Raw genomic sequence first — 72,089 nt, 5'->3', positions numbered from 1 at the left:
TTTAACTTGATATCCACTCATCAATATAGCGAGTGACGCTTCAACCAGGTATCAGCACGAATTCCCAGCCAAGAAACTTGTGATCACACATGACCCTACCATCAACTTCCTTCTTCGTATACCTACGCATATTGAATGTGATAAAAATGTAATGCAATTCCTCTCGTCGCATATTCCTATAATTTACTTAACTTAAATACCGTTCGTAGAATGCAACCATAGACGGGCTGCAGCACAGAATCAGACCATTTGGCCCGTCCTTTCCTTAATGGCGCTTTGAAGGATGTTGCAGCCGGCAGCCACTCCTCCGGCTTCTCTCTGTTTTCTGGGTCATTCGCTTTTCTCAGATATTAATCCAAAATCGTCTTGACGATTCCTATTTAACCACCCTAATCACCCGGTAAAATGATTGGCCAGAACAACTGCCAATTAAAGTGGCATTAAACAGAAAACAACAACCTCTGTCCTTGAATAAATTAACATTAAAAACACGACAGGTTCGGTCATGGAATGAGGGGCATAGCTGGCAAGAAAAACAAATATTGCCAATCTTTAATTCCTCTTACAACAAATCATACGTGATCCGTCTTTTCGAGCATCTACAGCGTTTCTGATATCTTGGCATTGGCTGCTTAGGGCCTTATTACTAAATTACTAAATGCCCACACCGCCGGCTCAGCTACAACTCTTTCCTGAATGTTTGTTCCGGCTTTTGAGCGCCTGCACTTTCTAACTATCCACCCCGACTGCTCAGCTCCCAGTCATTTTAGTTACTGAGGGAACCTGAGTTCCTTAGGGTAGCGTCCGAGGCTCAACCATGTTTAGCTCCCTCATCAATGCCCTTCTCTCCATCTTAAGGTCGGAAATGGGGATGTTCGCTGATGATTGTGCAATTTTCAACACATTTCGTGACTCCTGAGGTAATGAGGTTGTCTATGGCCAAATGCACCATGTTCAGGCTCTTGCTAACAATTGGTAAAGGCCATTCACACCATACAAGTACCAGGCAATGACTATCTCCAAAAGAGAAAATCAAACCATCGCCCGTTAACATTCAATGGCATTACCATCGCCGAAAGTCGCACTATCAGCATTGTAACGGTTATCATTGACCAGAAACAGAACTGGGCTGGTCATATAAACACAATGTCTACAACTGCAGTTCAGAGGCAAGGAATCCTGCGGCGAGTAGCACACCTCCTGACTTCCCCAATTCCTTTCCACCATCTACATGGCACAAGATAGGATTGTAATGGTGCACTCTCCACTTGCTTCGGTGCGTTCAGCTCCAATAGCATTCAAGAAGCATGATAGCATCTGGGACAAATCAGCCGTTGTTTGACACCACATCAATAAACGTTGACTCCCTCCACCACCGACGAACAATAGCAGCAGTGTGTACTATCTGCAAGGTGTACTGCACGAATTCTCGAAGTCACCTTAGACATTACAGTCCAAACCCACGACCCCAACCATCTAGAAGGATAATGGGCAGCAGGTGCATGGGAACACAAAGATTTGGAAGTTCCCCTCCTAGCTATTCACCAGCCTGATTTGAAATGATATCCCTGTTGCTTCCTTGTCGTTGGGTTAAATTCCAGGAACTCTCTCCCTAACAGCACAATGGCTGTGGGGTTACCAGAGGGACTGCTGCGATTCAAGAAAGCAGCTCACCACCACCTTCTCAAAGGTACCTACGTCTAGTCAATAAATGCTGTGTAAACGATTGACGCCAACACCCCCTAAATGAATAATGATAAATTATCATTGTCTCTGTGTCTGCACAGCTACTGCGCTTCCCATTTCTCCAGTCTGACAGCTCTGATCAACTATAGCCAAATCACTGTCCTAGCTAATACTTCCTGCTTCTTACAGAACAATGTTCTCGCTATTTAGCTCCTGCACTTTTATAAATCTCTGCTCTGGGGGAAGAGAACATTTATTTTTCAATCTGTGTTTTGATTATCCAGCTCCCTCTATTTTTAACTCTGTTATGGGGGAGAAGCCCCTTTCTAATCTCTGCTTTGGCTATCTACCTCTAGCTCTTGTTAAATCTCTCCTCTGGCAGCTCAGCTCCCGCTCTTTTTGCCATTCTACCCTGGCGCCTCAACTGACCCTCTTTTCAAAAAATATCACCTGTTCGTGCTCAGCTCCCCCCTCTCTCTAAATCTCTGCTCTCACCGTTCAGCTGCAGCACTAAAGGAGTAATTAAACCTGCCCTGACTGCCAAGAGTCTAGCCGGGAATTGGAGACTGTTGAGTTTAATTAAAATGATCACTGGTTTGTAACTTCACGCCTTAAAATAAGAACATGCTTGAACAAACTGGTTGCATTTTGATATCACAACAGAGAAGATTAATGAATAGAATACATGGCGATTTGGATTTTCAGATATTAATTGACAGCTTATCGCAGATAAGGCTGCTTAAGAACATTTAGGATCATTAAAGAGGACAGAGGCGCGGTTTGTGGGAGGGGGAGGGGTCGCTTTCCAATTGCATCAATTTCGGTAATACGCACAAAACAGAAACTGTCTGCATTCGTTTTGTTTCAGTCTGGTTGATGGTAGCCAATTGTTTTCCCCACGGATCCGGGTTTGTTATATTTTTGCTCGATATACTCCAGTTGGATCTTGGAATACAGCACAACGCCTCAAAATGTGTTCGTGATGCACACATGGTGGGGTGGGAGTTAAACAAGTGAGGCTGATATGAATCATCTGCAACTTGAGATGGAGAGACGAGCAAAATAGGCAAGGGATTAGCAGATGCAATTTAATGTATTGCAATGTAAAATAACACAAGTTGGCAGAAGGGGTAGTAAGGGGAAATAGAGATGGAATGTCACTGTCCTAAAGAATGTGATAGAATGGAGGGACCAAGGTGCATGTGCTTCGATGTTAGAGTTTGGCAGACAGAGCCGCGCCTCGGGTATGGAAAATTGTGGCGACTGGGCCTGGCACCGCGCTTTGGGGGCGGGATATGGAGTGCGCGGTGGTGACCTGTGATTGCGGGCAAACTTTCCGTTCTGGGTAAATTTGAATGTGTCTGTTTAAGTGACACAAATGAGCGGCGCTATTCGTATTAAGGATTTAATGGCTCGCTCGAGCAGAGACAGAGAAAATGGGGGAAATATTGCTAGGAAGCGGAGAAAATGCAGAAAAAAACGGGAAATGATAAGACCCTGAAATGTTCTCCGGAAAACTAGAAGGCTTTGAAAAGTTTTTTGACAAGTCTGTAAGATATTGAATTAATGCACTCCAGGGAATACACCACCGAGTTTGAGGAAGAGGGCAAAATCTGCAAAGGTTGATGAAATAGCGAATTCTTCCGACGCGCTTCCCACTGAAGAAGTAATATATGGCCCAGCAAATTCGCGGATTTATTCAACAAGAAGACGATGGACATTCCATTAAGGAGGGGGCCTGTGAAAATAATGGGCAATGCCTTTGTCTTTCCAAACGATGATGAGAACGAAACTTTTCAGGAGACTTACACTCATTGGAAATGCCAAACGGGGAAAGGGTTGAAACAAATTGCCTGGTGTCCACGAAAAATCGCTTCTGAAGCTTTTTGATTTTGCTACAAATTGTACGGCTCAGAAACCGCACGCAAATTATGCAAGGAATGCGGCAGCGCCTGGAATCATCTCAATGACAGGTTGCAATGTCATCGAATTATCTAAGGAGCTTATTCAAAACGCAACAAAATGGATTGAAACAAAGCGAAGGTTCCCAGAAATGAAGGCACTGGATGAGTAAGCACAGAGATAAATAAACAAGGTGAAGAATAAATGACAAGCAAAGTTGACAGGCATTATAGCAGTCTTTCAGCTCTAGTTGATCATAACTCAGAATTTCGTTGAACACATGCAAGTCTTGATGAACACACTAATGAATCCTTTCTGGGTTTAAATGCAATTAGAGCTAAATTCGAACCGACGATGCAAGGATATACGCCATGCATCAAAAACTAATACACTCTTCACCATTTTCTTGGACCTCATATTCAAAATGAGCTAATTTCGATGATGGCGGCGCAGGTGAAGAAAATAAATGTTATTGTAAAAGTGAAGGTTGCAATACACCTTGTGCTTATTCTTGTCAGTCCCCCTGGTCTGAGTGATGAAGATTCCTTGTGCTTCGTTAGGTTGATCTGACTTCTGAAGATGTGAATCGATTTGATTCACTTTCTGCTGATTTAATACAAAATTTGGCAAGGCCTGTCTGATTCTCTCAATGATGCGCCAGATGCGCTTGGCCTGCACATCACCGACTGTAAGAGGCAGGGACACCACGAACGGGTAAACATTAAGGATCAGAAACGAGGCGTACAAGCCTGTCCCTTCATCACAACCCTCGAGGCTTGTTAACTCCATGAGGCTGCCACCAGTTATCTCTGGTATTGGAAGATATGGAAAAGTGTAGTTATAAAACCATGACATTGTATTGCAGTTGTGCAGCGAAATAAAAGAATATTACAGTTTTAAAAATAGATGACATATATTGAGAGCGGATGATTCCTGTCTAACGTTAAAGTCGTTGTCAGACTGTTGGTGGAATGTCTAGTGTAGAGTGGGAATGCAATCTGTTACCAAACAGTTGATATCAAGAAGGCATTGATTATAGTTGCTGAAGACAACCCAAACGTTAAAATTGAGGCTTAGTCCACGATCAACTACGAAGTCGAAGCTTTCGAATTTCGCTTTGCAATGGTTGAGTGGCACAACAGCATATTCGCCACAAGCATTGCGACGCAGAATATTCAATCCTTCGAAATGCAGCTTCGTGCGGCTTTAGCATTTCGGAGGGATAGGCGAAAATGAAAAGCAGGCCGCATAGCGCTCTTAATAAGGGAAGATATTATTGGTAGGAGCGGATCTTTCATCAAACGATGTTGGGCCAATTTCTGAGGAGCTGGGAAACGGCGAGGGGATCAGATAGTTGTGGGAGTTGTTTTTCGGCCAGCAAACAACGGTGCTAAATCGGCGCACGATATACATCAGGAAATTCGAGCTGAATGTAACATGGTTAAAGCAGGAAAATGGGAAACTTCAGTTTGCAAAAAGACCGTGGTTAACCAAATCAGCACTAATAGCCTGGAAGAGGAACTCACTGAATGTATACGAGATTGGTTTCAGGACTAGTACGTTGAGGCGCCAACTAGGGATCGAGCTAGACAGGACTTAGTGCTATGCCAATCGAAATTCTCAATGCCTTTCCATGCTCCCAAGTAGTCTTTGGGAAATAGTCAGGATAAAGTGATACATCTTCGCAATATGTATGAGAGCGATATGCCGAATTCTAAAAATCGGTTCTTAAAACTGGAGAAAGAAAATTATGAATCTAAAAGAGGCAAGTTGGCTATGAGGGATTGCAAAATTATAGGAAAAGATTTGTCAGTGGACAGGCAATGGCGAGTATTTAAGGAAATAATGCACTGTCTACATCAGCCATGCATTCATCGAAAGCACAAGCACACACAGGGAAATAAAACTCAATCTTTGTCACCAAATGAAGTTAAATATTGCATTGCATGAAATGAAATGATTTATCGTGGAGCAGGAAAAAAAAGGGGTAATTCTGAGGGTTGGGGAAAATTTAGAACCCAGCAAAGGAGGACCAAGAAACTGATTTAGAAATGGGAAGAGAACGGAATGCAATCCAGCGAGGAACATAAAGAGCAAATCTGGGCACTTTACATGTGAGTACGGGAATATTTAATGTGGAGAATAGGGAAACAGCATAGAAACGGAACAGTAACTTTTCGCCTGTCGTCACCGAAGAACATACAGAATATTTCCAAGATAAACTAGGCAACCAAAGGACTTGTGAAACGGGGGAGCAAAAAGAAATACATAGTTTTAGTGGAGAAGGTAGTACTTGAAATGTGAACTGGATTGAATGTTAAATAATTCACTGGAGTAGAATTGCTTCTTCTCAAGAGTGCTGAAGGAGGAGGCTAAAGAAACAATGGATGCATTGGTTGTTTTCTTTCAAAATTCTTTAGCTTCTGGAATGTCTCCAGCGGATTGCAAAGTATCAGATCTTGCATCACTATAGAAGAATGGAATGAGAGGGACGAGGGAGAACTGCAGACAGGTTAGTTTGACATGACTGGTATAGGAAATGTCGCACTCTATTAGTACGGATGCGGTAACTGGGTATTTAGTGAAGAATGGTAAAATTGCCCATAGTTAACAAGGGTATATGAAAGGGAAATCATGCCAGACAGACAATTAAACAACTCACTGCATAAAGAGGCTCCACAAATATCCGCATGTCCAATGCTGCGATGGCCCAGCACATCAGTAGAAAATGTAAAGCTGAAGCATTCGCAAAAATCTTCCTCTAGAGGTACCGAGTGGATGAGTCATCTTTGCCTCATCCGTAGGTTCCCAAAATCACAGATGATAGTCTTCAGACAAGTGTATTCACTCTCCGTGATAACAGGAAGCCGCTGTACCTCTGGATACTGCAAGACACTTGGCACCGCGTATATACCGGCAATTGTAATGAAGGCTTGTGAACCCGATAGTGTTCTGTGCCATACCCATGCTGCTCCAGTACATATTCAACTCTGGCATCTACCCAAATATATGAAAAATCGCCCAGGTACATGATACACAAACACGCAGCACAAACCCAACCCGTTTATTAACAGGCACATCAGCCTACATTTGATGATCAGGAAAGTAATGGAAGGGTTCATCAAGCGGCATCTGATCAGCAGTACTCTGCTCACTGAGGCTCAGTTTGCATTCCACGAGGTTCACTCTGTTCCCAATAGCATCACAGCCATGGTCCAAACATGGAGACAAGAGCTGAAATCCAGATGTGACGTGACAGTGACCACACTTAATATCAAGGCAGCATGTGATCCGATGTTGCATCAAGGCGCCCTCAAATAACTGGAGTCAATGCTAATCGACTGGAATACGCTCCGTCGGATGGAGACATATCTGACACAAATGAATATGGTTGTGGTAGTTGCAGGTCATTCACCTCAGTTCAAGGATGTCACTGCAGGAGATGCTCAGGTTTGCGCCTAGTCCTCAGCACCTTCAGCTGCTTCATCTATCACCTTTCTTCCAACATAAGCTCAGAAGTGGGGATGTTCGATGACGATTGCTCAATGGACAGAACATTTGCAACTCCTCAACTACTGAGCCATCCATGCCCAAATATAGGAATGCCTGGACATTATCCAGGCTTGGGGAGAAGAGAGTCTAGTAACGTTCACACGACATAAGTACGAAGCAATGAATATCTCCAAAAAATAATCGAACCATCGTCCCTTGGCATTCAATGATATTATGATTTCTGAACCCCCGCTATCTTCAACCTAGGAACAACCGTTGACCAGTAACTGAACTGGCCTCAGCATACAAATACTGTGGCTACAAGAGCTGGTTAGAGGCAAGGAAATCTGTGGTGAGTAACTCACGACCTGACTCCATATGCTTGGCTACCATGGAAAATCCACAATTCAGGAGTTCCCGGATGAATGCGGCTCCAACAGCCCTCAGGAACCTCAAAACCATTCACGAGAATGCTTGATTGGCAGCCCTTCAATAAGTGTGCGCTCCCTCCAGCACCGACAAATAGTGGCGGCAGTGCGCACCAGTTACAATATTTTCCTCAGGAGCACACCACTCTACCTTAGACAGTACATCCCAAATCCAGGATAGCTGCCATCTGGAAGGACAAGAACAGCAGGCACACGGGAACACCAGCACTTGCAGGTTTTCCTCCCGGCCAGTCACCATCCTGGCTTCGGACTATCACCGTTCCTTCATTGTCGCTGGGTCAGACACTGGATTTGCATAGCCTGCCTATCCAGCGATGCCTACATCCCGTAAAAGAATAATAAATATATAAACATGTTGATCAGGGGAGTATTTTTCCTGCAGTTTAGTCACTATGTGGAATTCTGTTAGTAAACAATGAAGTCTATGTCGTGGAATTTATTCAATGCAGAGCTGGAAAGATTTTTGGTAGCGCAGGGAGTTATGGGTTATGGACCATGTCGGAAGTTGGAGTACAGTAAGCTTGCAGGTCAGTTATGACCTTAATGAACAGTGGAGCAGGATAGAAGTGCCCATTGACCTACTCCAGCCGCTAAGCCCTATATTCACATCTTACTTTCTCCCTAATAGTAAAAAATATATGTATTTATTTACTCCTGCGCTCCAATCCTCTTACAAATACTGTCAACGTGTCATCTGCTCTCTAATTGATTTCTTTACACGCAAGCCCTCGTGTTTCACACTTTTTAAATATTATACTCTGCTTTCATAATATTAGGGCAGAAGTCAATGATTTCGCACTTCGACACATGACACTTCATCTAAAATCATATCGACAGCTCAATTCATCATTCTATATCTCTCTGCAACCTTTCGGCTCTCCCCCTCAGCTTACCTTTCTGCATAGGTCTATATCATCAACAAAGGTAGATACATAATTCTTTGACTCTACTCTCGAGTCATTAAGATTGATTTTAAGAGCCATTCAGCAACTTTCAGCCTTTTACACTGGAGCAGGAAAAGGTCATTCTGAGCGTCGGGTATTTTTCAATTGAAATGGAGTAGGTATTAAATGCCTCGAACCAGTTTTGCAGAAATAGAAGAAGGCTATTCAGTCCTTCTTGTGTTTGTTACAGACGAGCAGGCGGAAGGCATTCAGCCTCTGTCGATCCGATTACACAGGGAACGGGGGGAACACAATTCATTCTATTTTCTACCCTGTAAGACAGGAGAAGCGGGATGTCATTTATCACCCACAGCCTGTTTCCGGGGAAAACTAGGGAATCAATGTATGGGAGCAATTAACACGTCGTTGCAATGCTCAACAAAGGCCCTAATGGATTACACAAGTTTGAAAAACGATGCTTCTCTTGCAGAATTGCATATGTTGCGGGATATCGATGTTAATGATTTATTTAAAAGCAAATAAACTGCGGATGCTGGAAATCCAAAACAAAAATAAAAAATAAAAATACCTGGAAAAACTCAGCAGGTCTGGCAGCATCTGTGGAGAGGAACACAGTTAACGTTACGAGTCCGTATGACCCTTCAACAGAACTAAGTAAAAATCGTAGAGACATGAAATATAAGCTGGTTTTAGCGGGGGTGGGACAAGTCGAGCTGGATAGAGGGTCAGCAGTGGCTGACAGTTAATGAAGCATTTCATAATACTCAGAATAACTATATCTCTGCAGTAAAGGAAGATTCTTAAGTGAGGACCCACCATCCACGGAAAACTAAAAAAGTTTGAGAAAGCATCGAGCTGATGGAAAACGGAATAAACCGTGAATAGTTTGTTGCCAGGTCAGATGATTAGCCAGATTAAAAGGGACATCAAGGAATGACTAAATGGTTATCAGGAATAAGAAATTAGAGTATTCGGGGAAACCAGCTTGAAATGTAAAACGGTTAGAAACAGTTTCAACAGAATTTTTCGAAAGGAAAAGAGTAAGTAAAGAGAGTGATATTCCTATTCTGAGTTTAAAAAAGGGAGTCAATATTAGCTAATAAGGAAATGGCGAATGAAATGAAGGCATATTTTGCTTCTGTATTCAGCAAACCAGGAACACAGATGTTCCACTAATAGCTGTAAAGCAAGAGAGGAAAGGGAGAGGGAAACTTGATGGAATTGCAATCACTAGGAAAGAAGTCGTGAACAAACTGATGGAGCTGCAGGCAGACACGTCTCAGGGTCCTCAGGAACATCATCCTCGGAGCTTAGAAGTGGTGATTAATGAGGTAGTAGATGCGTTGGTGTTAAAATTATAATATTCCCTAGTTTCTGGAAACGTTCCATTCCACTGGGAGCACGAAAAAAACCTCAATATTCAAGAAGGAAGGGATATGGAGATCAGGAAACTATGGGCCAGTTAGCTTGACATCTGCCATGTGGACGGAGTTAGAAACGATCAGGCAGGAGTTTATAGCTGGGCAATTAGATTAGATCCATGGTATTGTGAAAGGGAAATTTTGTTTAACCATTTAATTGGAGATTCTTGAATGATTCACGTGCGTTGTGGATAAAGGGGTGCTTTTGCATGTGCTGTATTTCGGATTCTCGAAAGACATTTGATAAGATGCCGAATCCAAGTTTATTTTAGATGGAAAATGCTCATGGCCTATGGGTTAACTTATTAGCATGGAGAGAAGATTGGTTAGCTGGCAGACAACAGGAACGATAACAGAGAGTGTAATGTGGGATAATGGGAAGTTTTCACTTTGGTAGGGACAATGAAAATAAAACTGGGTGATACTTAACCTGAGAAAGGCTGCAGAATTCCGACCTGCACAGGGATCAAGCTGGTCAAGTGCATGAGTAGGAAAAAGTGGCCATGCAGGTAGAGCATGTAATTCAGAAGGGTAAGGGAATGCTATGATTTTTTTTATGAGGGTAATTGAACATAAAAGTAAGGATGTTATGCTTCACTTAAACAGATCATTGGTGAAATCTGGAATATGGTGTAGACTTTGGATTTCCATTTTTATGGAAGGATCTGAATGATTGGAGGTGCTTCAGAGAAGGCTCATTAGGTTGTCACCGGGAATGAATTGAATGTTTTGTGAGGAAAGGTTAGGAAGATCGGACTTGCCTGCACAGCATTTTACAGGGTGCAGGGGTGAAATAATTGAAGTGTATGCGAACCTGAAAGCTTTTGACAAGGCGGTGGGAAACCATCTTTCATGTTTTGGGTTAGCCCTGAATTAGGAGGCATTTATTTAATTTTTAAAAAATGGTTTGTCCTTTTAGGACAGAGTTTATGAGTTTGTGTTTTTTTTTGTTTGTTTCTCCTGGAGGTTTATCTTACTTTGGAACTTTCTGCATTAGAAGGCGGTGGAGGCTCGATCACTGAATATTGTTAAGATGGAGGTCAATATATTATTGAAAGAAAAATAAATCAAAACTTATGGGGTTTGTTGGAAATTTGGAACTCGGATCAAACAGATTATCCATGAACTATCTGAATGGTGGAGGAACCTCAATGGGCCAAATCGCTTACGTCTGCTCATATCTTCTTTGTTCGTATGTTCGTAATCGTGACGACATGGACGAATTTGATCACAACAATATAAAATTTCATTTGAAGTTGTTGCCAGTGCGAAAGAGGTCATTGAGCACAAGGGGGATGGATGATTGAGTTTTCTTGAGAGTTCGGTTATAGACAGCAGTGTTTGAGATGAATTTTGATCATACAGATTTGTAACTAGGTGCTGCCAGGAAAATAATTAGAAAAGTTGAGCCTGGATTTCCCAAAAAGGACAAGTAAGGCCTTGAGCAGCAGGTGATCTGGAGTTGATGTTCTGATATAATGCTGGGGACCGAATGAAAAACACTGGGTGAGTGTGATGATGTGGAGGCGCATGTCAATCAGGGTCAAGTAGATGGCAGAGCTTCTGACCTGTCTGGTTCAGCATCAGATATTGGCCAGACATTGGTTCAGGAACCGTTATTGCTTAGAAATGAGGAAAATGTCCGGCATCTTCCCAATCTTGAGCATCACGTATGGTTATGCAACGAATCATGGATTTCAGGCATAGCGTCTGGGTATAATGGTTAAACAGGAAGTGCGCCAAAGCAATGAAAGGAGAGTGAGCTAACGACGTCATCAGTAAGTTAAGAATGGGTTGTCGAGTTAAAAACTGAACGCAGAGATTCAGAAAAAAAACAAAACAGGGCAGATTAAATGGCTACAAGTGTGACAGCGTCAAACATCGTTCATACAATTACACACTGAGTAGAGTTTCTTACTGAGGCACAAACAATAGCCACGATAACTAAGAAATATTTTAAAGCACTAGACCGAAATGGATCCGTTTGGCTTAGTTATCGACTAATCACCTGCTGAAATAAGGTTGAAAATGTAAGATAATCCAGACGGTGAGATGAACATTCAACTCTAGTGTCCCTGATCGACAGCATTGTGGTAAAATTCGAAACAATTGATCTCGGATTCAGATCCTTTTTTTGCAAATCGATTATTCTCAGATTCAAATACATTGTTGCAGCATTTCATTCTGTTGTTCTCAGATTCAAATCCAGTGTTGTAACATCCTTATCAATTGTTCTCAGATTCCGATCTGTGCAGGGAAACTGGGGAAATGTTGCTAGAAAATGGAAATCCAACGGCAAAGTGTAGCCTCATTGACTCCCGTGGAATACAGCGGCAGGCCTGTTTTCCTTAGTATAGTGGTGAGTATCCCCACCCTCCACACGGGAGACTGGGGTTCAATTCACCGAAGAGGAGAAAAGTCTTTGTTTGAATTGTGCGCTGCGGAAGACGTGCTCACGCTTTTGATGAGCAAATCGGATTTCATTACCGCATGATGATCGCCCTAAAGAGCACCTCCTCATCAATTGGGCCAGAAGGCAGATTTGCAAATGTACATCATGAGTAAAGTTTCTGCAAAGATCAGGATATCAAATTCCCCTGTGGGCAACAGCCCTGCAATCCATTATGCTGCCGGCTCCCATCTTGTAGACCTCACAAATTTTACCCAAAATAAGGCATCCCAATGTTTAACCAGGCCACTTTAAATTAAAAAAAAAACATGCTTTAGAATAGACAACGGCACATGTCATACCAGACTTTACGATAACCGCTGAGGTCAACGTAATTCACATCCCGACCACGATTGAGCATCCAGGGCGAACTGACGACAACAGGTTCCTGGCAGGATCACAGCTCCACGTCGCCTGTACCCGAAGCTGTTGAAACCTGAAGTAAGGGTGAGATGGTCAGAGTGCCAACTGAAATGTACGCAATGCGTTTCGGTGAGCATCAAATTGGCAAACTCAGTGAAGAAGGAACATTTGAAGGCAGGTAAATTTCCATTACGTACTCTACCCTTCTTTCACGTTATTCCTGTATTTTTTTACATTACTTACGGTATGAGAACACTTCCCTTCAGCAAATAAAAATTCCTGCCGAAGGAAATAACAACCTTGCATGCAGTCGCCTCAAAAGGCCAAGCTCATCATGAGTATAAACAAAGTTTCGCCAGGAATCTCCTGTTTCTCTTAACAAAGCATCAAATATTTGCCGCCTGGTAACTCGCCCTACTTCAACTAAAGTTCTGACTGCCCAATGAGCCTGGATTTTGAAAGCCGCTCAATAAACTCTTCAGGACACGCTGTGCTTAAAGGTGAGGTAAACTATTCGATTTCAGCTTTGCCAGCAGCCCGAATCATGCATGGCTTGTTCCTCCCAACTAAGAGGTTCTGTCCCAGGTGTGACGCCCAGATTTCGAAAATATCCGCTGGGCGAGAAACCCGGTCAATTTTCATGGAAACCCAAATTGTTGAAAAAACTCAGCGGGCCTGAAAGCAGCTATGGGAAGAAAGACAGAGTTTACTTTCCGAGTCTGCGCGGCACTTCTTAAAAACGATCATTTGTAAACTTTGTTCGGACGTGTTTGAATAAGTTGCCTATCCTCACCGCATTTCTGCAATCCTCTGTTGGCATTTAACACTCAGTCTGAAATGAAAACAGCCTTGTGGATATCGTATCCAATTGTTTCGGAAACGACTGCATCAAAAGACGCTTTCCCCATGTAGCCTCTGCTTTCCTGATCTCATCACCCTCTGCTGGTCCTCACTTCTGCAACTGCAGGTTTCAAGAAATTCTTGATTTTTAACCCTTCGATCGAGCGCCTTGTTTTATTTCTGTGCTGAAAGCTGACCATGAGAATTCAAGCTTATTTTTATCCATTTTGCTTGGCGCCGCTTTCGTACATGGATCCTGCTGCTGCACTAATCCTTTATCTCTGAAGAGGGACCAAGAAGGACTCAAAATCCAGAGAGCCACAGCCCGTGATTTGGAAATGTTGCAACTGACAAGTTTGCTTATGTTGCTGAGCGTAAATGAATAAAGAAACGTCTTCCTATACCGGTTACATGAGAAATTTTGTATCCAACACTATGACATGGTTTGTGTGGATTATGGAAATAGAGCAGGGAGTTTGGCTGCAGGAGATAGGCGTCTGAAGCAGTTGGCCAGCTTGAATTCCTTGCGATTTTTTTGCGAGAATTTGCGAGTGACAAAATGAGGGAAATAGCCGAGGAAGAAGCATCTTTGCTTCTGTACAACGGGCAAAGCTGAGGCCATGTAGCGATTGTCAAGAAAGTAGATGCCTCCCGTTTAAACCAATGGAAGGTAAATATCTGCACATTGTGCAGTCAAACTGTGTAACCATTTCTTCAAAACGAAAATCCCACGGCAAATTGGAAACTCACTGGCTCCCATGGAAAGCAAGAACTGGCCTCCCCTCGTTAGTATAGTGATGAGTATCCCCGCCTGTCACGCGGGAGACCGGGGTTTAATCCCCCGACGGGGAGACAAATCCTTGCTTGATTAGTACGAGGTGGAACGCGTGCTCAAACTTTTGATTCGCAAACAGGTTTTCATTTCCACAAGGTGATCGACTGAAAGGGCATCTACACAGTAAATCGGACAGAAGGCAGAATGGCAAAAATACACCATGAGCAAATTTTCTGGACAGTTCTGGTTCTCAATATCACCTGTGATCAACGGCCCTTTTCGCCATCATTCTGTCTTCTTCCACCTTGTGAGCGTCGAAACGTTATCCAAAAATAACAGATCTCCATGTGTATCCAGGGCACTTTACTAAAAGAACAAACGTTAGAGACGAAAACGGCACAAGCTTCAAAAGATTTTGGGGTAATCGCTGAGGCCGACGAACTTCACACCCCGACCACGGTTGAGCATCCAGAGCTAACTGACGACGACTGTCGCGGAAATCGGAGTGAACACTCAGACCCAGGAGGTTTGTCTCGGAAGTCTTTATTAAATCGTGATATCACGGAGAGCCCAGTAGCATACAATGGAGCTAGCTGACACTCTGAGGAAGCATCAGAGTACACACATAGTTATAGTAAAAGTCATACATATCAAAGAGCATGAAGGTGATAAAACTGCCTAACCTTCAATAATCAATTACTTTGAGAATCGTTATCTTTGGCAAGCAACACAAAATTAGCCTATTCTAGTTTTTGCCTACACAGGATATTGGAGGGAGTCCATCTGGTGATAAAAAGTGAGACAGAGAATGGATAACCATGCTTGACCTTATCTTAAGTGCTCGGGGGTGGACACTCGACAGAACAGATGACCATTGCTTGATCCTGTCTCTTTGTGTTGGGGGCAGACATCCTAGCCTTGCCTCAAGAAGTCTAGGAAGCTTATTTATGATGCTCCTTTTCTCCTTTCCTGCTCAATTAGCTGGCAGCTGCAGGTGTGCCTGCTAGAACAAAAGAGGGAGCTGTGCTGTAGTATTCCACTATGGTTTTAACCGTTTAACCCTTAGTTGTCCTGTAGATGTATCTTATTGTTCCACAATCCCTCCTGGTTAATCTTTCAGATTAATACCAATGAGGAATAGTATCTTCATCATCATAAGGGGGCTCATATCTATAAGGAAAAGGCCGATCCCTGGCAGAGTAAACTTTTTCTCCCCACCAGTGGGTTTCACTGGGGCCAGTGCGTATCGATTGATGAACGATTGGAGCTCCTCCTAATCCAGTGGTGACTCCATTCATAGCTCCATTAACACATTGGGCACAGCGAAACCTCAAAGTAGCACATGCACAACACCCTATAACACCTATTAAAACTAACCCAATTAAAACATACAGCAGCCAACTTCCCCAACCGGAGAACCACAACGTTATTAGCCCACCAGGAATCCTTGTTATAAAAATTGCTCAATCTTTCCCCAGCTTTCTTTATTTCTTGCACTTTATCCATAACATGCTGTCCCAGGTTCGTAATATTCTCAGAAACATCAGGCACATACGTGCAGCATTCTGAACCTATCATGGCACAAGTGCCACCCTTCTCAGCTAGTAGGAAATCAAGGGCCATTCTATTTTGCAGAGCTGTCAGGCGTAGAGCTACCATTTCAGTAGTGATGGCTGAAACCTGTTCCTGTGTCTCAATCAAAGCATCAGTTGTTGAATTAGCAAACTTTTCAAGTGCAGCTGTCAGGTTAATAACCTCTCGGGAATTACGAGCAGTCCCATATGAGGGAAAGACAATGATCCATAATCGCTCGGCCTCCGAGATGTCACGGCGATGCAGACGCACATGAGGGTTAATATCTACTCTACTTAAATAACGGAGGTACGGATTCAAATATGCCAGGTGGCAGCAACCACTCCAGGTGGGAGTGGTAGCGCCTTTGCCCTAATTATCGGCATCTTGATTAAAAAAGGAAGATAATTGTGGCATCCCAGGCAGCCAGGGATATGTTTATTCTCCACAAACCCAGTAAGTACCGTTTAGAGCATTTTGAGGATCATAACTACCAGGGCTGGTAAATATGGTGTTTTGACAACTATTGTTTCCCAGGTTATAGGTACCGGTTGCAAGGGTCGAAAACCAACAGGTGGCCTTTATCGGTTCCGGAGGGGGCCTGATTTTTATCCCATGATTTGTGTAGTTCCACCCATTAGCAGGTGGAGACGATGGAAACAGCCTCTAAACATATTGGGTTCTGCATCATCTGACTGGATATGGAAGTTTGTGAGATCCATTATTTCTTCGTCAGTCAGGGGTTTTGCCTGATAGGTGCTTGATTCACCTCCATGGTGGGGAATCTGGGCACATATCCAACCGGGGCCCTGTCGTACTTGTCCAGCATAGGTGCGGCATAAAGACCAAAAAGTGTTGGGGTGGGAATCCTTTAGGTACACTCCATAACAAACAACATAAGGATAACATATAGCAAAAAGCAGTATCTGATACATAATGCAAATTAATACACTATTAGCAATGGTTATAGGACTGCTGGACAATGTTTCTTGCAACGAGTGGTTTGGATCCAATCTTCCTTCCCTTTAACCTTCAGGGCCTTTCGAGTTGTCAGCAGTACCACATAGGGTCCTTTCCACCTAGGAGAAAGAAAATCTTTGTTTAAATACTTTACATACAGTTGATCACCCAGCTGAAAGGTGTGTATAGGTGCATCTCCCACGGTTGCCTGACCCTGCCTTACCCTCTCATGTAGTTCAGCTGCTGTTTTACAAATTACCTGGGCGTAAGCCAGGGACTGTTCATCATTCCAAATTAAGGCTAATTTCTCAGCGCATACAGGAGGTTGGGCTCCGGTCATCATGAGGCGTCCCATGAGGGCTTCATGGGGTGTTATTCCAGTAACGCTATTCTTTCGGTTTCGCATAGCGAAGAGTACTACTGGGAGCGCTTCGGGCCATGAAAGATTAGTGTCCTGACAAACCTTAGATAAGGTGTACTTTAGTTCCCCATTTACCATTTCAACTATTGCTGAGGACTGTGGCTGGTAAGGAATATGCAACTTCCACTGAAAACCCACGAGCTGCACTAAATCCTTTCCTATTTTCCCAGTGAAGTGAGTTGCTCCATCACTGTTTATTCCCATAGGTATTCCATACCTAGGTATCAGTTCATTACACAATATTCTCACTACTGTTTGCGAATCATCCCTTCTTGTAGGGTAGGTTTCAACCCATCGGGTGAACATATCTACTATTACCAATAAGTACTTATACCCTGAGGCCGGGGGCATATGTACGAAATCAATTTGCAAGTTTTCAAAAGACATTTTAGGCATTGGTAGGTGATCGTCCTTAGCTGCCGCTGTCCCTTAATTATTCTGCTGGCAAATCAGGCAAGAACGTCTGATTGTTTGTATCGTTGGAGTGATACCAGGTGCAAACCATTGTTGGTTTATTGCATGTTGCATCCCCTCTTTGCCCATGTGTGCCTGTGCATGCACTAGGCGACACAGGGACAAAAACAGTCTTCGAGGACAAACCAGTCGACCATCCGAATGGAACCAAAACCGTTTTTATAACAGCATTGTGTTTTTTTCCCATGCCCGTGTTTCCTGCTTAGGACAGTTTTGTTGGGCTGCCTGTGACTCGGCAGACTCCAGAGCAGGAAGGGGGTGCGATTTGGAAGACGGAGCGCTTGCAAAAGAGGGGTCTGCGCAGCTGCGACTTCTTTAGCTGCTTGGTCAGCGCGAGAATTCCCCACAGAGACATCATCAGTCAGTTTAGTGTGTGCTTCACATTTAATGACCGCCAGACGTTTAGGCAATTGACTCGCTTCTAGGGGGTTCAGCACGAGCTGGGAATGTGTAATGGACCCACCTGCTGACGTAATAAAACCCCGATTTTTCCATATTTGACCGAAATCATGGACAACGCCAAAGGCATATCGGGAATCAGTGTAAATATTGGCTGCTCGACCTTTAGCCAGGATACAAGCTCTGGTTAGGGCAAACAGTTCTGCTGCCTGTGCTGAAGTGCCAGGGGGTAATGCGTAAGCTTCCACGATGTGGTGTTGGCTCACAACAGCGTAACCGGCGAGAAGCAAATAGTCTCTAGGTCAATGAGAGGAGCCGTCGGTGTAAAACGCAACGTCTGGGTCCCGTAGAGGATCCATCTGCAAATGCATTCTAGGACAAGTGGATTGCTCGACCATGGCAATACAGTCATGCTCCACCTCTTCAGGGGACTCGGGAACAAAAGTGGCGGGGTTAATGGCCGGCGGTCGGCGATAGCTGTAGTTTGGAAGCGATAATAAAATAACTTCATACCCCGTTCGTCGTGAGGCAGTAAAATGTTGTGTAGGAGCAGAATTTAGATGCAGCATGACGACATGGGGTACCCGTACCTCACAAGGGTGATCGAGGACTAACGGCAACGACTTTTCAACCATTGTGGCCGCGGCGGCAACAGCACGGAGACATGCAGGCATCCCCATCACCACAGTGGGAAGAGCCGTAGAATAATAAGCGGTCGGTCGCCTACCTCCATTATGGTCTTGAGTAAGAACTCCGGAGGCGAATCCCTTCTTTTCGCAAACGTGTAGCTGAAAGGGACGCTCAAAGTTGGGTAACCCCAGAGCCGGGGCCGTGGTTACAGCTGCTTTGAGCGCTTTAAACGCTGCCTCCTGTTTTGAAATCCACTGGACAATCGCAGGCCCTTCTTACATGGTAGCTGCACGGAGCACAGCATCATGTAGACGGTAATCGGGAATCCACTGTCTGCAATAGCCCACTATACCAAGGAAGGAAAGAATTTCCTTCTTTGTTTTAGGGGCAGGTATCCGCAGGATGGCTTGTACTCGTTCGGGTCCGATCTGCCGAGTCCCTGTTTTTAAAGTGAATCCCAGGTACTCTACTAGTGGCTGGAAGAACTGCAGTTTACTTCTAGATACCCAATGGCCTCTCGTTGCTACGAATCGAACTAAAGTTACTGAGTCTTTCACACAGTCTGTCAGTATGGGTGAGGCCACTAAAAGATCATCGGCATATTGTATAAACGTGGAGTTCCCATTTAAATAACATTCGTCCATCTCCCGCTTTACTGCTGCAGCGTATACAGCAAGACTTTCAGTGTATCCCTGGGGAGGCCTCGTCCAGGTATATTGTTGCCCTTTATAGGTAAAAGCGAACAAATACTGACTGTCGGGATGGAGGAGGATAGAATAGAAAGCGGAGCATACGTCTATCACGGTATAAGCCACGGCGGTAGTCGGGATGGAGGACAGGATTACATTTACATCGGGTACTACCGGCGCTATGGGGACCACAATGCTACTTACGGCTCGCAAGTCCTGTACAAAACGCCATTCGTTTGGCCGTCCAATTTTAGGTATCGGTAATATGGGTGTGTTACAGGGCCTAACGGTGGGTTTAAGAACCCCTTGTTAGAGCAGAGCATTTACGACGGGAGCTATGCCTGCCTCAGCGTCAGGGGTTAACCGGTACTGCCGAACGCAGGGCAGGACAGCATTTTTCCGCAGCCTAACACAATGATCTGGGGCGGAGAGCACTCGACCGACATGATTTTTATGCAACGCCCACAGGCCACCCTCGAATACGTCTAACGCATAGGGACCGACAAAGTCAGATTGCTCGGGGGGCTGTTGTCGTTGAAATTTGGCTGGGGGGTCAATTACTTTACAGGAGACCCCGGAAATCCCTGGGAGATAGATCCTACCCTCAACAGATCCGAACCATTCCACTGATCCAATGCATTCAGAGGTAGGGGTCTGTTGAAGTCTTTTTATCATGGGACCTATATGGTGTGACCGAAAGGGGGGCCGAATAGCTAGGGTCAGATGGGGCACAGACTCAGAGTCTGCTTGAAACAGAAGCTGCTGCTCCATTGTCAATGTACCGGTCCGCCCAAGCCCACCTCGCCGAAGTAAAGGTAGGGATCAGGGCAGATGGGATTCACGGTTCCTATGAGAGTGCTGACCCTTTGATAATATTCGGGCTTATATTTCATTGTATACCATGCGGTACAATGGAGACGAGAGTAATTCAGCAGTACCTGTAGCAAGCTTTTTAGGCTTTTAACAGGTGGCGCGCTAGGTAATCTATCAAGTTCCTGCCACAATCGGCCCATCCCTGCCTTGTAAGGATTGTCTTCAAGTTGCCAGCAGTATAAAATTGGCTCAGACTTAGTCTCAGGGGCGTCGTCAGGGGCAAGGAGCAGGGATGTTAACTGGTGAGATTGGGGTGTGGGCACTTCCATGTACATGCCTTGTGGCGAGCAGTAAATACTGGCCCCTAATTTACAGAGAGTTTGGAGTCCCAGCAAGGGTAAAGGAGTGGTTTTAGAAAGTATGAGAGACTCTTCCACACGGTTGTGTTCCATTGACAAGGCAACCCGCTTAGATAGAGGTTCTGACAGGGGAACGCCTGCCACTCCTACAGATACTAGCCTTTTCTGACTAAGGGATAATCCCAGGGTGGGAGGTACAGAGGAAAGGGTAGCGCCAGTGTCCACCAAGGCTCCTAAATGTGTGTCTCCTATTCTAAGGGTTACCATAGGTTGCGCTTCCGAGTCTTGGGAAAGTGATGTAACTGCTCCCTGTACCATAGCCTCCCCTGGGCTCCCCTATTCTTGGGGAAAAGGGTTATTGTAAATAAAGGGGGGAATCGATACATTCTGCTGGCCATGGGACCCAACAGGTTCCCTAGGGGGACCCGATCGACATTCTCTAGCCCAGTCTCCCCCTTTTCCGCATTTGTAACAGGTGTCAAGGGATTTATCTCCTCTCTGGCCTCTTACTTTTCCTTACGTTTATTGTGACTCTGGCGAATGAATTGTGTTTTCTGCTGGTTGGAGCCCTCCCTGTTGCTAACAAATAGTCCCTCTCGGTCCATATTAACTGAAGCAGTGGTTACTTCAGACCATTTTAAAGTTTGACAATTTAGGTTTCGCATTTTGAAAGACTGGCCATGTTGGGGCAGCATGCAATTCAGCAGTGTTTGTATGGCTAAGGGTCCGTTGCCTTCCAGGGGAACGCCCGCGTGCTCTTCCCAAGCATTACGGAATTGGGCAATAAAATCAGGGGCGCTTTCCTTTCCTTTGCAGGCACCGAGTTACATCCCCCATGTCCCCGTGTCTTTGCGCTGCTGCCATAATAGCAGTTTTGCCCCTACCTTGCAGCCAATGTTTTAAACTTTCATTCCCAGCCTCTGCTTGCTCAGCGTCTTGCCGCCAATCTCCGTTCTCCCCAGGCGGCACCGGAATGGGACTTTTTAAGGCGGCCCAGGAACTACCATAAGCAAACTTTAATCAGGCTTGCAAATCGCCCGGAAGGGGCTGGTAAATTTCACACATCTGCTCCAGCCAATTTAAAAACGCAGCTGGGCATTTTATAGGATTGAGCGCTTCAGCTATCATAGCTCGAGCTTCCGCTGGAGTCCAGGGTTTGAGTATAGCCGTGTCACCAATCATTATTTTAGGTTTCTGAAGTACATGAGTGGTAGTCTCAGCCGCTGCCTTCCTAGAAAGATTTCGTCTCAACCTCACTGGACGTTCGTCATTGCTCTAACTACCGACGCCGCGTTCCCTTGTGTGGGGGCCGAGATCAGGTTGGGTACTGTCTGGGACATCATTTGATGGTCCCGCTTCTGCTCCCTCCCCCAAACCGGTAGCGGCAGCCGCCGCAGCCCCATTGGATTGTCTCCAAGCCGCGGCTATTTCTATGAGTTGGTCCGTTAAAGGGTCGGGAAGGCGAGGCCAGTGAGGGTTGCCAGATGCCGCGAGTCTTGGATACAAGGTATAAGGTCCCATTGGGTCGGTGCCGAGGGGATATGGTGGAGGGGCAGATGCTGCAGCTGGAAGCGCATCTATCAGCTTTTCACTACCTTCAGTCTGATTTTCCTTTTTATTCTTTACTTTGTGGGGTAGGTGGCATTTCGCCACCTCCATCCATTTACTAAAACAACCCATCATATAGTCGAAATCCCAGATGGGATCTCCAGTCCCATTAGCTACCCCATCCCACCAGGCCTGGATAAGGGGTATTTTAAAACTTCCTCCATACGGCCATTCTCCCCGCGTCCACCCGTTCAGGTCGCTGCTAAAAGGCACCACATACCGATCATCGCCCGTTTCTCGTATTACAACGTCGGCTGGCGACCCCGGAGGGACCAGCGGATCTCCTACCTGCTGACGAGCTTGGGTTACCATTATCCTTCCTTTTTCCGTTTTCTTAGCCATCTTTAAGGGTCCCACTTTCAGTTCCGGTTTCGGTCTGTTCTTAGTACTTTGAGAGGCAGGGGGAGTGGCAGAGCCCGCTCTGCTGCTGAGACCTCCCATTTATCTGAAAATGAAACACAATTAGCAGCGCGGAGCGTTTCCTACCCTATGCGCTCACCGGTGTTTAAGAATTCCTTGCCAAGACCTCCGATTCTTTGGGTCACTTTAGTCTCTTTGGTCGGTAGCTATCCTTTTACCCGCCGTCCCCTTCTCAGCTGGGACTCTGATTCACTGCAATCCCCTTTCAGCTAGGATGCAGTTCGCACTCTCCCTAACGTGGGAGAGGTATTCCTCGCTTTTTTCCGTGATGGTTATTTTTTAGAGACCAGACGGCCCAGGATTTCAGTCACCTCTTCAACTTAAGGGGCTACTGGACTTCAGTCGGATCCCATCCTCGTCAATAATTTGTCGCGGAAATCGGAGTGAACACTCAGGCCCAGGACGTTAGTCTCGGAAGCCTTTATTCATCGTGATATCACGGAGAGCCCAGTAACATACAATGGAGCTAGCGGACACTCTGAGGAAGCATCAGAGTACACACATAGTTATAGTAAAAGTCGTACATATCATAGAGCTTGAAGGTGATAAAACTGCCTGACCTTCAATAATCAATTACTTTGAGAATCATTGTCTTTGGCGTGCAACACACAATTAGTCTATTCTAGTTTATACCTACACAGGATATTGGGGGGAGTCCATCTGGTGATATAAAGTGAGACAGAGAATAGATAACCATGCTTGACCTTATCTTTAGTGCTAGGGGGTGGACACTGGAGAGAACAGGTGACCATTGCTTGATCCTGTCTCTTTGTGATGGGGGCAGACATCCTAGCCTTGCCTCAAGGATTCTAGGAAGCTTGTTTATGATACTCCTTTTCTCTTTTCCTGCTCAATTAGCTGGCAGCTGCAGGTGTGCCTGCTAGAACAAAAGAGGGAACTGTGCTGTAGTATTCCACTATGGTTTTAACCGTTTAACCCTTAGTTGTCCTGTAGATGTCATTTATTCTTCCACAATCCCTGCTTGTTAATCTTTTTTAGATTAATGCCAATGAGGAATAGTATCTTCATCATCATAATTGGGCACATAACCATAAGGAAGAGGCCTATCCCTGGCAGGGTAAACTTTTTCTCCCCACCAGTGGGTTTCGCTGGGGCCAGTGCATATCAATTGAGGAACGATTGGAGCCCCTCCTAATCCAGTGGTGACTCCATTCAAAGCTCCATTATCACATTGGACACAGCGAATCCTCAAAGTAGCACTTGCACACCACCCTGTAACACCTGTTAAAACTAACCCAATTAAAACATACAGCAGCCAACTTCCCCAACCGGAGAACCACTCCATTACTGTAGCCCACCAGGAATCCTTGTTATAAAAATTGCTCAATCTTTCCCCAGCTTTCTTTATTTCTTGCACTTTTTACATAACATGCTGATCCAGGTTAGTAATATTCTCAGAAACATCAGGTACATAAGTGCAGCAATCTGAACCTATCATGGCACAAGTGCCAGACTTTTCAGCTAGGACGAAATCAAGGGCCATTCGATTCTGCAGAGCTGTCAGGTGTAGAGCTATAATTTCAGTAGTGATGGCTTAAAACTGTTCCTGTGTCTCCATCAAAGCATCAGTTGTTGAATTCGCAAACTTTTCAACTGCAGCTGCAGGTTAATAACTTCTCGGGAATTACAAACGGTGCCATATGAGGGGAAGACAATCATCCGTAATCGCTCGGCCTCCGAGATGTCACGGCGATGCAGACGCTGATGCGGGTTAATATCTACTCTACTTATATAACGGAGGTACGGATTCAAATATGCCAGGTGGCAGCAACCACTCCAGGTGGGAGTGGTAGCGCCTTTGCCCAAATTATCGGCATCTTGATTAAAAAAGGAAGATAATTGCGGCATCCCAGGCAGCCAGGGATATGCTTTTTCTCCACAAACTTAGTAAGTACCGTTTGGAGGATTTTGAGGATCATAACTACCAGGGCTGGTAAATATCGTGTTTTGACAACTACTGTTTCCCAGGTTATAGGTACCGGTTGCAAGGGTCGAACACCAACAGGTGGCGTTTATCGGTTCCAGAGGGGGCCTGATTTTTATCCCATGATTTGTGTAGTTCCACCCATTAGCAGGTGGAGAGCGAGGGAACCATCACCTAAACATATTGGGTTCTGCATCAACTGGCTGGATATGGAAGATTGTGAGATCCTTTATTTGTTCCTCAGTCAGGGGTTTTGCCTGATAGGTGCTTGACACACCTCCATGGTGTGGAATCTGGGCACATATCCAACAGGCGCCCTGTCGTACTTGCCCAGCATAGGTGCGGCATAAAGACAAACAAGTGTTGGGGTGGGAATCCTTTAGGTACACTCCATAACAAACATCAAAAGGATAACACATAGCAAAAAGCAGTATTGATACATAATGAAAATTAATACACTATTAGCAATGGTTATATGACTGCTGGACAGTGTTTCTTGCAACTTGTGGCGTGGATCCAATCTTCCTTCCCTTTAACCTTCAGGGCCGTTCGAGTTGTCAGCGGTAGCGGATAGGGTCCTTTACACCTAGGAGAAAGAAAATCTTTGTTTATTTTTTTTTTACATACACTTGATCACCCGGCTGAAAGGTGTGTATATGTGTATCTCCCACGGTTGCCTGAGCCTGCCTGACCCTCTCATGTAGTTCAGCTGCTGTTTTACAAATTGCCTGGGCCTAAACCAGGGACTGTTCATCATTCCAAACTAAGGCTAATTTCTCAGCACATACTGGAGGTTGCGCTCCGGTCGTCATGGGGCGTCCCATGAGGGCTTCATGGGGTGTTATTCCAGTAACTCTATTCTTTCGGTTTCGCATAGCGAAGAGCACTACTGGGAGTACTTCGGGCCACGAAAGATTAGATCCTGACAAACCTTAGATAAGGTGTTCTTTCGTTCCCCATTTGCCCTTTCAACTATTCCTGAGGACTGTGGCTGGTAAGGTATATGCAACTTCCACTGGAAACCCATGATCTGCACTAAATCTTTTATTATTTTCCCAGTGAAGTGAGTTCCTCGATCACTGTTTATTCCCATAGGTATTCCGTACCTAGGTATCAGGTCTTTCCACAATATTCTCACTACTGTTTCCGCATCATCCCTTCGTGTAGGGTAGGCTTCAACCCATCGGGTGAACATATCTACTATTACCAATAAGTACTTATACCCTGAGGCCGGGGGCATATGTACAAAATCAAGTTGCAAGTTTTCAAAAGGCATTTTAGGCATTGGTAGGTGATCGTCCTTAGCTGCCGCTGTCCCTTAATTATTCTGCTGGCAAATCAGGCAAGAACGTCTGATTGTTTGTATCGTTGGAGTGATACTAGGTGCAAAACATTGTTGGTTTATTGCATCTTGCATCCCCTCTTTGCCCATGTGTGCCTGTGCATGCACTAGGCGACGCAGGGACAAAAGCAGACTTCGAGGTCAAACCAGAAGACCATCCGAATGGAACCAAAACCGTTTTTATAACAGCATTGTCCTTATTCCCATGCCCGTGTTTCCTGCTTAGTACAGTTTTGTTGGGCTGCCTGCAACTCAGCAGACTGCAGAGCAGGAAGGGGGTGCGATTTGGAAGATGGAGCGCTTGCAAAAGAGGGGTCTGCGCAGCTGCGACTTCTTTAGCTGCTTGGTCAGCGCGAGCATTCCCCACAGAGACATCATCAGTCAGTTTAGTGTCTGCTTCATATTTATAGTCCGCCAGACGTTTAGGCATTTGAATCGCTTCCAGGAGGTTCAGCACGAGCTGGGAATGTTTAATAGACCGACCTGCTGACGTAATAAAACCCCGATTTTTCCATATTTGGCCGAAATCATGGACAACGCTAAAGGCATATCGGGAATCAGTGTAAATATTGGCTGCTCGATCTGTAACCAGGATACAAGCTCTGGTTAGGGCAAACAGTTCTGCTGCCTGTGCCGGAGTGCCAGGGGGTAATGCGTAAGCTTCCACGATGTGGTGTTGGCTCACAACAGCGTAACCGGCGAGGAGCAAATAGTCTCTAGGTCGATGAGAGGAGCCGTCGGTGTAAAAAGTAACGTCTGGGTCCCGAAGAGGATCCATCTGCAAATCCATCCTATGTGAAGTGGATTGCACGACCATGGCAACACAGTCATGCTCCACCTCTTCCGGGGACTCGGGAACAAAAGTGGCGGGGTTAATGGCCGGCGATCGGCGATAGCTGTAGTTTGGAAGCGATAATAAAATAACTTCATACCCCGTTCGTCGTGAGGCAGTAAAATGTTGTGTAGGAGCAGAATTTAGTAGCAGCATGACGGCATGGGGCACTCGTACCTCACAAGGGTGATCGAGGACTAACGGCAACGACTTTTCAACCATTGTGGCCGCGGCGGCAACAGCACAGAGACATGCAGGCATCCCCATCACCACAGTGGGAAGAGCTGTAGAATAATAAGCGGTCGGTCGCCTACCTCAGTAATGGTCTTGAGTAAGAACTCCGGTGGCGAATCCCTTCTTTTCGCAAACGTGTAGCTGAAAGGGATGCTCAAAGTTTGGTAACCCCAGAGCCGGGGCCGGGGTTACAGCTGCTTTGAGAGCTTGAAACGCTGCCTCCTGTTTTGAGGTCCACTGGACAATCGCAGGCGCTTCCTTCATCGTAGCTGCACGGAGGACAACATCATGTAGACGGTAATCGGGAATGCACTGTCTGCAATAGCCCACTATACCTTGGAAGGAAATAATCTCTTTCTTTGTTTTAGGGGCAGGTATACGCAGGATGGCTTGTACTCTTTCGGGTCCGATCTGCCGAGTCCCTGTTTTTAAAGTGAATCCCAGGTACTGTACTAGTGGCTGGCAGAACTGCAGTTTACTTCTAGATACTCAATGGCCTCTCGTTGCTAGGAAACGAAGTAACGTTACTGAGTCTTTCACACAGTCTGTCAGTGTGGGTGAGGCCACTAAAAGATCATCGGCATATTGTATAAATGTGGAGTTCCCATTTAAATAACATTCGTCCATGTCCCGTTTTACTGCAGCAGCGTATACAGCAGGACTTTCAGTGTATCCTTGGGGAAGCCTCGTCCAGGTATATTGTTGCCCTTTATAGGTAAAAGCGAACAAATGCTGACTGTCGGGATGGAGGGGGATAGAAAAGAAAGAGGAGCATAGGTCTATCACGGTATAAGCCAACGGCGGTAGTCGGGATGGAGGACAGGATTACATTTACATCGGGGACTACCGGCGCTATGGGGACCACAAAGCTATTTACGGCTCGCAAGTCCTGTACGAAACGCCATTCGCTTGGCCGTCCAATTTTAGGTATCGGTAATATGGGTATGTTACAGGGGCTAACGGTGAGTTTAAGAACCCCTTGTTGAAGCAGAGCATTTACGACGAGAGCTATGCCTGCCTCAGCATCATGGGTTAACCGGTAATGCCGAACGCAGGGCAGGACAGCATCTTTCCGCAGCTTAACACAATGATCTGGGGCGGAGAGCACTCGACCGACATGATTTTTATGCAACGCACACAGGCCACCCTCGAATAAGTCTAACGCATAGGGACTGACAAAGTCAGATTGCTCGGGGGGCTGTTGTCGTTGAAATTTGGCTGGGGGGTCAATTGCTTTACAGGAGACCACGGAAATCCCTGGGAGATAGATCCTACACTCAACAGACCCGAACCATTCCACTGATCCAATGCATTTAGAGGTAGGGGTCTGTTGAATTATTTTTATCATGGGACCTATATGGTGTGACCGAAAGGGGGTCCGAATAGCTAGGGTCAGATGGGGCACAGTCTCAGAGTCTGCTTGAAACAGAGGCTGCTGCTCCGTTGTCAAGTGTACCGGTCCGCCCAAGCCCGCCTCGCCGAAGTAAAGGTCGGGATCAGGGCAGATGGGAGTCACGGTTCCTATGAGAGTGCTGACCCTTTGATGATATTCGGGGTTATCTTTCACTGTATACCATGCGGTACAATGGAGACGAGAGTAATTCAGCACTACCTGTAATAAGCTTTTTAGGGTTTTAACAGGCGGCGCGCTAGGTAATCTATCAAGTTCCTGCCACAATCGGCCCATCCCTGCCTTGTAAGGATTATCTTCAAATTGCCCGCAGTATAAAATTGGCTCAGACTTAGTCTCAGGGGCGGCCTCAGGGACAAGGAGCCGGGATGTTAACTGGTGAGTTTGGGGTGTGGGCACTTCCATGTACATGCCTTGTGGCGAGCAGTAAATAGTGGCCCCTAATTCACACAGAGTTTGGCGTCCCAGCAAGGGTAAAGGAGTGGTTTTAGAAACTATCCGAGTCTCTTCCACACGGTTGTCTTCCAGTGACAACTCAACCCGCTTAGATAGAGGTTCTGACAGGGGAACGCCTGCCACTCCTACGGTTTTCTGACTAAGAGGTAATCCCAGGGAGGGAGGTACATAGGAAAGGGTAGCGCCAATGTCCACCAAGGCTAGTAAATGTGTGTCTCCTATTCTAAGGGTTACCATAGGGTGCGCTTCCGAGTCTTGGGAAAGTGATATAACTGCTCCCTGTACCATAGCCTCCCCTGGGTCCCCCTATTCTTGGGGAAATTGGTTATTGTAAGTAAATGGGGGAATCGCCACAGTCTGCTGGCCATGGGACACAGCATGTTCCCTAGGGGGACCCGATCGACATTCTCTAGCCCAGTGCCCCCTTTTTCCGCATTTGTAACAGGTGTCAAGGGATTTACCTCTTCTCTGGCTTTTTATCTATCCCTTACGTTTATTCTGATTCTGGCGAATGAATTGGGTTCTCTGCTGTTTGGAGCCCTCCCTGTTGCTAACAAATAGTCCCTCTCGGTCCATATTAACTGAAGCAGTGGTTATTTCAGACCATTTCAAAGTTTGCCAATTTAAGTTTTGCATTTTTAAAGACTGGGCATGTTGGGGCAGCATGCAATTCAGCAGTGTTTGTATGGCTAAGGGTCCGTTGCCTTCCAGGGGAACGCCCGCGTGCTCCTCCCAAGCATTACGGAATCGGGCCAAAAAATCAGGGGCGCTTTCCTCTTTCCTTTGCAGGCACCGAGTTACTTCCCCCGTGTCCCCGTGTCTTTGCGCTGCTGCCATAATAGCAGTTTTGCCCCTGCCTTGCAGCCAATGTTTTAAACTTTAATTCCCAGCCTCTGCTTGCTCAGCGTCTTGCCGCCAATCTCCGTTCTCCCCAGGCGGCACCGGAATGGGACTTTTTAAGGCGGCCCAGGAGCTACCATAAGCAAACTTTAGTAAGGCTTGCAAATCGCCCGGAAGGGGCTGGTAAATTTCACACATCTGCTCCAGCCAATTTAAAAACGCAGCTGGGCATTTTATAGGATTGGGCGCTTCAGCTATTATAGCTCGAGCTTCCGTTGGAGTCCAGGGTTTGAGTATAGCCGTGTCACCAATCATTATTTTAGGGTTCTGAAGTACATGAGTGGTAGTCTCAGCCGCTGCCTTCCTAGAAAGGTTTCGTCTCAACCTTACTGGACGTTCGTCATTGCTCTGACTACCGACGCCGGATTCCCTTGTGTAGGGGCCGAGATCAGGTTGGGTACTGTCTGGGACATTATTTGATGGTCCCGCTTCTGCTCCCTCCCCCAAACCGGTAGCGGCAGCCGCCGCAGCCCCATTGGATTGTCTCCAAGCCGCGGCTATTTCTATGAGTTGGTCCGTTAAAGGGTCGGGAAGGCGAGGCCAGTGAGGGTTGCCAGATGCAGCGAGTATTGGAAACAAGGTATAAGGTCCCATTGGGTCGGTGCCGAGGGGATATGGTGGAGGAGCAGATGCTGCAGCTGGAAGTGCATCTATCAGCTTTTCACTACCTTCGGTCTGATTTTCCTTTTTATTCTTTACTTTGTGGGGTTGGTGGCGTTTCGCCACCTCCATCCATTTACTAAAACAACCCATCATATAGTCGAAATCCCAGTTGGGATCTCCAGCCCTATTAGCTACCCCATCCAACCAGGCCTGGATAAGGGATATTTTAAAACTTCCCCCATACGACCATTCTCCCCGCGTCCACCCGTTCAGGTCGCTGCTAAAAGGCACCACATACCGATCATCGCCCGTTTCTCGTATTACAACGTCGGCTGGCGACCACGGAGGGACCAGCGGATCTCCTACCTGCTGAGGAGCTTTGGTTACCATTATCCCTCTTTTTTCCGTTTTCTTAGCCATCTTTAAGGGTCCCGCTTTCAGTTCCGGTTTCGGTTTGTTCTTAGTACTTTTAGAGGCAGGGGGAGTGGCAGACCCCGCTCTGCTGCTGAGACCTCCCATTTATCTGAAAAGGAAACACAGTTAGCAACGCGGGGCGTTTCCTACCCTATGCGCTCACCGGTGTTTAAGAATTCCTTAAAAAGTCCTCCGATTCTTTGGGTCACTTTAGTCTCTTTGGTCGGTAGCTACCCTTTACTCGCCGTCCCCTTCTCAGCTGGGACTCTGATTCACTGCAATCCCCTTTCAGCTAGGATGCAGTTCGCACTCTCCCTAACTTGGGAGAGGTATTCCTCTCTTTTTACCGTGAGGGTTATTTTTTAGAGAAGAAACGGCCCAGGATTTCAGTCACCTCTTCAACCTAAGAGGTTACTGGACTTCAGTCGGATCCCATCCTCGTCGCCAATTTGTCCCGGAAATCGGAGTGAACACTCAGACCCAGGAGCTTTGTCTCGGAAGCCTTTATTTAATCGTGATATCACGGAGAGCCCAGCAGCATACAAGGTAGCTAGCTGACACTCTGAGGAAGCATCAGAGTACACACGTAGTTATAGTAAAAGTCGTACATATCAAAGAGCTTGAAGGTGATAAAACTGCCTGACCTTCAATAATCAATTACATTAAGAATCATTATCTTTGGCATGCAACACACAATTAGTCTATTCTAGTTTATGACTATATAGGATATTGAGGGAAGCCCATCTGGTGATAAAAGGTAAGACAGAAAATAAATAACCATGCTTGACCTTATCTTTAGTGCTAGGGGGTGAACACTCTAGAGAACAGAGGACCATTGCTTCATCCTGTCTCTTTGTGTTGGGGGCAGACATCCTTGCCTTGTCTCAAGGATTCTAGGAAGCTTGTTTATGAAACTCCTTTTCTCCTTTCCTGCTCAATTAACTGGCAGCTGCAGGTACGCCTGCTAGAACAAAAGAGGGAACTGTGCTGTAGTATTCCACTATGGTTTTAACCGTTTAACCCTTAGTTGTCCTGTAGATGTATTTTATTCTTCCACAAACTCTGAGAAGCAGCTCATTGTGCAACTGTCCGATATTTGGAGGGTCCCTGGATTCATGAACAATGTTCTGAAAATTCCCCCTATGTACTATTTGGCCCAGAATAGACGTTGTAGGAAATTTGTGACGTTTGTCTATTTTACATTTGTCGAGTTATCGTGATCGAGCTGGTGATGTTTCGGGTGTTCTCTTGTTGATCAGAACAACTGTTCCAATGAACACCAGGGTGAGAGAACCTGGCACCACAATTCATCCTTTCAAACTCTGCAACGCTAACAGGGGCTGTTCATTATTTTTATTATTATTTATTATTATTATTATCACAACTTACAATTCACCATTGAGTACAGTATACTGTGAAAAGGAGTTCAATTTGACATTATATTATAAATGAGCATTTTTAGTAGGATATTATTTTATCCAGAATGCTTAAACGTTGTTACAAGCATTTTGCTAACATGGGTTATTTCAGGGCACAAACTTCATGTCCTCCTGTAAAGGTCAATGTGTTTTCCGCTGTAATTTGCCTAACTTTACGCAGAGTTTCACAAGGTACTGCATTCCGCTCTTCAGCTCCTCCCTAAACTTCGCCTGTGTCAGCACATAAGTGAATGTATTTGTGCAGCAACTGAGGATCCCAAGCATGGATCCAACTGACTCAAGCTCATTTGCGCCAGTATTCGATGTGATTGTTACAGGCAGAGAGATAATATATATAACCGGAGTTGTCCAGAGCAATATAAACTGCTGGTTATACTGAAGAGTAAAATAATGGACGTTCTTTGGCTTTCTATTTCAAAGTCCTTGTGATGTTCTCCATTGCTGCAAACGCGGAGACCCCTGCGAACTTTACTGGCCACCAAATTACGTCTAGCCATCAAAACATTTAGCAACAAAATGAGAATAAATAGAACACATGGGGTCAAGGTAATGGTAAACAAGTCAAATGCGGCCCATTCAGCAGAAATGAAAAATATCTGTTTTAGGACAGAACCACGATTTACATTGTCCATTATATACGCAGTTTCATACGCAAGGTACCAGGGAATGTTTATCAAACAACTCAACACACTCACCACTGATATGACGCTAGTCTTCATACAATGTGATTCTCAGCACTTGAATTTCAGGAATGACTGAAGGAACTGGATGATGCAGAGGCTATGGGTCCTTTTAGATAATCCCAATAGTACGGGAGATCAGTGCTCCTGAATAAGCCTTCCTATCGAAGCTGGTATGGTGCATCTAAAGTACTGGCATATACGCGAAAATGTGAGCATTTTCACAGGAATGCTTATCCACAAAAAAAACACGAGAAATCCAACCAATCTAATGACAGCCCCATCTGCCTACACTTCATCGTGTTCAAAGCGATGAAAAGTATCATAAACAATGCTTTCAATCGCCAAGTACCTGGCAGGAAACTACTCACTGAAGCTCACTTCTTGTTCTGTGCGAGCTCCAACTCTCGGTTCGGCCTTGGTCCAAACATGGTCAAAAGTGCTGTACTCATAAGGTGAGGAGAGAGGGGCTGTACTTTAAAACAGCACAACATTTGTCACACTATGGTATCAAGGAGGGCTCTGAGAATTGTATTCATTAAGAATAATGGGCAACTTCCCAACTGCTTGGAGTTAAAGCAAGAAAAAAGGTTTTTTTTTTGTTTTGTTTTGCAGGTGAACCATCTCAGCCCCAGGACATAACTGGACGAGAGCCTGACGTCAGTGTCCTGAGCCCAACCATGTAAAGCTGCTGCATCAATGAACCTCTCTCCATTTTAAACACGGAAGGAGTTTTGGTGTGGTGCTGACGGGGTGGGCTTGTGGGAGGGGTTGTATCCGCTGATAAGTGCTCAATGTTCAGCACCATTCGCGACACGACAGATGCGATGAAATCCATGCCCATGTGCATCAAGACATGTCCGATAGCCAGACTTGTGCTGAAAAATGACAAGTAATATTCGCCCGATAAAATTGACAGGCAATGGCCACCTGAACCAAAAGAACACCCAAAAAAATACCCTTGACATTTAATGGCATTACCATCGCTGAAGCCCCCATTTTCAACATCCTGGAACAAACCATTGAGAAGAAACTGTGACTAGAAGGACAGTTCAGAATATGAAAATGCTGTGGTGAGCAACGCACCCCCTGACTCAGGAAAACCTTTCTTCCATCTAAAATGCGCAAATCAGGAGTGTGATGGGATCCTCTACACCTGTCCAGATGATTTACGCTCCAATGGGATTCACATTGAATTAATCCAGGACAATGCAGACTGCTAGATTTGCACTCATTCCGTAAACTTAATGATTTAATGTTTATCCTTATATGAATAATTCCACTTACTACTTTTAAAGTCCATTTGTATGACCAGCAAACGTCTGAGTGAAATAATCTTATCTAAAAGGTAAATTATCCATCCAATTTTTCGATATCGCTCAATTGCATCACTGCTTTCCTAAATACCATTTTGCAACACTTTCAGTGTCCTTCATTTTTCATAGCCTCGAGAACACGTGGTACTTAAATAAAATCTCATGCAATCATGTAATACATGGGCAATGAATATCCCCTCCTGCTGACCACCTCCCGTTCCCCTCGGCAGAAGAATCAATGATCATCACTGCCCGAAGTCTTGGGGAGCGAGACGAAAAACAAAGTGTTTTACGTCGGGGTCCTCTATGTCTGTGAGGAAGAGAGCATCGGTAGCACGACTAATGGCCGAGCTGGCCGAGTCGTAAAGATAACTGCTAGACTGGGTCTTTGGCAGGTGATCATGGAAACAAACGGGTGCAAAACTCTAAGTGAATTCGCTCCAACAAACTACCCACCACAGGTGCATCTGTCCATTACAGGATTGATAGGAATTGACCACCGCACAGCCCTTGTGCAGACAAATTCCGGCTTCACATTGGGGCTTCCCTCTATCGTTTTGTGTGAGACAACTATTGCACGAAATGGGGTAGATTTCACCTTGATCAACAACTCTAAAGTGCGCATTCACGAGGCACTGTGGACCATCAGCTTTAGCTGATTTCTGCAGAAGCATAATTTGTAACCCCAAGCCCAGTGTATCCCCAACTCTGCATTTTCCATGTGGGGTGTTTATGGTGATGTTTGTGGTGCCGGTCAAGCATTCTACTTTGCTCCTTTGGTGCAGATTTCATTAGTTGTTACTGTTGCTCTGCGACAAAGAATGTTCAACAGATTACTTCTTGGATTACTGGGACTTAGCTGGGATTGCCCTATGTGGAGACATTGACGAGACTAACCCTCTGCTTTCTGGAGAATTGGCAAATGAGAAGTCATCTCACTGAAGCATTCACCGTTCTTATAAGCTTCGCTTGTGTAGATCTTGAATGGCTGTTTCCCCAGGTGTGTGTGTCTTAAACCAGGGAAAGCAAAATCAGAATAAGAGGTCTGCATTTAGAACTGAGATGAGGAAGAATTTCATCACTCAGGGTGGGGCAAATGTTCGAAATTATGTACTGCAACATCGGCAGATGGTCAGTTATTCAATATGTTGAAGGTGCCGATGAACCGATTTCTCAATATTAAATGCATCCTATGACATGAGGTAGTGTATGGAATGTCGTGTAGGCATAATTTCAGCCATGATATACTTGAGTAGTGGAACACCCTCGTGGGGCCAAATGGTCAACTTCTACTCGTACTTCCTGTGCTACGATGTCCCTCTGTCAGCGCCACCATGTTACGTGACAATATGTGTTTTCCAAATCCGCAGGGGAGTACGACAATGCTTAATATCAATCCACTCCAATCCTCAATGTAAATCAGTTACATTTGGAAGCAGGGTTTTCAACAGCAAGAAGTGAATGGCTAGTAATTGAAATGAGCAGAATAATGAGAAGCAGATGACTACTCGCAGTGCATAGGTGTTCCGAAATCGGACCACCTATGTCTCAGTTAGCAATCTGCGTGCTGAGATAGATGTTTGATAATTTACATCCGGCGTTGGTACTTGAGAGCAAAATTCTCGGCTAATGCTCCATTGCCGTAGTGAAGTAGTTCTGCACTATCGGATGTAGTGAATTTCAGAACAGATGTCAAATCAATTCACATGGTAAATGCCAAAGGTTCCATGACCCTATTTTGAAGAACGTCATTGTCATAGCCCCTTGCGTCCTGACCACTATTTAAACCTCTGCTAAAGCCCACAGAAAGGATCATCTGGTCATTGTCAACTTGCTGCTTGTGGAAGCTTCCCGACCAAAAATTGCCTGTCCCCTTTTGCGTTACTTCAGTGACTACACTTCATGTAAATTCATTAAGGTGGTCGATAAATGTGACTGTAGAAATGCATGCATTTCAATAGGCAAGTGACAAAGGCATCGGAATGTCTTCAGCACACACGGCGATCTGTTTCAGCCAGACTTCCAGATATCCTCTCTGCAGAGAGAGTTGTTAAATTATCGCTGTGGTAATAAGTTTGTGATTTGGCAGGGATTCCGTTACTTTCAATATTGGGAAATGAATGAAAACCATTAGCAAAGGCTTCAAATATTTCAAGCAGAATTTTGGAGAATGCGAATTTGCCTCTGCACAGATTTTAACAGATTGTGTTTTCTACAAGTTTAAACTGGGTTTGCACTTGATTATGATAATTATAGCAGAGCCCACCCTGTTACATGACATTACGTAAAGCCAGAATAAGGTGTCAGCAGTGGATACCACCGAGTGAAAGATACAGTAACAGGAAGAAACCTGTTAACTTTATGGTTAAACATACATCCCTGCTTTGATGACTCCCCAACAGTAAAAAAACGATTCCATGTTACCGGAACCGGCATTTGAGAAGAACTTCAACATCCGATTGTACGGGTAATGATTGTATTTAGGCTCTTACCAGGAACACTAATGGCGGCGAGAATAGGATAGCAAATGAGTTCAATCTGGCGAAATATCACTTCTCCCATCTTTATGAGGAGATGACTTTCCTGCTGAGATGTATGCACAAGATAAAAATGAACTTGTGAGCTGTAACGTAGAAATCCTCTTCTTCTTTAAATTCATTTCAGGAAAATAAGAGAAACACGTTAAAATCACAGAAGATTCGGAAGGAGATGCCACATTAATTAATCTGAAGCACCAGGGTAAAACTGGCACGACAGCATTCGTAGCAGGGAACAGAGAAAAGCTGTTACCTTTGGCTAACATGAAGCTGTTCAGTTAACTAATCAAACCCACGACGCTACGATATAGAAAGACAAAGGCAACATGAACATGGGAAAGCCAGTAGCTGAACGTTCCTCTCCTAGCCACTCATCGCCCTGGTTCAGAAATACTTAGAAAAGAATCGTAGCTGCGCCGGCGGTGTGGGCATTAATAATTGAGGCCCTATGCAGCCCGTGCAAAGATATCAGGAACATTGTAGCTGCTCGAAAAGACGGATCACGTATGCTTTGCGGTAAGAGCAATTAAAGATTGGCAATAATTGCTTTTCTTGCCAGCTATGCCACTCATGCCATCACCGAATCTGTCTCGTTTTTAATGTTAATTTATTCAAGTACAGCGGTTGAAGTCTGCTTCTGTGCTGTAGCCCGTCTATGGTTGCATTCTACGAACGGCATTTAAGTTAAGTAAATATAAGAATATGCGACGAGAAGAATTGCATTACATTTTTTCACATTCAATATGTGTAGATATACGAAGAAGGAAGTTAATGGTAGGGCCATGTGTGATCAGACGTTTCTTGGCTGGGAATACTTGCTGATAACTGTTTGAAGCGTCACTCGCTATATTGATGAGTGGATATCAAGTTAAACATATAAAAACATTCGAGAATTATGATAACAGCCATTTGGTGGCTGTGTGTGTGAAAGGACCAGGTAACATGCAACAGAGAGTGTGGTGAATCAACATGTATGGAGGCGGTAGCCCCATTATTCGGGAAAAATTAAGCATGAGCTATTTGCTCTTTCAAATGAATCATAGGAAAATCGAATTTAAAAGTTTTGAATCTAAGTTATAGAACCGTCTCTCAGCCCGGTGGATCATGGGGATGAGTGATTAATTACGCCAATGCCTGTCCTTTCACAAAACACATGATGACCAGTCCCTCCTGGTTTTAATCATGTCAGGTATGTGGAACTCTGAGAAGCAGCTCATTGTGCCACTGTCAGATAATTGGAGGGTGACAGACTTCATGAAACATGTTCTGAAAATTCCCTCAATGTACTATTTGGCCCAGAATAGAGGTTGTAGGAAATTTGTGACGTTTGTCTGTGTTACATTTCTCGAGTTATCTTGATCCAGCTCGTGATGTTTGGGGTGTTCTCTTGTTGATCAGAACAACTGTTCCAATGAACACCAGGCAGTCAGAAACTGGCATAACAATTCATCCTTTCAAATTCGGCAACACTAACAGGGGCTGTTCAATATTTTTATTATTATTTATTATTATTATCACAACTTACAAATCAACATTGACAATAGTATACTGTGAAAAGGAGTTCAATTTGACGTTAAATTATAAATGAGCATTTTTAGTAAGATATTATTTTATCCAGTGTGCTTAAAAGTTGTTACAAACATTTTGCTGACATGAGTTCTTTCAGGGCACAAAGTTTATATCCTCCCCTAAAGGTCAATGTGTTTTCAGCTGTACTTTGCCTAATTTTACGCACAGTTTCACAAGGTACTGCATTCCGTTCTTCAGCTCCTCCCTAAACTTAGCCTGTGTCAGCACATAAATGAATGTATTTGTGCAGCAACTGAGGACACCAAGCATGAATGCAACTGACTCAAGCACATTTGTGCCATAATTCGACGTGATTGTTACACGCAAAGAGATAAAATATATAACCGGAGTTGTCCAGAGCAATATAAAGCTGCCGGTTATACTGAAGAGTAAAATAATGGACTTTCTTCGGCTTTCAATTTCAGAGTCCTTCTGATGTTCTCCATTTCTGCAACCGCGGAGACGCCTGCGAACTTTACTGGCCGCCAAAATACGTCTAGCCGTCAAAACATTTATCAACAATATTAGAATGAATGGAACACATGGGGTCAAGGTAAGTGTAAACAAGTCAAATGCAGCCCATTCAGCAGAAATGAAAAATGTCTGTTTTAGGACACAACCACGATATACACTGTCCATTATATACGCAGGTTCATACACAAAGTACCAGGGAATGTTTATCAAACAACTCAACACACTCACCACTGATATGACAGCTATTGCTGTTGTACCCGTGCAATATTTTTTTCGCAGCTTCTTACAACATATGACCACAAAACGATCGAAGGTGAATACCACTGTTAACCAGACAGAGGCTGATGTGACTACATTAAAAAGTGCCACAGTTAGTTGGCACACCGTGCTCATGGTCAAGAATGAAACAGGGAAATACATATTCAGCGTATTGTTCAGTATGACTTCAGCACAAACAACCAGGAGATCCGCCGCGGCCATGGCGATCATATAGTGGGTAATACATTTGGAGAGGCCACACTTTCCTCGGGAAAGAATCACAATCGCAACAACATTAACTGTAAGAGAGGGATAGAGAGAGCAGGAGATTGACTACCCAGATGACATGATTAATTTTCTTCCTGTTGCAGCAAAGGATTGTGCACTTAACCCAAATATGCAAAGTTTGCATTTCATGATGAGCATGTTCTAAATGTAAACTGCACCCAGTGAAAGTGCATAGGGAAGAGAAACATCAGTTGATAATTCGTCCTTTGAAAGGAACATCTTCAAGGTAAACTGGACAACTATTGCACAATAACGATTGAGATTGCTGAGGTCTGACCTGGACAATTTGAAAGCACACAAACGGCTGGGAATGGTGAATATTGAAAGGTAAATGAGAGGTGTAAAGAGACAATTCATGTTTGTTGTTACAATGTGCAGTGGAAAATGAACGCGCAAAATAGAATCTGGGCCAAGTTGAGTTATACTCTGGAAGTGTTAGTGTTGCAATACGTGCTGGGTGGCCTGTCAATGAGATAAGTACTGCGTAGGGTTACTGTGCAACAGGACTTACAGCTTGAAGGGAAAATATTTCCCGGGGGCACGAACATTATCTGAACGCTTTTGAGGGTAAAGATGGAATGGTAATAACATAGGGCCAAAGAATGGTCACTGAGCTACATAAAATACCAGCATAAAAAAGGCCGAATGCTAGTTTACACAGGAGTTAACACAGAGGCGGTACAATGTCAATCAGTACAAGGTGACAATCTTATGCAGGTTCCCAGGGAGAAATTTTATTCGTGGATGAGAGCTGATCAGTCATGCGTTTTAAGTCAGACTGAGCAATGTGAGATTGATATGCTGGCTGGGCATTGTGCAGGATTATTTCAGGTGAATGCATCGCTAATTCATTGCAGAAAGCGTGAAGCAACATTGCTATGCAGAATCGCTGCAGTCAGTGCTCATCAAGAGGACAGTTTAATGTGGACTGGGAACGGTGACATTGCTATCAGATTGAGTGGGAAATATGTATTGGCCATAGGGGCACATTTCTTGCAAAGCATAATGAATGAGCAATTCGAAGATGTTATTCTAGGTGAGGTCATAACTAGCGTTTTGCTTACGACTAGACAGGACAGAGTTCCCATTAATTGATCGGCTGCAGAACAAGTCACTTTGTTGGCGAAAGGGCAAAGGGGAATCGCTTGCGTCAAAAGCACAGCATCCGTGCAAAGTGATTTGAAATGTGAAGCTGAAAATTGATTTTTGCTGGGCACCAAGTGCAGAAGATCGTGATAAAGATTGACCGTGATGGGCACATCGATTTAAGTCTGGAGACTAATATATGTTCAGAAAAGGGAAATTACGAATTGTCGATTACCTGACGATAAAGACCTAACTCCTAACACACCCATGTTTAAATTAATATCCTCTACAGGTTATGTAATTTCAGATTAGCCTGGCTCATAAAACCCATGAATTTTTGCATTATTTGGTAAAATGCATATTTCTTTCTTTGAAAATGCAGGAACATTTTTATTGAATTAGCTATTTTAGTAAATTAGTTATTCAATGCTGCATTATTATACAGAAGATTAACTTAAAACATTTATAGTGATTACTGATCAAATGAAATGATCTAGAGAAGTCAAGAGAAATTGACGTGAGCCTCAGATAATCACGGTTGCATCATGATTTATTTCGCTTACTTAGTAAATGTCCATTTGAATTTTGAAGAATAGATTTTCTAAGTGAATCTCACTGAACTAATTTGTACCTGCGAGATATGTAATCACTTGTTGCGCACGTTTATTAAATTATTATCTGAATTTCTAAGCATTTAAATAACTCTAACCTGAATTATCATCAAAGTTATGTCATCGGCTCGCTGCCGAAATTTTGTTTGTGGTTCTGGTGGCAATGGTGTAGGATAGGATGCCATGGCTCTGGCAAAGGTGCAGAATAGCTTTCCGATTGAAATCTCCGATTAGATTCGGGAGGCAGAGATTAGGGATTGAAAAATGCATATTCCCAAGATAATGGTATGAGTAGATAGAGAGTTAATTCATGTACCAACTGTTTTCAAGGCTATGCAACATGGTGTAGACTGAACGTAGAGTTTTCGCAAACTTGAAGTCAGGGAAACAACAATGCATTAGACGTCTATAAACGGGGTGTGAATTATTATTTTGAATCATATTATTTCAGTAAGTTGTTGGGTAATGATTTAGATGAACTTTGAATGAAGTAAGGCGAATTAATCGGATAAATATAAACAGCTTTTTACATTTCTGGATCAGATTGCAAGCTGGCAAGCTTTCACCACACACACAGAAAAACATACCTATTTCCGTTACATACACAGACAGGTTGGCAGCGTCCGATTCACAATTCTCTAACTCGAATGCAGACATCAAACATGGATTGACTTAATGTAGCTGTCAAAGATAATCTCAAACAGCTTTCAAAACCCCAGGCAATGGATACAAATTAAAGTGTGAGTTTCTGTTGACTTTTTAGGCTGCACTGGAAAGGGTGGAAGCTTTAGAATTCAAAGCTATTTTTACACAATTGCAGCTTAAAGTAAATGTCAAAAATGACAATTGACCTTCATTTCCCTGTTATTGTTTGAGCATACCTAATATTTATATTCCTACAATGACATGCATTTAAACTGAGAGATATAATTTTCCGTGCGCTATTGTGATTTATACAAAGACTGTTAGCCAAATAATCAGCACTTGAAACTGTACTCGCCAGCACTGTAAATAAGGAAGCAGTTTAAAAAGACAGTAATTTAAACAATTATATAATGAATCAGCCAATGTTTGAAAAAAGTAATTATCAAAACAATTTCCCAATAAATTGTCAGTATATTTCCAGAATTTTCCTCCGAATTAAACGTTGAAATGCCCCAGGAATGAACCGCCAATTATCTATCGAATGAAATAGTTACCTATCCAAACCATTATCCACTATTTAGCTAGCAAATTATGTATACAGTTATCCAATATATTATCAAATTTATTCCCTGCTAAATAAACTAGAGAAATGAACACTTATATATGCTACAGGATGACCCATTGCTCTCTGCAAATGCAATCTGCTTCTGACCTGTTATTGATTTGCTGTTTGGGAAGAGTAACATGGACCAGGTGTGCAGTGCACTTTGGTTTATGTGCCTCTTGGTGTCGTTAATACAAGCACCCGAGTCTGAAGAACTACAGAGCGATGGAGTTACCTCCACTGTCCCAATTCTATATCACTTTAACAACAATGTTCTATTCGGAATGTAATTACAAAATAACAATTTTCTATGCCATCTATTCAATACAAAACAGGTACTTAAGGGCTAATTCATTTCAGTCAACTTGTGAATGTTGTGGCGAACGCACCACCGAGTGTGATCCACTGAATCGTGTTCGTGGTTATGATCCATTGCTGCATGCTCCATAGCTGCAGTTACACTACAGAAGTGACACAAATCCTCCGGCGCAGGTTCAAAACGCTCATCGTTATTTAAGATCATAAATCGACTTTACAATAAGTAGACAGCGGACTGAATTTTAAGGATTTAGGCAGCGAGAGATTGAAGAAATGGAAAATTAGGCATCTTCCTACTCACCCTCCCTTAGTCCAAATCCCGCTCCACAATTCATTAAATTCCTAACAGGGAGGAGGCTATAAGTGAAGCAAATTGGGGTCCGCGTCCAATCGGCAGTGAAAGCCTGAACATCGTGCGGCAGTGTGTAATGCTGTGAACAGAAAGTCGATATGGCTACAAGCTCAAGACCAACTGCTCTCAGGAACGGTTTTTCCAAAAATATTTTTCATTGAAAGCTCAGACAAGAAATAAAAAAGTGAAAAGTAAACATGAAGGCGCTGCCACCTTCCCCAGCACAACCTGTTGCTACATTTAATCATGGTCCCGGAGGCACAACCTCACTTCCGCGCGATTGTCGACTGATGGTCGCTGCCCAGAAACATTTTTTTTCTCTTGTCTGGGCCATGGCAAGTGCAAAGCACGAATCAAGAACACATAATATTGTGTCGTTCACAAACTCAATAACTTGCTAATTAGTAACTTGTAAAAGGTGGGCCCGCCCGTTCTCCATCTGCAACTGGGAGATTCGTGAACGTGACGTCATTATACGCGATGCACATCATTGATCTTCGTGCGGATTCGGCATTTTTGTGGGGGGTGGGGGGTGGGGAGTGGGTGTTTCGGGGGGGGAGGGGGCGGGGGGGGTTGCGATTTGCGGACGAAAATTCCAGCCAATCCTTTTGGTTAAAGATTTGGATGTTCAGAAGTGAATTCAAAATATACGTTCACAGTTAGGGGCCAGTGTTCTCCGAAATAATTTACATTTAAACATACATTTTGTAGTTAATCTTTATAGAGTTGGATGAAAAGAGACAGCCAGGGCCGTATTTTCTATAGAAAAAGGACATCAATATTCATAGATTCGTCATCATGCAACATTTTCTTTTCATTGGATATATTGACAAGATTAGCACTTTTATTTCCGTTTTCACTAATTATTCCTGAAAATAAGGTTTTTCTAGTGTTGCAGTCCATGTGAAGCGGGTGCAGACACAATGCTATGAGAGATGGATTTCCAGGTTTTTGATCCAGTGACAGTCAGGGAACGGTGATCTATCTCCAGGTCAGCTTGGTGTGTGACTTGGAAAGGATTTTGTAATTAAGAGTGTTCCCATGCCTCTTCTGCTCTTGTCCATCCAGGCTTTCGAGGTCAAATGCACAAACGAAGGAACTTTGCCGACATCTGTCATATATCCACAGCAGCAGCGATCATACCTAACAACACGGCTTAACCTGGTGAAATGTAAGACAGGGCTACTTGCCAGCAAAACAGCGTATTCAGCATGAGAAAGACAGGGCTCATTGATTCCCCCTACCAAATAACGATAGCTCAGCTCTGAAGTCCTGTCACATTCGCGTTGAATGGTGGTGCAAAGTTCTGCTACTCACAGAAAAACCGCACTCCACCAATACCCCCATCGGTAATGAATGTGGTGCGCAGCGCATCAGTGCATATACGTGGCTGAAGAATTTGCAGCCACATTCACCCTGAAGTGACAATTTGATTCTCAGCAATTGAATTTAAGTAATTACTGAAGGAACTGGATGATGCAGAAACTATGGGACCTTTTAGATAATGCCAGTAGTACGGGAGGTCAGTGCTCCTGAATAAGCCTTCCCATCGAAGCTGGTATGGTGCATATAAAATAATGCCATCTACGCGAAAATGTGAGCATTTTCACAGGTATGCCTATGCACAAAAAACACCACAAATCCAACCAATCTAATTACAGACCCATCTACCTACATTTCATCATGATCAAAGTGATGAAAATTATCATGGCCAATGCTTTCAATCACCAAGTACTCGGCAGCAAACTGCTCACTGACGCTGACTTTTTGAATCGCGCGAGCTCCAGCTCTCGGTTGGCCTCGGTCCAAAATTGGTCAAATGTGCTGTACTCAGAATGTGAGGAGACAGGGGCTGTGTATTAGATCAAGACAACACTTGTCAAACAATGTATCAAGGAGGGCTATGAGTATTGTAGTCAATAAGAAAAGGGACAACTTCCCCACTGCTTGGAGTCTTACCAAGCAAAGAAGTATATTTTTTTACTTTTCCTTTTTTTTTGTTTTGCAGGTGAATCATCTCAGCCCCATGATATAACTGGACGAGAGCCTGCGGGCAGTGTCCTGAGCCCAACCATCTTAAGCTGCTGCTTCAATGAACTTCTCTCCATTTTAAACACAGAAGCAGGTTTGGTGTGGTGCGGAGGGAGTGTGGAAGTGGGGGTGGGTTGTATCCGCTGATCATTGCTCAAAGTTCAGCACCATTCGCGACTCAACAGATGCTGATGAAATCCATGTCCATGTGCATCAAGACAGGTGCATGCAATAGCCAGGGTTGTGCTGAAAAATGACAAGTAATATTCGCACCACAAAATTGACAGGCAATGTCCACCTGAACCAAAAGAATATCCAACAAAATACCCTTGACATTTAATGGCATTACCATAACTTCAGGCCCCATTTTCAACATCCTGGGACAAACCATTGACAAGAAACTGTGACTAGAAGGGCAGGTCAGAATCTGAGAATGCTGTGGTGAGCAATGCACCCCCTGACTCTTCAAAACCTTTCCTCCATCTAAAATGCACAAATCAGGAGTGTGATATGATACGCTACACTTGTCTAAATGATTTACACTCCAATAGAATTCAAGGACATTGACTTAATCCATGACAAAGCAGACTGCTAGATTTGCAATCATTCCGTAAATTAATGATCCAAGCTGTTTATCCTTATCTGAATAATTCCTCTTACTGCTTTTGAAGTTCATATGAATCATCAGCAAACATCTGAGTGAAAAAATCTTATGTAAAAGTTGAATTATCCATCCAATGTCTCGTTATCGCTAAACTCCATTACTGCTTTCCTGAATACCATTTTGCAACACTTTCAGTGTGCACCATTTTTCATAGACTTGAGAGCACGTGGTACTTAAATGAAATCTCATGACATCACGTAATACATGGGCAATGATTATCTCCTCCAGGTGACAACCTCGCGTTCCCCTCAGCGGATGAAGCAATAATCATTAATGGCCGACGTTTTGCGGAGTGACAAGAAATTAAGCTGCTTTACGTCGGGGACCTCGATATCTGTGAGCAAGAGAGGACCGGTAGCTCCACTAATGGCCGAACTGGCAGAGTCCTAAAGATGAATGCTAGACTGGGTCTTTGGCAGGTGGTCAGGGAAACAACCAGGTGCAAAAACCTAATTGAATTCGCTCCACCAACCTACTCACCACATGTGCATCTGTCCATTCAATGGTTGATATCATTGACCAGAGAACGGTCCTCTTGCAGACGAATTCCACCTTCACATTGGGGCTTCCTTCCCTCATATTGTGTCAGACAACTATTGTGCGAAATGGGGTAGATTTCACCTTGATCAATAACTCAAAAGTGCGCATTCACGAGGCACTGTGGTCCATCAGCTGAAGCTGATTTGTGCACAACCATAATTTGTAACCCCAATCCTAGTGTTTTCCCATCTCTGTAATTTTCGTGTGGAGAGTTTATGGTGATGTTTGTGGTGCCGGTCAAGCATTCTACTTTGCTCCTTTGTTGTAGATTTCATTAGGTGTTGTTTTAGCTCTGCGACAAGGAATGTTCAACAGATTACTTCTTGGATTACTGGGATTTAGCTGGGTTTGTCCTATGTGGAGACATTGACGAGACTCATCGTCTGCTTTCTGGAGCATTGGAAAATGAGAATTGATCTCACGGCAGAATTCACCGTTCTTATAATTGCGGTTGTGTAGACATTTGATGGATTATTAACCTGGCGGGACTGTCTAAAACCAGGAAAAACAATATCAGAATAAGAGGTCTGCATTTAGAACTGATGTGAGGTAGAATTTCATCTCTCAGGGATGGGTAAATGTTCGAAATTATGTACTGCACGCTCGGCAGGTGGGCAGTCATTGAATATGTTGAAAGTGTCGATGAACCGATTTCTCAATACTGAATGCATCCAAAGATATGAGATAGTGTATGGAATGTCGTGGAGGCATAATTTCAGCCATGATATACTTGAGTAGTGGGGCACCATCGTGCGGCCGAATTGTCAACTTCTACCCATATTTTCTATGCTCTTACGTCCCTCTGTCAGCGCCACTATGTAACGTGACAATATGATTTTCCCAAAGCCAAAGGGGAGTCCGACAATGCTTATTATCAATCCACTCCAATTCTCAATGTAAATCAGTTAGATTTGGAAGCAGGATTTACAACAGCAAGAAGTGGAGGGCTAGAAATTGAAATGAGCAGAATAATGAGGGCTAGATAACTACTCGGGGAGCATAGGTGTTCCGAAATCGGACCACTTATGTCTCAGTTAGCAATCTGCGTGCTGCGATAGATGTTCGACTACTTACGTCCGGTGTCAGCACTTGAGAAAAAAATTCTCGGCGAATGCTCCATTGCCGTAGAGAAGTAGTTCTGCACTATCGGATGTAATAACTTTCAGAACAGATGTCAAATCGATTCACAGGGTAAACGTCAAAGAATCCATGCCACTATTTCGCCGAACAACATTGTCGTAGCCCCTTGCGTCCTGACCACTATTTAATCCTCTGCTAAAGGCCACAAAAAGGGTCATCTGGTCATTGTCAACTTGCTGCTTGTTTAAGCTTCCTGAACAAAAATTGCCTGTCACCTTTTGCGTTACTTCAGTGACTACACTTCATGTAAATTCATTACGGTGGTCGATAAATGAGGCTGTAGAAATGCATGTATTTCAATAGACAAGTGACAAAGTCATCGGAATGTCTTCAGCACACACAGCCATCTGTTTCATCCAGACTTCCAGATATCCTCTCTGCATACAGATTAGTAAAAGCATCGCTCTGGTAATAAGTATGTGATTTGACAGGGATTACGATCCTTTAAATATTGGAAAATGGATGAAAACCATTAGCAAAGGCTTCAAGTATTTCAAGCAGAATTTTGCAGAATGCGAATTTGCCTCTGCACAAATTTTCACAGATTGTGTTCAAACTCGGTTTGCACTTGAGTATGATAATCATTGCAGAGCCCACCCTGTTACATGACATTCTGTAAAGCAAGAATAAGGTGTCAGCAGTGGATACCACGTAATGCAAGATAGAGCAACAGGAAGAAATCTGTTAGCGTTATGGTAAAACATACATCCCTGCTTTGATAACTCCCCAACAGTAAAGAAACGATTCCATGTTATCGGAACCGGCGTTTGAGAAGGACTTCAACATTCATTTATACGTGTATTGATTGCATTTAGGCTCTTACCAGGAACACCAATAGCCGCGAGAATAGGATAGTAAATGGCTTCTATCTGGCGAAGTATCAGTTCTCCCATATTTATGAGGAGTTGTCTTTCCTGCAGAGATGGATGCACAATGTGAAATGAATTTGCGAGCTGAAAAGTAGAAATCATCTTCTTCTTTAAATTCATTTCATGAAAATGAGAGAAACACGTTAAAATCACAGGTCATTCAGAAGGTGATGCCACATTAATTAAGCTGGAGCAAAAGGGTAAAACTGGCACGACAGCATTCGCAGCAGGGAACAGAGAAAAGCTGTTACCTTTGGCTGACATGAAGCCCTTTAGTTAACTAATCAAACCCACGGCCGCTACGATCTAGAAAGACAAACACAACATGACCATGGGAACGCCACTCGCTGAACGTTCCTCTCCCAGCCACTCATCGCCCTGGTTCGGAAAAATATCGCCGTTCCTTCACTGTCTCTGTGTCAAATTAATGGACCCCCCAACCGCTAACAATAGCGTGGATGTAACTACACCACACAAACCGCAACACCTCACCACCCAGTTCACTAGGAGAATTAGAGATGGGCAATAAATGCTGGCCTTGCCAGCGTTGCCCTCATCCATGAATGGAAAGAAGGACAGAAATTGATATTGTTATTTCGAGAGCATGTTAATAAACGTACATCGGAAAACGAGAGCTTCGAGAATGGGTTTGTAAATGGCCCGTATCTGATGAAGTACAGCAAATTATAGCCTCGGTGAGAAGCGCCAACTCCAGTTGAACCAGATACAGCGAGCCTTTTGGAAAACATGTAATGTGACATTCAGAGAGACTGTTATGTAGGCAGCAGATAAATCCCCATGAGCGCATTCATGTCCCCTAAAGAAATCAATTAGTTTCAGTCATTGAACAAACAGGTTACGTCAATCGCTCCCCTTGTGAAAGGAACCGTTTCAAAGTGTAATGACGAACATTGGAATGATGTGTGCGGTCAATATATTGGAAGGGTCTTTATTTTAACGAGCAACGGGTAGATCCCAAAGTGGATAGTCACGGTGGTAAACGATTGACCCACAGAGCGATGTTGAGAATCAAATTGTTACAAATTCAGATCAAAATTGTTGGAGGAACCTCAATTCGCATGAACCGCCAAAGTAGTAGGAAATTTCAGATGTTCTCCACTGTTTTGTGTTTCGGGACCCATTCTATTTTCCAACAGGGCACATGGCTGACGTTTGTCTTTGTCATTTAATCTTCCAGAGGGAACTCATACGCTGCCGACATCTTTCCGTGGATTCCTCTGGCACTGACATTTCCGTCAGTGACTTGACCTACACCCTGTGTCGTTGCACATAAATTTGCACCATTCTGCCTGGAAATTATAAACGCAACCATAGGACCTGGGAGGTTGGTGTTAGTGGTGACCTGGTACGCGGTAGAAAGTGTCTGGAGAAGGCTTTTGTTTTCTCAGCCGAAATATTTCAAAATAATGCGTTCAAGACAATCCGACCCCAGGCACCCTCAGTAACGATTCCCCGCGCCATGCAATCCTCCTGCTCACCCACTCACATAGTCCATCCAGAGTGATGCTTGAACTGAATGAAATACATTTTTTTGAATAAAATAATGGGATACCTAGAGTACATCGCTGGGAGGGTATTCCACGCTTAACATTTAACTCTTGGCCCTCAAATGTCTTCTGCAGACAATCATTAGCAGATGGATGCATTGATTATAATGAACGCAAATCGACGGCGCTTCTGGCTTTGGTATGGGCTGCATTTCAAACAAGCACGCAAAACAGAATAGTTAAGGTCAGTTGGTCATTCGGACCCTTTTGCCAGTTCTGCAACTCGGAAAGCTCCTGGTTTATATGATCGTGGCCTCAGCCCGGCTATCCTGCTTGCTCTCCCCCAACCAGCGTCGTACACCGGCCCTCTCCGTTATTGGTCAATAAGTCTCCCTTATTGTTCAATAAACTATCCAAATCAGCCATGATTATGCGACAGCCCTGATCAGATGATCAGCGTCATTCGCTCTTTGGTGATGGCGTCATAATCAGAGTGAGGCAAAGTGGTTCGAGTGAACCCATTTCATTTCACTTGGCTCAGTATTTTCAGGATTCACCTACAGACTTACCATCTTTCTTCCTCATTGGAAAGTGTGGGCTCTGAGATCAGTGTGGGCTTTTTGTAGAGTTTGCGCTCTTTGTTCAGTGCCGGCTCTGTGCTCAATTTGGGCTAATTGGTCAGTGTGAGCTGTGAGTTAATTGTCAGCCCTGCATTCAGTGTGGGCTCTGTGTTCAGTGCGGGCTCTCTTTTCAGTACGGGTTCAATGTTCAGCGAGGGCACTATGTTCATGGTGAGCTCTCGGTTCAGTGTGATCTCCGTGTTCTTCGTGCCTTTAGTTCCGGCTCTGCGTCCATGAGGGCTCTCTGTTCAGTGAGAGATCCGTTTACAGTTAGAGCTCTTTGTTCAGTGCTGGTTCTGCGTTTATTGTGATCGCAATATTCAGTGATGGCTCTGTGCACAGTGTCGGCTCTGTTTTCATTGGTGGTCTATGGTAATGCTGCACCCTATGTTCATGGCGAGTTCTGTGTGCAGTGTTGCATCAGTGTTCAATGCGACCTCTGTGTTCATTGTGGGCTCGGCGTTAAGGGTGCGCTGTGTTCAGTGTTTTCTCTCTTTTAAGGTTGCATACTATGTTCAGCAGGAGGTCTGTGTTCAGTCTATGTTTTGTGTTCAGTTTGGACTCTGTGTTCAGCGTTAGTTCTGCGCTCAGTTTTGGTTCTTTGTTCAGTGTGGGCCCTCTTTTCAGTGTGGGCTCTGTGTTCAGGGTGAGCTCTGTGTTCAGTGTGGGCTCTGTGTACAAGGTTGGTCCTGTGTTCTGTGTGGGTTCTGTGTTCAGTGTGGGCTCTGTGTACAGGGTTGGTCCTGTGTTCAGTGTGGGCTCTGTGTTCTGTGTGGGCTCTGTGTTCTCTGTCGACTCCGTGTTCAGTGTGGGCACTGTGTACAGGGTTAGTCCTGTGTTCAGTGTGGGCACTGTGTAGAGGGTTGGTCCTGTGTTCAGTGTGGGCTCTGTGTTCTGTGTGGGCTCTGTGTTCAGTGTGGGCTCTGTGTTCAGTGTGGGCTCTGTGTTCAGTGTGGGCACTGTGTACAGTGTGGGCTCTGTGTTCTTTGTGGGCTCTGTGTTCAGTGTGGGCTCTGTGTTCAGTGTGGGCTCTGTGTTCTGTCTGGGCTCTGTGTTCTGTCTGGGCTCTGTGTTCTGTGTGGTCTCTGTGTTCTCTGTCGACTCCGTGTTCAGCGCGGACTCTATTTTCAGTTTGTGCTCTATTTCTATGGTGCGCTACTGCTTCAAGGTGAGCTCTGTGTTTTATGTGGACTCTGGGCTCAGTGAGGGCTGTTTTCACTCTGAGCTCTGTTTTCAGCACGCGCTCAATATTCTGGGTAATCTGCGGATTCAGTGTAGCCACTGTGTTCAGTGCAGTGTCTGTGTTCATAGTGAGCTTTGTTTTCATTGTGGGCTGAGTGTTCATTTTGGATATGTGATGAGGGTGAATTCTGTTTTCAGTGTGGCTTCTGCGTTCAGTGAGGGCCCTATGCTCATTCCGGGCTCTGCCTTCATGGCGGGCTCTGTGCACAGTTTGGCTCCTGTGTTGAGTCCGTGCTCTGTGTTCAGCGTGGGCTCTTTGTTCAGTGTAGGCTCTGTTCTCAGTGTTTGCTCTGTTTTCATTGAGCGCCCTATGTGCAGGGTTAGCTCTGGGTTTAGTGAGGTCTTTGTGTTCAGTTTGGGATCTGTGTTCATTGGGGGCTCTGTGTTGATTGCGGGCTCAGTGTTCAGTATGAGCTCTGTGTTGACTGCAGGCTTTGTGTCAGTGTAGGCTCAGTGGTAAGTGTGGGTTCAGTATTCAGAATGCGCTCAGTGTTCTCTGTGAGGTCCGAGTTCAGTGTGTGTTCTGTGCTCAAGGGCTATTTGTTCAGCGTGAGCTCTGTGTTCGCTTTCAGATCTATATTCAGTGCGGGCCCTGTGTTCAGTGCGGGCTCTGTGTTCAGTGCGGGCTCTGTGTTCAGTGGGAGCCCTGTGTTCAGTCAGTGCTCTGTGTTCAGTCAGGGCTCTGTGTTCAGTCAGGGCTCTGTGTTCAGTCAGGGCTCTGTGTTCAGTCAGGGCTCTGTGTTCAGTGCGGGCTCTGTGTTCAGTCAGGGCTCTGTGTTCAGTCAGGGCTCTGTGTTCAGTCAGGGCTCTGTGTTCAGTCAGGGCTCTGTGTTCAGTCAGGGCTCTGTGTTCAGTCAGGGCTCTGTGTTCAGTCAGGGCTCTGTGTTCAGTCAGGGCTCTGTGTTCAGTCAGGGCTCTGTGTTCAGTCAGGGCTCTGTGTTCAGTCAGGGCTCTGTGTTCAATGTGGGCTCTGTGTTCAATGTGGGCTCTGAGTTCATTGTGGGCTCTCAGTTCCGTGTTGGCTCTGTGTTCAGTGCGGACAAAGTGATCAGTGTCAGCTCTGTGTTCCGAGCGGGCTCTGTCTTCAGTGTGGGCTCTCTTTTCAGTACTGGTCCTGTGTTCAGCGTGGGCTCTATGTTCGAGGTAAGCTCTGCGTTGGGTGTGACCTCCCTTTTCTTCGGGGCCTCTGCCTTTAGTTCCGGAACTGCGTCCATGATGGCTCTGTGTTCAGTGACAGTTCCTTTTACCGTGTGAGCACGTTGTTCAGTGTTGGCTCTACATACAGTGTGAGCGCAATGTTCAGTGAGGACTCTGTGCACAGTGCCGGCTCTGTATCAGTGGGGGTCTGTTGTCATGCAGCGCCCTATTTTCATGGCGAGTTCTGTGTGCAGTGTTGCCTCAGTGTTCAATGATACCTCTGCGTTCATCGTGGTCTCGGCGTAAAGGGTGCGTTCTGTGTTCATTGTTTTCTCTCATTTAATGCTGCACACTGTGTTCAGCATGAGGTCTGTGTCCAGTGTGGGTTCTATGTTCAGTGTGGTCTCTGTGTTCAGCGTTAGCTCTGCGCTCAGCTTTGGTTCTTTGTTCAGTGCGGGCACTTTTTTCATTGTGGGTAATATTTTCATTTTTTGGTCTGTGTAAACTGTGAGCTCTGTGTTCACATTGGTCTGTGCACATCATCGGCTCTCGGTTCAGTGTGGGCTCTGTGTTCAGTGTGGGCTCTGTGTTCAGTGAGTGCTCTGTGTTCAGTGTGGTCTCTGTGTTCAGTGTGGTCTCTGTGTTCAGTGTGGGCTCTGTGTTCAGTGCGGGCTCTGTGTTCAGTGCGGGCTCTGTGTTCAGTGCGGGCTCTGTGTTCAGTGCGGGCTCTGTGTTCAGTGCGGGCTCTGTGTTCAGTGCGGGCTCTGTGTTCAGTGCGGGCTCTGTGTTCAGTGCGGGCTCTGTGTTCAGTGCGGGCTCTGTGTTCACTGCGGGCTCTGTGTCCAGTGCGGGCTCTGTGTTCAGTGCGGGCTCTGTGTTCAGTGCGGGCTCTGTGTTCAGTGCGGGCTCTGTGTTCAGTGCGGGCTCTGTGTTCAGTGCGGGCTCTGTGTTCAGTGCGGGCTCTGTGTTCAGTGCGGGCTCTGTGTTCAGTGCGGGCTCTGTGTTCAGTGCGGGCTCTGTGTTCAGTGCGGGCTCTGTGTTCAGTGCGGGCTCTGTGTTCAGTTGGGCTCTGTGTTCAGAGTGGGCTCTGTGTTCAGGGTGAGCTCTGTGTTCAGAATGGACACTGTATTCAGCGCTGACTCTCTTTTCAGTTTGCGCTCTATTTCTAAGGTGTCCTCGTTCTTCCAGGTGATCTCTGTGATTTGTCTGGACTCTGTGCTCAGTGAGGGATGTTTTCCCTCTGAGCTCTGTGTTCAGCGCGCGCTCAATGTTCTGGGTAATCTGTGCATTCACTGTGGACACTGTGTTCAGTGCGGTATCTGTGTTCATTGTGAGCTTTGTGTTCAGTCTGGGCAGAGTGTGCATTGTGCGAATTGTGATGAGCGTGAATTCTGTGTCCACTGTGGCTTCTGAGTTCAGTTCGGGCTCTATGTTCATTGCGGGCGCTGCCTTCACTGCGGGCTCTGTGTTCAGTGTGGGCTCTGTGCTCAGTGTTTCGTCTGTTTTCATTGGGCGCTATATGTGCAGGGTTAACTCTGTGTTTAGTGAGGTTTTTGTGTTCATTATGGGATCGGTGTGCATTGGGGCCTCTGTGTACAGTGTGGGCTCTGGGTTCAGTGTGGGCTCTGGGTTCAGTGTGGGCTCTAGGTTCAGTGTGGTCTCTGTGGTAAGTGTGGGGTCTGTATTCAATGTGCGCTCTGTGTTCAGTGAGGGCTCTGGGTTCAGTGTAGGCTCTATGTTCAGTGCAGGCTCTGTGGTCAATTCGGGCTATTTGATCTGCGAGAGCTCTGTGTCCTCTTTAAGCTCTGTGTTCAGTGCGGGCCCTGTGTTCAGTGCGGGCTCTGTGAATAGTCTGTGCTCTGTGATCAGGGTGAGCTCTATATTCAGTGCTGACTCTCTATTAGTTTTGTGCTCTGTGTTCATTGCGGTCTCCGTTTTCGTTGTGGGTTCTGTGTTTTTTTAGGACGCTGTGTTCCAGCGAGCTCTGTTTTCAGTTTGAGCACGGTGTTCAGTTTTAGGTGTCCTTTCTGTGATCAGTTGTAGCTCAGTGTTCAGTGCCGTCTCTATGTTCAGTGTGGGCTCTGTCTTCAGTGTGGGCTCTGTGTTAAGTGAGGGATCTCTGTTCAGTGTGAACTCTGTGTTCAGTGTGGTCTCTGTGTCAGTGTGGTCTCTGTGTCAGTGTGGTCTCTGTGTCAGTGCGGGCTCTGTGTTTAGTGTGAGCTCTATGTTCAGAGTGAGCTCTGTGTTCAGTGTGGGCTCTCTGTTCTGTGTTGGCTCTATGTTTAGTGCGGGCTCTGTGATCAGTGTCATCCCTGTGTTCAGATTAGGCTCTTTGATCAGTGTTGGCTCTCTTTTCATTTCGGGTTCTGTGTTCAGTGTTCATGGTGAGCTCTGCATTCAGTGTGGCCTCCGTGTTCATCGGGGCCTCTGCGTTTTGTTCCGGCTCTGCTCCATGAGGGCCCAGTTTTCAGTGAGTGATCCGTTTTCAGTGTGAGCTCTTTGTTCAGTGTTGGCTCTACGTTCAGTGTGAGCGCTATTTTCAGTCAGGGCTCTGTGCACAGTGTCGACTCTGTTTTCAGTGGGGGTCTGTTGTCATGCTGTGTCCTATATTCAGGGTGAGTTCTGTGTGCAGTGTGGCCTCAGTGTTCAATGGGACCTCTGTGTACACTGTGGGCTCTGTGTTAAGCCTGCACTCTGTGTTTAGAGTTTTCTCTATTTTAAGGGCGATTAGTATGTTGAGCGTGAACACTTTGTTCAGTGTGTATTCTATGTTCAGTGTGGTCTCTGTGTTCATCGTGAGCTGTGCCGTTAGTTTTGGTTCTTTGTTCAGTGCGGGCCCTCTTTTCAGTGTGGGCACTGTGTTCATTTTGGGGTTCTGTGTTAAATGTTGCCTCTGTGTTCACTGTGGGCCTGTGCACAGCGTCGGTTCTCTGTTCAGTGTTTGTTCTCTGTTCAGGGTGAGCTCTGTGCTCAGGTTGAACACTGCTCAGTTTGGATCCTTTGTTCAGTGTGGGCTCTGTGTTTAGTGATGGCTCTGTGTTCAGTGATGGCTTTGTGTTCAGTGTGGGCCCTCTGTTCAGTGTAGGCCCTGTGTTCTCTCTGAGCTCTGTGTTCAGAGTGGGCTCTGTGTTCAGAGTGGGCTCTGTGTTCAGAGTGGGCTCTGTGTTCAGAGTGGGCTCTGTGTTCAGAGTGGGCTCTGTGTTCAGAGTGGGCTCTGTGTTCAGAGTGGGCTCTGTGTTCAGTGTGGGCTCTGTGTTCAGAGTGGGCTCTGTGTTCAGAGTGGGCTCTGTGTTCAGAGTGAGCTCTGTGTTCAGAGTGAGCTCTGCGCGCAGGGTGAGCTCTGTGTTCAGAGTTGTCTCATGGCACAGTGTGTGCTCTGTGTTCAGAGTGAGCTCTGTGTTCAGAGTGAGCTCTGTGTTCAGAGTGAGCTCTGTGTTCAGAGTGAGCTCTGTGTTCAGAGTGGGCGCTGTGTTCAGAGTGGGCGCTGTGTTCAGAGTGGGCGCTGTGTTCAGAGTGGGCGCTGTGTTCAGAGTGGGCGCTGTGTTCAGAGTGGGCGCTGTGTTCAGAGTGGGCCCTGTGTTCAGAGTGGGCGCTGTGTTCAGAGTGGGCGCTGTGTTCAGAGTGGGCGCTGTGTTCAGAGTGGGCGCTGTGTTCAGAGTGGGCGCTGTGTTCAGAGTGGGCGCTGTGTTCAGAGTGGGCGCTGTGTTCAGAGTGGGCGCTGTGTTCAGAGTGGGCGCTGTGTTCAGAGTGGGCGCTGTGTTCAGAGTGGGCGCTGTGCTCAGAGTGGGCTCTGTGTTCAGAGTGGGCGCTGTGTTCAGAGTGGGCGCTGTGTTCAGAGTGGGCGCTGTGTTCAGAGTGGGCGCTGTGTTCAGAGTGGGCGCTGTGTTCAGAGTGGGCGCTGTGTTCAGAGTGGGCGCTGTGTTCAGAGTGGGCGCTGTGTTCAGAGTGGGCGCTGTGTTCAGAGTGGGCGCTGTGTTCAGAGTGGGCGCTGTGTTCAGAGAGGGCGCTGTGTTCAGAGAGGGCGCTGTGTTCAGAGTGGGCGCTGTGTTCAGAGTGGGCGCTGTGTTCAGAGTGGGCGCTGTGTTCAGAGTGGGCGCTGTGTTCAGAGTGGGCGCTGTGTTCAGAGTGGGCGCTGTGTTCAGAGTGGGCCCTGTGTTCAGAGTGGGCGCTGTGTTCAGAGTGGGCGCTGTGTTCAGAGTGGGCGCTGTGCTCAGAGTGGGCGCTGTGCTCAGAGTGGGCGCTGTGCTCAGAGTGGGCGCTGTGCTCAGAGTGGGCGCTGTGCTCAGAGTGGGCCCTGTGCTCAGAGTGGGCCCTGTGCTCAGAGTGGGCCCTGTGCTCAGAGTGGGCCCTGTGCTCAGAGTGGGCCCTGTGCTCAGAGTGGGCCCTGTGCTCAGAGTGGGCCCTGTGCTCAGAGTGGGCCCTGTGCTCAGAGTGGGCCCTGTGCTCAGAGTGGGCCCTGGGTTCAGAGTGGGCCCTGGGTTCTGTGTGCGCCCTGGGTTCTGTGTGGGCTCTGGGTTCGGAGTGGGCTCTGGGTTCAGAGTGGCCGTTGTGGTCAGTTTGAGCTCTTTGTTTTAATTGTGGGTGCTGTGTTAAGGGTGCGCTCAGTTTGGGCTCTGTGCTCAGCGTGAGCTCTCTGTTCATGGCGGGGTCGATGTTCAGATTGAACTCTGTGGTTATTGTGAGCTCTGTGTTCAGTGTAGGCTTGGTTCACCTTGGCCCCTGTGTTCACTGCGGCAGTTGTGTTCAGTGCGAGCTCAATATTTGGGTTGATATCTGTGTTCAGTGTGGTCTCTATGTTCAATGTGGGCTCTGAGTTCGGTGTGAGCTCCGTGTCCATTTTGGCCCTGTGCTCATTGAGCTCTTCATACTCAGCGTGGTCTATCTTTTCAGGGTGCGCTCTCAGAGTTTTATCAGTCCTCAATCTGTTTTTTTTTGTGGAAGAGAGGCCTCACTGTTTATTCAGGTCCCTGTGCTGATTGTAGCGTTTGTATTCAGTATGTGTCCTCTGCAATACATCGTCAATGTTCAACCTGACGCATTGCATCTTGCTATAAATTCAAAGTAAATATTTCTCCTAGATATGTTTTATCAATTTCACTCAGGGAGGCTTTGTCATGAAAAAATTACAGAGCAGGCACAAACAATGCATGAGAAATAATTTATATTCACTTGCTAACAGCCTTTATTCACATTGTGTTCGGGCTGGCACAGAAATGAAGAGCTCTGCAATGTATTCCCTTTTTAATGATCTTGGAATGCACCCCTGTAGTCTCCGGTGGTACGGCGAGTGAGCAGCTGAGTTGAAATCCAACGACACCACCTCCACCCTTGCTCCTCTTTTAACTTTCCAGCCACAAACATCAAAGTAGTTCCTACAGAATTGTAAAGGAAAGTTTTCCTTTCATAAATCAATGTTGACTCTGGTGAAAATGGTGACCTTTCCCCAACACACAATAAATACACAGAGGCTGAATGATATCTCAGTGATTTCTGGAAACTGGTAACATCAACGGGGCACAGGGAGGGTAAAGTAATTCTGATCCAAAGGTGAAACCTGAAGCAGCTTTATAATATCAATCTCACGCAGGCACACTTAATCACACACACACAAACACTCGCATAGACCAACACATACACACTCTCACCCACATTTATACCTGTGCACTCACATGCATTCACTTGCACACGTGCACGGGCATAGACAGACAACCTCACATACACTTAGCCATATCCATACACACACTCAGTCTCGGAGACACACACAGACTAGCACAGACACACATTTGCATACAAAGGCACACATTATTCGTTGCATTCCTTATCTATTTTCACACTGGGCTGCGCTCTATCTCTCTCTCTTTCTCTCTCTCTCTCTCTCTGTCTCTCTTATTAATAGTTACATTCCTCCTCTACTTACACATTTGGTTCCTCTCCCTAATTTATTAATTACACTCATGTGCTACATGCATCTTTGGTTGCTCAATCTCGAATGTAATAAGTACAGTCCTCCTCTATTGAAAACTGGGTTGATCTCTCTCCCCCTCTTTCTATTTTATTAATTGCGTTTCCCCCTTATTTGCACACTGTGTTGCTCCCACTCTCTCTAGTTTCTTACTGGCATCCTACCTCTATTTCATCACAAATTTGCTCCCTCTCTCTCTTTCTCTTTCCAATTGGTTAACTGCATCCCTCCTTTACATGCACATTGGGTGGCTCTCTCTCTCTCCAATTCATTAATTAAATTCCTCCTCTATTTGTACACTGGATTTCTCTCTCTCGCTCTCTCTAATTTCTAAATTCTATTCCTCCTCTAATTGATCACTGGGTTGCTCCCACTCTCTCGGTTATTAATTACATTCCACCTCTTTTTGCACACTGGTTTGATCTCTCTCTCCCCAATTTATTAATTACAATCCTCCTCTATTTGCACATTAGTTTGTTTTCTCTCTCTAATTTATCAATTATACTCCTCCTGTATTTGGACACTTGTTTGCTCTCCCTCTCTCTCTCTAATTGATGAATTGAATTCCTCCTCTCTCTACACACCGAGTTTCCCTCTCTCTATCAAATGTATTAATTATGTCCCTGTCTTAATTTTCACACTGGATTTCTCTCTCTCTCTCTCTCTCTCTTGTATATATTAATTAATTTCCTCCTCTATTTCAAGGCTGCGTTGCTCTCTCTCTCTCTCTCTCTCTCTCTCTCCCTCTTTCTGAGTTCATAATTATATTTATCCATTATTTGTACTGTGTTATTTCCTCTCCCTCTCTCTAAGTATTAATTTCATTCCTCCTCTGTTTGAATACTGGTTTGCGCTCTCTCTCTCTCTAATTTATTAATAAAATTACTCCTCAATTTTCACAGTGGGTCTCTCTCTCTCTCTCTCTCAATTATTAATTGCAATTTTTCTCTATTTGCAAACTGGGTCTCTTCCTTCACTCTAATTTATCAGTTTTATTCCTCCTCTATTTGCACGGGGTTGCTCTCTCTCTCACTAATTTATTACACCCATCCGCCATTTCTACTGGGGTTGCTCTCCATCTTCAGTTGGACACAATACTCCATCTGAGACCTAACCAGTGAGTTTTAACATGTCTGTGCGAAGTTCCTCCTCAGAAGCAATATTTAATTTTGTTTTTCAGCCCGACGACCTTGTGCAGCCACCTTGCATCCGAACAAATCCTTTTTCACAGAACAGCCTTTGAAATTGTCCCTGCTGTCTCCTTCATAATATTCTCTTTGTGATACCATCAGCCATGTAGCTGCTAGTTTCACCAAACTGTCTGCGTCCTCCATGAGCTGGCAGCTATGCATCACACTGTTAAGATGAACCAGATACTGGACTGGAGTAGCCACATGAATACTGTAGCTACCAGAACAGCTCAGGGGCTACGGCGACGAGTAACTCAGCTCCTGACTCCTCAAACCCTGTCCAACATCCATAGGGCATAAGTCAGGTATGTGATGGAATATTCCCCCCTCGCCTGAATGAGCGCAGATCCCACTACACTCAAGAAGTTGACACCAACCAAGACAGAGGAGCCCCACTTGACTGGCACCACATCCACAAAACATTCACTACCTCCAGCACAAAAGCAGCAGTGTGCACCATCTGCATGAATTCGACAAGGCTCCTTAGACAGTACTTTCCAATGCCACGACCACTACCTTCTAGAAGGAGGAGCGCAGCAGTTAGACTGTGACACCTCCACCTGGACCAATCATTCACCATCCTGACTTGGAAATACATTGTGGTTCCTTCACTGTCGCTGGACCTAAATCCTGGGACTCCTTCCCTAACAGAATTGACGGTGTACCTAAACTGTGGGCTGCAGCGGATGAAGAAGGCAGCTCCCCACGACCTTCTCAAGGGCAAAAAAGAATGGGCAATAAATGCAAGCTAAGCCAATGAAGCACACATCGCGTTACAAAACTAAGCAAAATACCTGTTCACTAATTCTCTATTTTCTGTCTCCAGGTCGATGTCACATCCACTCTGTCACTACCTCCATCGTCGATGGTTTTCAGTTCCCATGACATGTCTATTAAATGGCGTCTGATCTCATCCTCTGGAAATAGCATCAGTATAACAAGAGACGGACTATCATCATCAACCCTTTCCACTATTCCCTAAGCGGCCTCAATCCACTTGATCAGACATGTTTGCTTTCATATGTTAGATTCCCATGTCCCTTGTCTTTTATGGAACAATACATATTTCAGAAGGACCACTGTTTATTCCCTCCATCATTGCCTCTCGAATCTGAACCACCAGCGTTATTCGACTGCCTGAGTGCAGTTAGAGAGTTTGTCCGTTTCTCAAAACAGGTTGGAAGGTTTAAAAGCTTCCACTCCTCCGGCGTCACTCCCATATATATGGAGGAATGGCTGTTTATGTCTAATGCCGCCGCTATGACCACCATCCCTTCCCTCAGCAACCCTCGTACATCTCTGTTCAGACACAAGATTGTTGGAAAGAAAGGGGTTAACTTAAACTGTTTGTTCCTTTGCTGTAATTAATGGCAGTCTCCGTGGAATTTAATTGTGCCTCTGACATGTTTCTGTCTTCTATTTATAAGCGGCTCCTTTCAAAGTGTCATGGCATAGTATTATCAGAAGCTGTCCATCCGCCAGCAGCCTGGATCATCGGCTTCAGAGAGAGGGAGAGGAGAGGTCAGTATCTGAGAACAATAGATTGGAATGTTGCAACAATGGGTCAGATTCTAAGAACAATAGATTGGAAAGTTGAAACAATGGAGCAGATTCTGAGAACAATAGATTGGAAAGTTGCAACAATGGAGCAGATTCTGAGAACAATAGATTGGAAAGTTGAAACAATGGAGCAGATTCTGAGAACAATAGATTGGAAAGTTGAAACAATGGATCAGGAACCGAGATCAATAGATTGGAATGTTACAGCGATGCACCAGAATCCGAGAACAATAAATTCGAATGTTACAACAATGAGCAGGTTCTTCACAATGGCGGTTAACTTACTTTCTGGACATCATCGGGCACCGTTAAATTGGCGCATCCTATGGGCTATCTGGGTAATCCAAGGGGTTTACTATCCCATCCTCGCTATTGTCGGCGTCCCTGGTAAGTCTTTCCATTCAGACATTAACTTGTGAAGCATGAATAACTTCATTACTGTTTTTGACGTCCACATTTTTGTAAGACGAAAGTCATTGTTTTCAAGTCTGATCAAAAACTACATTCCTGATGCACGGACCCCAGGTCCCCCATCTGCTCATATCTAAGTTTGTACCACGTTTATCAAAACATCTGAGATCCTTTTTCGCGGAGCCGAGTTGCAGTCTGTCAAAAACTTTATTTTATAACTCTTGTTCTCATCTTCCAATCCCTTCTGCACCAGAGCTTTCTCCAGTCTATCCATATCACTTGAACCGTTCAATAAATAATGCCTATTCTCCATCCCTAACCTTTACACCTTTATGAAAGCCCGGTGCCCAGTGTTGGACAGAATGCACAGGATGGGATCGGACTCTTGCTTTACACAGGTTTATAACAAAACTCTACCTTTTGTTCCCTCTGCCTCTATTCACACTGTGGGTGAGGACATAAGCATTCTTCAGAGATCTGTTAGTCTGTCCTGCCACCGCAAGAGATCTACGTGCATACAACAGTCTATGTGCAAATACAGGTAGACCTGGACAATATCCCGGCTTGAGCTGACAAGTGGCAAGTAACATTTGCACCACACAAATGCCAGGCAATTGGCACCTCTAACACGAGATATTCCATCCATCGCCCCATGATGTTCAAGGGCATTACCAACAGTGAATTCCCCACGATCAGTATCCTCCGGGTTACCATTGACCAGAAACTGACCTGGGCAGTGGCAGAAGTGTGTACCATCTAAAACCTCACTGCAGGAATTCACCAAGGTTCTTTCGACAGCAGCTTCCAAACACACAATCTATGTCCAAATGCAGCCAGACCCCGGCAATATTCAGGTGTGTGCTGTCAAGTGGCAAGTAACCTAGCAACTGGAAGGACAAGGCCAGCTGATAGATGGGAAAACTACCATCAAGATGTTCCCCTCCAAGTCACTCACATTTCTGACTTCGAATTGTATCACCGTTCCTTCTTTGTCACTGTGTCAAAATCCCGTAAGTCCCTCCCTGGTAGCACTGTGGATGTGCATGCTCCACTTGGAATCAACTGCTCAATAGGGTGGTTGTCCGCTACCTTCTCAAGGGCAACTAGGTATGCGCAATACATTCTGGTCCAGCCAGAAATACCACATCCGATTAATGAATAATAAAGTAAAAAACAGGCCTCTTGGTCCCCATGTAGGTTTGGACAATATAGAGTTTATTAGTTACTTTAGCCTGGACTGCATCCTCTCCTAAAATCTCCCCATCCCCACCTCTCTTCCTTCCTTTTAAACTCTCTGTGCAATATACCTCTTTTATCCAGCTCTGGTTTATTGAACCCAATACCTTCTTATTTCGCTCGGTAGAGTATATGTTCTGATATTGCACCCGTGAAGCTAATTTACATGTTTATTTTTCCACCACACAGTTAATTTATTGTCAATTGTCAATCTGTCTCGGGAGAAATGTGGTCTATCCAAATGTGTCACTCGATACCTAGTCGCCATGTCAACGGCGGATTTACTGGTCATTGTTCTCGACCTGATATTGAGACACATTCCGATCGTCTTTGAGAAAGAGTTTCATTTCCTGCGTTCTATCACTGTGTGTAATTACCATGCTGTCCTCGTATATGGCGCCAACGACTTCTGTTTGGTTCACCGTCACTTTCACCTTTGATCGATTTGTGGCTATTTGTCATCAGAATCTGAAAAGTAAATATTGTACCGAGAAAACGGCGGCTGTAGTTCTGGGAGCAGTGACTGTGCTGAGTTGTTTAAAGAACATCATCTGGTATTTTATGCAAAGAGGTCGGTATTTTCTGAGGAATGCACCCTGGTTTTGCGATGTATCATTTGCTGTTCAGTTCTCTCTGGTATGGATAACTATAGAATTTCTCCATCACATTCTTACTCCCTGTTTCCCATTTGTCCTGATTCTGCTGCTCAATTTTCTCACCGTCAAACATATTTTAGTGAACAGCAGAGCCCGCAGGAGACTCCGGGCTCACTGCAGTGGGGAGAGGACCTGAGACCAAGTGATGGCGAGTCGGAGGAAATCCATCATTTTACTGCTCGTTATCTCAGCCAACTTCATCCTGTTGTGGGCAATGTTAATATTGTATACTATATGGAGTCGAATATTGTTCTTGGGGAATATGCAAGTTAATGTACCTTATACTGTGATGGAATTGGGCTTCATGCTGCAGCTCCTGAGTTGCTGCACAAACACTGCGATTTACGCCATGAGCCAGACTAACTTCAGGGAGCAGTTGAAGAATGTGCTGAAATATCCCTTTGCTCCATCCGTTCAATCTTTCCAATAATTTGAACAATGTCTGACTAAGAATGTCCATTACGTTTCAATTTTATTTAGCATTTCCTTTGGCGGAGCTGCTGGTGCTCCGACAGCAGGCAGAGGAGATCGGGGCTATGCTGTCTTTATAGTGACAGAGCAAATGGACAGAGCTTGATCCACATGGTGCTGCTTGCCAGCGCTGCACAGAGGCCCATGCAGACTGGAGAACAGAGAGGAATGTGAAACGTCATCAGTGGTCCCGCTGTGTGGGTGTGGCATTGTGAAATACCAGATATGCATCTGAGAGATTATGTTTGTGAATGTTTTTGTGAGAGTGTGTGGGAGACAGTGCGTGTGAGCAAGATAGCGTGTGTGAGAGTGAGTGACCGTCTGCTACAGAACATGTGTGAGAGAGTTTGTTTGTGAGAGAGAGCGAGAGGCAGCGATAGTGTGTGTGTGCAAGAGACAGTGTGAGAGGGAGTGCGCGAGAAAGATTTCTTGTGAGGGAGAGTGTGTGTGAGAGAGGGAGAGAGCGAGTGAAAGTGGGAATATGTGTGCGAGAAAAAGATTGTGAAACAGAGTGTGCGTGTGCGGGTGCATGTGTATTTGTGCGAGATTGTGTGTGTGACAGAGTGTGCGTTTCCATTTTATTAATTCAAGGGGTTTGGGCTTCGGTAGCTGGGCCAGCATTCCTTGCTCATCCCCAATTGTCCCTTTAGGAGGTGGTGGTGAGCTGTCTTCTTGAGCCGTTGTAATCCATGTGGTACAGGTACACCCACAGCGCTGTTAGGAAGGGAGTTCCAGGATTTTGACCCCGCGACAGTGAAGGAACGGCCATGTATTTCTAATTCAAGATGATGAGTGGCTTTGAGCGGATATTCCAGGTGGTGGTTGTCCCATTTGTCTTCTGCCCTTGTCCTTCCAGATGGTTGTGGCTCTGGTTTTGGAAGGTGCAGTCAAAGTACCCTTAGTGTGTTTCTGCTGTAAATCTTCTAGATGCTACTGTGCTGCTAATGTACACCGGTAGTGTAGGGAGTGAACATTTGTGGATGTGGTGCCAATGAATTGGACTGCTTTTTTCAGAATGGTGTCAAGATTTTTGAGTGTTTCTGAGTGTTGTGGGCGCTACACTCATCCAGGCAAATGGGGAGTATTCCATCCAACTTCTGATTTGTGCCTTGTAGATGGTGGACAGGCATTGGGGAATCAGGAGGTGAGCTGCTCCCCGCAGGTTTCCAAATCTCTGTCGTGCTCTTGAATTCACAGTATTCATCTGCCTAGCTCAGTAAAATTTCTGATCAAAGCCATCCCCTAGGATGATGATAGAGGGGGATTCAGCAACGTTATTGCCAGTGAATATCAAGGGGCGATGGTGTGATTCTCTCTGTACCCTGTACCCGGTTGCTGTTACCAGTTTCCAGAAATTACTGAGATATCATTCAGCCTGTGTGTGTTTATTGTGTGTTGGGGAAGGGTCAACACTTTCACCAGAGTCGATATTGATTTATGCAAGGAAAACTTTCCTTGACAATTCTGTTGGAGCTATTTTGATGTTTGTGGCTGGAAAGGTAAATAAGGAGCAAGGATGGAGGTGCTGTCGTTGGATTTCAACTCAGTTGGTCTCTCCCTGTACCACCGGAACCTACAGGGTGTGCAGACCGAGATCTTTAAAATGTGATTAGATTGCAGTGCACTTCATTTCTGTGAATTAAGGCTGTAAACATGTGGAAATAAATTCTCTCCCATGCATTGTTTGTGCCTGCTATGTATTTTTTTCAGGACACAGCCTCCTGAGTGAAATTGAGAAAAAAGAAAAATGGGAACATATTAATTAGAACTTATAGAAAGATGCAATGCGTCGTGTTGAATATTGACAATGTATTGCAGAGGACACATCCTGAACACACACTTTACATTTAGCACAGGGACCTTAATAAACAGTGGGGCCTCTCTTCACGCAAAAAAAAGAAACAGATTGAACACTGATAAAACTCTGAACACGGTGTTTAATTTGAACACAGACCATGCGCTGAACATAGACTCATAACTGAACACAGATCCAACACTACAAAGAGCACGTACTCAACACAGATTCCAAACTGAACAGAGAGTACACGCTGAGCACAGAACTCACATTGAACACGGAGCCCTCCGTGAACATTGTGCCCACAGTGAACATGGAGATCACACTTAACATGGAGGCCCCAATGAATACAGAGGCCCCACGGAACACTGTCGTACAATCAACATTGAGGCAGAAGTGAAAACAAAGTAAAGAGCAAACAGTCAATACAGAGCCGAAACTGAACACAGAGCCCACACTTAACACAGAGCACACACTGAACACAGAGCCAACACTGAACAAAGAGCCCACACAGAACACAGAGCCCACAGTGAACACAGAGCCCACACTGAACACAGAGCCCACACTGAACACAGAGCCCACACTGAACACAGAGGCACAACTGAACAAACAGCCCACACTGAACACAGGGCCCACACTCAACACAGAGCCCACACTCAACACAGAGCCACACTCAACACAGAGCCCACACTGAACACAGGGCCCACAAATAGCACATAGCCCACACTGAACACAGAGCCCACACTGAACACAGAGTCCAGAATTAGCACATAACCCACACTGAACACAGAGCCCACACTGAATACGGAGCCCACACTGAACACAGGGTCCACAATTAGCACATAGCCCACACTGAATAGAGAGCCCACACTGAACACAGAGCCCACACTGAACACAGAGACAACACTGAACAAATAGCCCACACTGAACACATAGCCCACACTGAACACAGAGCCCACACTGCACACATAGCCCACATTGAACACAGAGCCCACACTGAACACAGAGCCCGCACTGAACACAGAGCTCACACTGAAAACAGAGCTCACACTGAACACAGAGCCCACACTGAACACAGAGCCCGCACTGAACACAGACCACACTGAACACAGAGCCCGCACTGAACACAGACCACACTGAGCACAGATCTCACACTGAACACAGAGCCCGCACTGAACACAGGGCTCACACTGAACACAGAGCTCACACTGAACACAGAGCTCACACTGAACACAGACCACACTGAACACTGAGCCCACACTGAACACTGAGCCCACACTGAACACAGAGCTAACACTGAACACAGACCACACTGAACACAGAGCCCACACTGAACACAGAGCCCACACTGAACACAGTGACCACACTGAACACAGAGTTCATACTGAACACAGTGACCGCACTGAACACAGTGACTACACTGAACACAGAGCCCACATTGAACACAGACCCCGCACTGAGCATAGAACCCGCACTGAACAAAGAGCCTGCACTGAACAAGGAGTTCTCAATGAACGCAGAGCTCCGACTGAACACAGAGCCCACATTGAACACAACGACCGTGCTGAACACAAAGGCCATTCGGAACGCCGAGCCCACACTGAACACAGAGCTCATTCTGAAAGCAGTGGCCGCCCCGATCACAGGCCGCACAATGAACACACAGCCCGCACTGAACACGGAACACTGAGCACTGGATATCCAACAGCTTGAGTGGTTCGGTGGCATCACTGATCACCGATTTTCTCGCACCTGGAAGGACATATTTTCAGAATTTAGAATTTGCCTGTGGCCAAATGTGAGAGAAGGAACAAGAGGGAAAACACCTTGACATCGACTCACAATCTGCCTTCCCGGATGCATCTTTTCACGAGAGTATCGGTGGGAGTAACCGCCGTACAGTTCTTGTAAAGACAAGCCGTCTCTTGTCAGTGAGGACCCACTCCATTATAGTGTGTGGCACTACCATCCTGCTAAATGGGGAAGATTAAGAGCAGATCGAGCAACTGGACACTGGACATCCATGAGTCTCTGTGGGCCATCAGCAGCAGCAGAGTTCCATACAGTCACAACCTTTAATTCCATGGCTCAGTTTATCACTCACTCTACCATTACCATGAAACCAAATGACGAATCCTGGATCACTGATTTGTAGGGTTCAGCACATCAGGAACAGCACCAGGCATATTGCCCAATGAAGTTACAGCTGGTGAAGATATACTTAAAGTCTACAGGCAATGGAAACAGCGGTAGGAGCGTGCGATAGACAGAGATATGTAATCCCACAACCAAAAGCTCTGACGAAAGCTTTGCTCGCTGTTCACGTCTATTGGTGGCAGGAAATTAAATAACTAATCGAAGGAGAAACCCTACAAATCAAGGGGAGCCCAGTATGTCAGTTGAAGAGACAAGGCTGAAGCATTTACAAACATCTACAGCTTCAAGTGTCATGTTGGTGATCAATCCCTTCCTCCACCTGTGGCCACTAGCATTGTCGATACAGGTCTACAGCGAATCCTATTCCATCTTGTGGATATAAGTGAGTCTCTGAAGGCACAGGATACAACGCGCCACTGAAGATGTGCGTTGTTCCCACAGACGGTGACCCGCTGTTCCACAAAAAGTGACAATTTGGAGCCGGGTTTCACAATCACACTGAAACCCAGCCCGCCGTATCTATCGATTGGAACGAGTGATATTTAGAGACTCAGGCGTGTTCGGTCTGTGTGTTGTCCACGCACATGGGCAGTGAGCTGCCGGACTCTTTCCTGGGGTGATACAATAATGTCAGATTCTCACACCTTGATCAAGGCTGTCAGACAGGATGGCAACTGTCTAAATTGGTCAGCTCCGTGTTACAAGCAAATATTTTCCCGACCGGCAAAGTACTCCAGATAACCACCGAAAGCACAGCTCTGCTGGTCAACATGCAAAGCTCTATAGACACGTTGCATTCTGGACGCCTCGACCATTTTACACCCTCCTGTTAATTGTAGTCTGCTGCTGATGCCCACCGCTGGGGTACATTAAAATACACGATTTAAATAGATTCATAGAGTCAAACGGCATAAAAGTCGATTCAGCCCTTCTAGTCCATGCAGCGGTAAGGCAGTGCGAGACCATTAGGATCGAGGCCATGGGAAGGGAATGTTTATAGCGGTGCGGTTTGGTGTCGAAATGGGGAAGAGTTTCGGGAGGAAAAGGTGCGCTAGTGTGTGTTTGGGTGCGGTGTGTTGGGGAGTGGGTTTGTGGGGCGGAGTGCACATAGGGTCTTGTGGGGTGGAGGAAGCTGTTTCTCTGCGTGAACTCAGGGAATGGTGAATAACTCAATGGGACTAGTTAGAGTGGCAGAGACTCGATAAATAAAACAGTTCCGGACGCTGAACACAGTGCAAGGAAACGCCAGCAGGGAAATTTTACAGGCGTCTCACTGCAAATTCGTCAACAGCACTGCGGGTGTCTCTAAATCATATGGACTCCAATGGTTCAGGAAGGCGGATGCAGCTGGTTTTCAAGGGCCAATAGTGATGGACAATAACATATGTGGGCCTATCCAGCCTCGCTCACGTCCCATGAATGACAAAATATCCATAGCCTCGGTTAAGTGATCACAGCTTTGAGTTTGCATATTTAACTGTCTCTATATATTCCGCTCAGAGAGCATGTACATGTAATACATACATTAAATTATGGTATTTTAACAGCCAGTAGTTGAAAGCTTGTGTTTATCCCCCACAGACAGAGAGTGAGCTGCTGCTTTATATTCAGGGGCAGCTCGTTCCCCGGACCTTGCTGAACGGTGTCAGACAGGATAGCGACTGGCTAAAGCGCAGTTCCGTTTCAGAGGCAAATATTTAACACAAAGAAAACGTATTAAATTTACATACGTTTACCTATCCGGGCTAATTGTTAGTACAGGTTAGAAATACACTGAGATACAGCATGAAAGGAAGATGGTGGATGAGATGGACAGAGGCGGTTAAAATAAACGGTGGAACCGACGAACGCAGCGTGATAGAGAAAGAGAAAATCATCGAGAGAAAGAGAGCCAGAGAGTAAACGAAGGAAGAGGGAGAGAGCACAGAGGGGGAGATGCAGAGTGAGAGAGGAAGCACTGAGAGAGACGCAGAGAGACTGAGCTAGAACGGGTTAAGGGGGGAAAGGGACAACGATAAAGAGAGGGAGAGCGAAAGAGAGGACGGGACATATACAAAATGAACAAGTCTAATGCGTAAATCCCTGTAGAGTATTCCCCAGCTCGGGATGCCCCAAAGCTTCAAACAGACAATGAGGTACTACTGAGGGGTGGTCATTGCTTCACAGTCCAAACCTCATCAGCGGGTTAATAACCAGTTAACCTGTTTTGCTGGTACTGCTCAACTCATCAATATCGGTCACAGGGCCCCAGGGAGAAATTTACATTTGTTCTTGCATTATTGGCAGCCAGGGTGGGATCTTGGATGATCGGGAAAAACACATTGAAGATAATTAGCAGTGGAACCCGATGGAAGATCTGGAAAATGTATTTTTACTCAGCCTGTCCATGTGACCTGTAAGGTGCTTCCTGAAAGGAGAATGCTGGAAGCTACGATGGCGAATTACAAATGAGGGGCTGTGGGCAGAATTGAATGGAAAAATAGAACAATGGCAGAGCAATGGGGAACGTCAAACGATCGAGTGGGCAGGATTCGGTAGCTATTTGAAAGAACCATCTGGGTTTTAATGGGACAAATTGCTTTCTTCTGTACAGATTGGTTCTTCCTTTAATCACCGTTAAGAATTATGTGAAACTTTCACCAGTTCAATCATTCCACAGACCTGTCTCGCTGTTGAGTAACTAGTATCCAGCTTGGGAGACGGCCTCTTCAAAATGCTCAAAGTGGTGAAAATCGTCATGATGCGCAAGTTATTATTAACTACAGAATAGTGGCTACGTTCCTATAAAGAGCATCCGTACTCCAGTTATCTCATTGTGACTCTGAGGAGCGAAAGAGATGTGGAAAGCTCTGTTTTTGGTACTTGGATTCCTGGCCCGGGTTGAGCCGCTGTATAACGACAATCCTTACACTATGGGAGGGGAGTATACTTCACAGTAGCCGCTATAGATCAATATTGAATGGAACAGGAGGTGTCCATACAGCGCCTCAAGCCTGTATCTCCGCTCAATTGACACCTGGCTGGTATGTGCAGAACACCATCACCCCAGTTTGTTTCCATAACCATTAAAACCCTTTCCAAATGTAAACCTGTCAATTTCAGTTTTGGACCAATTGAAAAAGAATTTATGGCATTTTATTTATTGTGGACTTGTTCGGTATCCATCGATTTCATCCAATGATCTGACCATAGTCCCCTCATGTATATCATCCACATGCTGTCTGCTCATGGTTTATCACATTCATTCTGTACCATGTTTCCATGATGGTCATCAATGAAGTTTTCCTTTCACTTCTCCAGGCATCTTCAGGGAATATGAGTGGATTGGAGGGAGATGCAGACATGGCGGAATTAAGTAAGAAATTGCATGAAGTAAGAAAGGAAGTTAGAGACAGACAAATGTTTAGGGACATAGAGGCAGATAAGTGTGAAGATCAGCAGCGATCCTCTCAGGTAGGAACGAGTGTAATTGTCAAGGTGAACGCAGAATGAACGGGCTTCGCACCCAGATGGCAAGGACCATCCGAGGCGTGCGCACTCGTTGATACGAAAACGGGAAGCAAATGGAACATTATTCTCAATTAAAACTTTATTTTGGAACTAATGATAACCCGGGCCAGCGGAACCAATTTTAATGTTTTCGCAGGTTAGTGATCACGACTATGGGAGTGTCAGCTCTGGCATGGGAGGCACCCACGGTGAAAATCAACAGTAACACTTGCCTTCACCCCGGACAACATGTGCAATTACCGAAAGGGGGCACAGGAGAATGGATAAAGATTTCAAACACTTGGATATCGGATAGGGTGACTCCCAATAGTCACCAGACTCAGTCCGTGAAGTTGCAAGGACACTCACTGGAGGAGGCGGTGAAAGTGGAACTTAATATGCTCTGGGTCCTGTTCGGCTTTGGAGCCCGGATGTGATTAGGGAAATAGCTTCCTCCTGGGTGTAACAGA

The sequence above is a fragment of the Cetorhinus maximus genome, unplaced genomic scaffold, assembly GCF_964194155.1.
Source record: "Cetorhinus maximus unplaced genomic scaffold, sCetMax3.hap1.1 HAP1_SCAFFOLD_58, whole genome shotgun sequence".
Taxonomy (NCBI): domain Eukaryota; kingdom Metazoa; phylum Chordata; class Chondrichthyes; order Lamniformes; family Cetorhinidae; genus Cetorhinus; species Cetorhinus maximus.
This window is presented reverse-complemented; position numbering follows the sequence as displayed.